Source organism: Triticum urartu, chromosome 1, assembly GCF_003073215.2.
Source record: "Triticum urartu cultivar G1812 chromosome 1, Tu2.1, whole genome shotgun sequence".
Lineage (NCBI taxonomy): Eukaryota > Viridiplantae > Streptophyta > Magnoliopsida > Poales > Poaceae > Triticum > Triticum urartu.
In genome coordinates, this window is record NC_053022.1 from 481,897,676 (window position 1) to 481,969,764 (window position 72,089).

Consider the following 72,089-nt stretch of genomic DNA (forward strand, 5'->3'; position numbering starts at 1 on the left):
TCTTAAGGGAATATTCGGTCGGTGAACTAAAGATGATTTTTTCACTTATTTATTTATGCGCCCCCAGATGTTTTTCCTGCGTCTCTTTTCGCAGTCCGGACATGCACTTTAGGGCATGCCTCCCAGGCAAAGGAACCCCTAACGGAACTATTCTCCCTGGAAGATGTTTCTTACTAACCATGTAATATAACATAACTAGTTGGGCACTTGTCTGTTCAAGCAATAAATGACCCCTACGCCTGGTCTCCATGCATGCCCCGGTTCTTACATAACCGAAAGGGTATTCGGACACACTCCGGACCGTCGGGTCCCGAGGTTGAAGCGAAAAGGTCTGCCATGACAAACGATCTACAATCCGGCTAGAAGGCATTATACATGTAATTTAAAAGTTACATAGTCAATTTGACTGATTGTATTCCTCTTCAATACCATCTAATAGGCTATCTAGTTTACAGTCCTGTTGGGAGTACTTTGCGGCCAATTCTACCTGGCCGTACACTAAGCTCACAGGGATTTCATTCCCATCGGGCCCCACAGGTCCGACCTCGGCCATGTGGTTTGGGTCAGCCTTCGTGTACCGCGTCTTCACCATGGCCCAGGCCTCCCTGGCGCCTTGACGGCAGGCCGATATCTTCCATAAGCGGAAGCGCCGCCGCGCTCCCTTCAGCTTCTCTGCAAGCTCTCCAAGGCCTTCGGGCATGGAGACGGATGGCCACAAGGCCTAGGCGACGCCTTGCATCACCTGCCGAACTCGTTCGTGCAGTTGTGAGAGCTCGGGAAGAAGGTCACCCGTAGAACCAGCATTTCTTCTACAGGCCGACCTGTTAGCAGACCTACAGACATAATTCTGTCAATCGACTTCCTCGCCGAACTCTTTTTCGAAGTTCGTTCAAGCACTTACTAAAAATGCCGTGTCGAAGCCGCCGATTCTCCTTCACGGAGTCCGACAGCTGGGCACGGACATCCTTTAGTTCCTCGCCCAGCTGGGTGTTGGCATCTTGGAGATTATTCTTCTCCTGCCTCACCTTCGTCAGCACGCTCTCGCCGGCCTTTAACCGGCGTAAGAGTTGTTGCTTATCCGGATCTACTCCGGCGCCATCTGCAATGTTATTGTCAGATTTGCACACATGCCGCACTTCACAAAATACTTATCTTTTGAAGCGTATATTACCATAAGGGGTCTCCTTGGGCTCCCCTGCCGCGGCTAGTGCGGCCTCAAGTTGGGCTTTGCACTCTTCTAGCTCCTGGGACAATTGGGTATTCTTTTCTGTAAGAACCTGCATTATAAATGACCTTAAATCAGTTATTCTAACTGTTTCAAGTCTCGGGGGCTACTGACATATATAACCATCAAATTTTCTCACCCGTATGTCTTTTACATATTGCTCTGTGGCTCTGGCTAGACCATTTTGAGCGGCAAGGAGGTACGCATCTCCCGAATTGAAGGCATCCAATGCCTCTTGGGAGAAACAAGCGTCGCGAAGAACTGTCCGGCGACGCCTGTGGTTCATAGCACTCTCCACCTCGGAAATGGTGGCAGATAGTCTGTCTGCATCCTCTGTCGGAGGACCGTCCGGTGCACGCCTCGTGTTCGCCTCCGCTTCTGGACCCGGCCTTGGAGCCTGGCTGGTGGAGGCGCGATTGGCAACCTCTCCGGATATAGTCCGGTGAGCGCTCTTTTTCCTGAAGAGAGCACGAGCGTTAGCATGTCTTGAAGGAATAACACCTGGGAATAAGACGGCGCGCCCTACCTTTGCGCCGGCGTCTCAATCCGGACCGCACTTCTTTTCAGCCCGCGGGGCCTTGCAGCCCCTCGTTGGCTAGTCGCCATAGGCTCGGCCTCCCGCCTCAAGGACCTCCCCTGCAAAACGCGGTTGTTATTCGGTAATCGGAAACACGCGAGGACGAATTCCTTTTCAAAGTGCTGGGACTTCGGTCTCAGTTACCTGTGAGGTCGGGAGTAGCCCTGGGTAATCGGCCGTAATGGCCACCAAGGCGTTGTCCTTGCTCAATTGATGAAACACCCCATCAATCAGCTCCACAGATAAGTCCGGATCCTCTTGGGAGGCCGGCTCGAGGGACCGTCCCGGATCCTCGGGTTGTGGAGGATGGCTGTTTATCTCCTTTACAGCCTGGCGTAGCTCCTGCGTTGAAATCGCTAGGCTGAATACTCAACTATGGGAATATGAAATGAATGGGTAAGAAGGAATGTCCGCTTACCCAGCTTGGAGGATTATACATAGAAAATCCACCCCGTGGATTGACGCAGAGAAATTCCTCCTCTTCTCCCTTGTACAAAGCGGACAAGATCTTTATTAGAGCGGCAACCAATTCCGGCCCCTTGCGGCCGTGGTGGGTGGCGTCGTCCTCCCCGTTGAAATCCCACATGGGGTGGCCCCTATACTGAAGCGGCTGCACCCCCCACATAATGCATGCGGCCATGACCCCGATCATGGTCAGTCCGGAATGAGCTAACAACCTTATCCGGCCCATCAGGTAAAGAACGTCCTTGTTACTTTCCTTTTGAGGGCTCCGTGGACGCCAGCTTAGGCGCTTCTTCAGGGGAGCACTGTCGAACTCAGGAAGGCCGATCCGGACAGGATCCGACAGCGGGACGTCCTCTATATAAAACCATTCCGAAGGCCAGTCCTCGGATGCCTTCTTTGGGGTTCCGGATATATATCCGGTCCCGGTGATGCGCCACACTTCGGCTCCGCCCACTTGATATATTGACCCCTTCCGAGAACGGGGCACAAGGCAGAACAGCTTCTTCCACAGCGCGAAATGAGCCTCACAGCCCAAAAACAGCTCACAAAGGGCTACGAAGCCCGCTATATGCAATATGGAGGCAGGCGTGAGGTTGTGCAACTGGAGGCCGTAGAACTCCAGGAGCCCCGGAGAAACGGATGAATTGGAAATTCGAGCCCTCTTATTAAATAAGGGACAAGGCATACCCGCTCTCCTTTGGAGGGATTGGGGACGCTCTCCGCTTGCTCTCCGCCATTATAGGTGGCAAGCCCGGCTCGAACCGGAACCATGTAGGCCGGGGGGAGAAATCCCTTGGTCTGGAGCATCACTAGCTCGCTGTGCGGGATGGAGCATCTCTCCCAATCTCCAGGCTGAGGGCTGGAAGGGCGAGAGGAGGAGCCACGACGGCCGGCCATGATGGAATGGACCTCTGTCGGATACGCTCTGATGAATGCTCGCGGTGGGGGGGGAGATGGTGTGATTTGGATCCAAATCCTCGTCCCTTTAAATAGGTGGCTCATTTACGTGGCTAGGGGGGTAAATGTAAAAACACCTTGGCTTTTCGTATTCGTTTGCCACATGGAAGACGGCCATTATTGGGCGTAGAAGCCAAGGAGCGCAACATTCATAAGAAACCGGACACTATTCAACAGGTACACGGAATTTGGAGGAGAACCCGCCTTGCAATGCCGAATACAATCTGCGCGCCGGACTCATCGTCATTGAAGCCTGGTTCGGGGGCTACTGAGGGAGTCCTGGATTAGGGGGTGTCCGGATAGCCAGACTATACCTTTGGTCGGACTCTTGGACTATGAAGATACAAGATTGAAGACTTCGTCCCGTGTTCGGATGGGACTTTCCTTGGCGTGGAAGGCAAGCTTGGCAATACGGATATGAAGATCTCCTACCATTGTAATCGACTCTGTGAAACCCTAGCCCTCTCCGGTGTCTATATAAACCGGAGGTTTTAGTCCGTAGGACGAACAACAATCATACCATAGGCTAGCTTCTAGGGTTTAGCCTCCTTGATCTCGTGGTAGATCTACTCTTGTACTACCCATATCATCAATATTAATCAAGCAGGAGTAGGGTTTTACCTCCATCGAGAGGGCCCGAACCTGGGTAAAAACATCGTGTCCCTTGTCTCCTGTTACCATCCGCCTAGACGCACAGTTCGGGACCCCCTACCCGAGATCCGCCGGTTTTGACACTGATAAAGGGTCTCGCCGTAGCATGCTGTCGTCCCCGGCAAGGATCTTGCTAGGGGTCTGGTGGCCTTCCTCAGCAAGGATCTTGCCGAGAATCGTCGTCTTCTAATCCTCATCTGATCTTGAATATGTCTTCACAAAGATCTTCATGCCACCACAGAGGTGCCTTCCCGAGCCCTGGCCCCACGCTGATGATGGTGCTGGGGGTCGTGGGCTCAAGGGTAGCTCGCTCTGTTGGTGCCGGGCGAGCTGTCCCGGCAAGGGTCTTGTCAGGGCCGCTGAGGCCGCCCGGCAAGGGTCTTGACGGGGGAACCTGCTTCGTCCCTCTGCTCTTTGTGGTCTTGGCCTTGGCGTTGCTTTGATTGTCTTGGGCTTCGGTCTTACCTTGGCTCACCTTCCTCGTTCTGCTTGGTGTGGCCGTGGGCGCGGCTCTGACTGCCCGTGCACAGGTAAAGGGGTACAAAAATGCGCCCCTATTTTTGTACATCGACACACGAGGTAGGGTGGCGCGCCCACCCCCAGGGCACGCCCTCCACCCTCATGGGTCCCCTGTTGCTCCACCGACGTACTCCTTCCTCCTATATATACCTACGTACCCCCAAACGATCATATGCGGAGCCAAAAACCTAATTCCACCGCCGCAACCTTTTGTACCCACGAGATCCCATCTTGGGGCCTGTTCTGGAGCTCCGCCGGAGGGGGCATCCATCACGGAGGGCTTCTACATCAACACCATAGCCTCTCCGATGAAGTGTGAGTAGTTTACCTCAGACCTTCGGGTCCATAGTTAGTAGCTAGATGGCTTCTTCTCTCTTTTTGGATCTCAATACAATGTTCTCCCGCTCTCTTGTGGAGATCTATTCGATGTAATCTTCTTTTTGCGGTGTGTTTGTTGAGACCGATGAATTGTGGGTTTATGACCAAGATTATCTATGAACAATATTTGAATCTTCTCTGAATTCTTTTATGTATGATTGGTTATCTTTGCAAGTCTCTTCGAATTATCAGTTTGGTTTGGCCTACTAGATTGATCTTTCTTGCAATGGGAGAAGTGCTTAGCTTTGGGTTCAATCTTGCGGTGTCCTTTCCCAGTGACAGTAGGGGCAGCAAGGCACGTATTGTATTGTTGCCATCGAGGATAAAAAGATGGGGTTTATATCATATTGCTTGAATTTATCCCTCTACATCATGTCATCTTGCTTAAGGCGTTACTCTGTTTTCATGAACTTAATACTCTAGATGCATGCTGGATAGCGGTCGATGAGTGGAGTAATAGTAGTAGATGCAGGCAGGAGTCGGTCTACTTGTCTCGGACATGATGCCTATATACATGATCATACCTAGATATTCTCATAACTATGCTCAATTCTGTCAATTGCTCAACAGTAATTCGTTCACCCACCGTAAAATACTTATGCTCTTGAGAGAAGCCACTAGTGAAACCTATGGCCCCCGGGTCTATCTCATCATATTAATCTTCCAACACTTTATTATTGCCTTTGCTTTTTTACTTTGCTTTTATTTTACTTTGCATCTTCATTATAAAAATACCAAAAATATTATCTATCATCTTTATTATATCTCACTCCCGTAAGTGACCATGAAGGGATTGACAACCCCTTATCGCGTTGGTTGCGAGGATTTATTTGTATTGTGCAGGTGCGAGGGACTTGCGCGTAGCCTCCTACTGGATTGATACCTTGGTTCTCAAAAACTAAGGGAAATACTTACGCTACTTTGCTGCATCACCCTTTCCTCTTCAAGGGAAAACCAACGAGTGCTCAAGAGGTAGCAGGTGGTGGTTTTATTTTATAGAAATTATTGATCTCTCATGCTTCACTTATATTATTTTGAGAGTCTTTAAAACAGCATGGTAATTTGCTTTGGCTATAAAATTAGTCCTAATATGATGAACATCCAAGATGGGTATAATAAAAACTATCATATAAAGTGCATAGAATACTATGAGAAGTTTGATACTTGATAATTGTTTTGAGATATGAAGATGGTGATATTAGAGTCATGCTAGCTGAGTAGTTGTGAATTTGAGAAATACTTGTTCTAAAGTTTGTGATTCCCGTAGCATGCACGTATGGTGAACCGTTATGTGATGAAGTCGGAGCATGATTTATTTATTGATTGTCTTCCTTATGAGTGGTGGTCAGGGACGAGCGATGGTATTTTCCTACCAATCTATCCCCCTAGGAGCATGCGCGTAGTACTTTGTTTTGATAACTAATAGATTTTTGCAATAGTATGTGAGTTCTTTATGACTAATGTTGAGTCCATGGATTATACGCACTCTCACCCTTCCACTATTGCTAGCCTCTCTAATACCATGCATCCAGCTCGCTTGCTCATGAAGACCTAGGGCATTTTGAGGAAGCCCATCATTGGAATATACGCCTAGTTGATGTGAGACTATCTTCTTATTTTTTGTCTTCTCCACAACCACCATTCTATTCCACATATAGTGTTATGTCCATGGCTCACGCTCATGTATTGCGTGAAGATTGAAAAAGTTTGAGAACACAAAAGTATGAAACAATTGATTGGCTTGTCATCAGGGTTGTGCATGATTTAAATATTTTGTGTGATGAAGATAGAGCATAGCCAGACTATATGATTTTGTAGGGATAACTTTCTTTGGCCATGTTATTTTGAGAAGACATGATTGCTTTGTTAGTATGCTTGAAGTATTATTATTTTTATGTCAATATTAAACTTTTATCTTGAATCTTTCGGATCTGAACATTCATGCCACAATAAAGAAAATTACATTGAAAATTATGCTAGGTAGCATTCCACATCAAAAATTCTGTTTTTATCATTTACCTACTCAAGGACGAGCAGGAATTAAGCTTGGGGATGCTTGATACGTCTCCAACGTATCTATAATTTTTTATTGTTCCATGCTATTATATTATCTGTTTAGGATGTTTAATGAGCTTTATTATGCACTTTTATATTATTTTTGGGACTAACCTACTAACCAAAGGCCCGGTGCAAATTGATGTTTTTTTGCCTATTTCAGTGTTTCGCAGAAAAGGAATATCAAACGGAATCCAAACGGAATGAAACCTTCAGGAGAGTTATTTTTGGAACAAACGCAATCTAGGAGACTTGGAGTGGACATCAAGGAAGCAACGAGGCGGCCACGAGGCAGGGAGGCGCGCCCCCACCCTCATGGGCCCCTCGTGGCTCCACCGACCTACTTTCTTCACCTATATATACTCATATACCCCGAAAACATCCGAGAGCACCACGAAACCCTATTTCCACCGCTGCAACCTTCTGTACCCGTGAGATCCCATCTTGGGGCCTTTTCTGGCGCTCCGTCGGAGGGGGAATCAATCACGGAGGGCTTCTACATCAACACCATAGCCTCTCCGATGATGTGTGAGTAGTTTACCACAGACCTTCGGGTCCATAATTATTAGCTAGATGGCTTCTTGTCTCTCTTTGGATCTCAATACAAAGTTCTCCTCGATTCTCTTGGAGATCTATTCGATGTAATTCTTTTTGCGGTGTGTTTGTCGAGATCCGATGAATTGTGGGTTTATGATCAAGATTATCTATGAACAATATTTGGTTCTTCTCTGAATTCTTATATGTATGATTTGATATCTTTGCAAGTCTCTTCGAATTATCAGTTTGGTTTGGCCTACTAGATTGATCTTTCTTGCAATGGGAGAAGTGCTTAGCTTTGGATTCAATCTTGCGGTGTCCTTTCCCAGTGAAAGCAGGGGCAGCAAGGCACGTATAGTATTGTTGCCATCAAGGATAAAAAGATGGGATTTATATCATATTGCTTGAGTTTATCCCTCTACCTCACGTCATCTTTCCTAATGCGTTACTCTGTTCTTATGAACTTAATACTCTAGATGCATGCTGGATAGCAGTCGATGTGTGGAGTAATAGTAGTAGATGCAGAATCGTTTCGGTCTACTTGTCGCGGACGTGATGCCTATATACATGATCATGCCTAGATATTCTCATAACTATGCACTTTTCTATCAATTGCTCGACAGTAATTTGTTCACCCACCGTAGAATTTGATATCTTGAGAGAGGCCACTAGTGAAACCTATGGCCCCCGGGTCTATTTTCCCTCATATAAGTTTCTGATCTATTTTATTTTGCAATCTTTACTTTCCAATCTATATCATAAAAATACCAAAAATATTTATCTTATTATCTCTATCAGATCTCACTTTTGCAAGTGGCCGTGAAGGGATTGACAACCCCTTTATCGCGTTGGTTGCAAGGTTCTTATTTGTTTGTGCAGGTACAAGGCGACTTGCGTGTAACCTCCTACTGGATTGATACCTTGGTTCTCAAAAACTGAGGGAAATACTTACACTACTTTGCTGCATCACCCTTTCCTCTTCAAGGGAAAACCAACGCATACTCAAGAGGTAGCAGTCCTCGGGGATCTCCTAGCGGCGGCGCATGATCTCATTATCTCGCTTGTGCCCGTCCTTGGGGACAAGCGACAGCGGAATCAACTCGGGATTGAGGTGCCAATCCTCGATGAGGTAGTGGCCAGGGCACTAGGCACTTCCAATGATTCAGGCACAGCCGTCGGCGGACACGTCGGTCCTCCTCCTCCTCATGGTCCTGGGCCAGCGGCGCAAGTTGGAAGGCCCTTATCACGGCTTTGGCCATGGGTGGTGTAGGGGATGGAGGTGGCTGTGTGCGGCGGCTTGAGGACCCCGCCTCGTGGTCGTTCTTACTTTTGCGGAACCAACACGACATCACGGCGGTGGTGGGCTAGGGTTCGCCGGCGAGGGAGTGGAGTGGGTGCGGGTGGGGCGAGTGGGGAGATGAAGCGGGGACGTGGGACGCGTGGCTTTTAAATAAGACTGAGAGGGAGACGAGAGGGCGGTTGTGTCACTGACGGATGGGCCACCGCTGTTTACCACGCGGACACGGCGTGGTCCGTCTCCTATCAGCGGCTACTCAAATCTAGCCGAGATTTGGGCTAGAAATGAGCACACATGGACAGAAATGAGACAACGACCCAAAAGTAGGCAGCCTCGTAGGGTCCTGGTTTTCGGCCTGACTGCTCAAAACGGACCTGTGCGGGGCAAATAAGCAGCCATGTATGAGATGTTCTAATAGAAAGATAGAGGTAGGATGAGGTGCAGCCTTGTAGGGCAGGCTAAAAGAAATGGATATAAATTAAATAAATATGAAAAGCAAACACGAAAAGACAACAATTGCCCAACTTATTAGTAAACCCCTCCTGCCCCCACGTGCGCCGCCACCAAAACCTGAGCGACCAGCCACCCAATTGGTAGGGTTTTTGCTCTTCCCTTCGCCCGCGGACGGCGCCGCTAATCGCAGGAAGGGAGGAAGGGGAAGGCCTGACGTAAGCAGCATGCAAGAAGAAATGGCGCAGTCACTGGAGCTTCTGCTAATCCAGTTCCTGATGCCGGACAACGACGCATGGCGCCAGGCGGAGGAGCAGATCCGGCAGCTGGCCACCGTACTCCTCCGAAAGAAGATCACCTCCCATTGGACCAAGCTTCCATTGCACGCCAAGGCTTCCCTAAAGCAAGCACTCATTGACTCCATCACCCTCGACAACAGGTGCTTACTGCCCTAACTTTCCCCATGCTTCCCGTATCCTTTACAATTCGTCCACTGTTAGGTTGAGCTAGGATAGCCCAAGTTTTGTTAACTGCTTAACATTTCGTGCATGTGAGTAACGATTCGCTGAACTGTTTGGCCTAATGAGAACTGGAACCCTGTTGGGAGGACTTTTATGCTCTACAAAGTACAATTTTACTGTGATTGTAGTAAGTTGCAATACACCAAATCTGCTTGCAACTGATGGTTGCTCAACTACCGTTCCTCCTCGTAATAATATTGTATTCATATGCTGGAATTCTGAATGAAAATGTTTTTTTGGGAAATGGACATACTTTTGTGTGACTACATTTGGAAAAATTGAATCACTCGAAAGACACAGCCGATTCTGTATGTCTTTGAAAGGAAAACAGTAGGAAACTATACTTAGACAGGAGAAAGTTGCATGTTCCTTGTTGTACCCGTGGTTGAATCGCACCACGTAGGCCCAGCGTGGGGGGTCCTTCGGGCATCCCCACGTCAATGCCAATACATTATGTTCCAAATTCTAGAATAAATGTGTTCTGAAATTTCTACGTCTGGTGGAAAAATTACCATAGGTGAGGGCTAAGAGCATCTCCAGCCGCGCCCCCATTGCCCCCCAAAGCCCTTTGGGGCGCGCCTGACGAAAAATGTCGCCCAGTCGCACACCCCATTGAGCCTTCTCGTCCAGCACACACAGCCCAACCGCGTCGCGTGGGGGACGCATCGGGGCCTCCGAACGACTCGCGCGGCGCGTGAGGCTGCCTTTTCATAGACACAGAAAAACCCTCATATCCCAGCCCTTGTCCCCTCTCCCATGCGCCACCCTTTCTCCTTTTCCCGCCACTCCCTTTCCCGCTCCTTCCATCTCCCCATCGCTGCCATGCCGCTGAAGGCAGTGAAGGCGAAGGCGACCAGCACCCTCGGCGCCAAGTGCCGCATGATGACCCACAAGTGTAGGGGATCTATCGTAGCTTTTTCAATAAGTAAGAGTGTCGAACCCGACGAGGAGCAGAAGGTGTTGATAAATAGATTTGAATAAGGTTTCACTGTAAACACTAGAAAGTAAATGTTTAGGGATTTTTGTATTAAGGAGTAAAGCAATAACAAGTAAATAACAATGAAAGTAAAAAGTTGCTGCAAGTGGTTGATACGTTGCGAATGTATCTATAATTTTTGATGCTCCATGCTTGTTTTCTACATGTTTCTCCCTATGTTTTCATAAGTTTTCTATCTTTTATTGGACTAACCTATTAACAAGATGCCCAGTGCCAGTTCCTGTTTATTTGTTGGTGCATTCCAGAAATAGGTCCAAAATCAAAGTTCTCAGAAAATCTGAAAAAATTCCAGTAGGCCTAACTCCCCGAAAAACTCCAGGAGCCAGAAGGGCAGCCTAAAGTGGGGCCCAGGGCCCCCAGGGGTCAACAGGCGCCCCCCTTGGCTGCGCCTGATGGTCACTTGGAGGCCCCGGGCACCCCCTCGCGCCGCCTCTTCACCTATAAGTTCACTCTTGACCTAAAAATGGAGGAACCCCGACGATTTTTCCAGAAACGAGTCTGAGCTCCGACGCCATCGAAAACCCTAATTTGGGGGATAGAAGTCTCTGTTCTGGCACCCTGCTGGGACGGGGAAGTGCCCCCGGAACCATCTCCATCGACTGTTCTGCCTCCGTGATACTCCGTGAGTAGTTCCCCATGGACTATGGGTTCATAGCAGTAGCTAGGCGGTACTCTCTCCTCTATGTTGATCAATACAATGTTCTCATGAGCTGTAATGACCTGTAGTTCTGAGAATAGAAAGGGGTTAAGTATAATATGTGCATTTGCATTTCATGCATCTGAAAATGCGGGTAAATTTCGCGTGCTAATTTAAGCAATGCAAAGTGATCGAGGTTTCTCTTTGATTGATGAGTTAGAGCTAGGTCATCAATGAGAGTGTGTCAAACTCCGATATGATCTTTATAGCAATAGCTAGTAAAGTTGAATCGTCTGTGGAGTCATTTGAAAATTTGACAATGACTTATCTTAATTCTCTACACTTGAGCACAATTCAACCACAGGACAATATATTGTTCTGATAGATTCTAAACCAGCCACATATATTTTGATCATACATAAGATCCTATTTCCACAATCTAAACCTTACATCTTATTAGAACATTTCAAGTGGAACCCAATACATGGTCCAATTTCCATTTGATACATCTTTCAAACAAAACAAAAATGGATTAGGACATAAGTCTGAACTCACAAGATGGTATTGGTCAAACAAATCAACTTATAATCTTTTATGAAATATGTACATATCTCAAAACAATAAAGAGAAGAATATAAAGTAACAACACAAAACTCTGAGAAAACAATCTAACACTATGACTTAAAACATCAAATCCCAATAACATTTATATGCTCATTGTCTCATTCAACATACACAAATGAGCATATGATATCTCAATACAATAGGAACCAATTGATCAACTTATTATCTTAAGTCATCATTCCATAAGCATTACACATTTCCATCCAAATTCAATCTTCAACAACTAAAGTATCTTTGGATACAACTAATGGAATAATAACAGGTTATAATCTTTATAAGGGGAGTTGAATTGAAAGTGAGGTAAAATCAATCATTTGTGAAATAAGTAGATATCTTATGGGAAAGAAAATAATAAGTGCATGGAAAAAGAATAAAAGCTTAACTAAATCTTAATCAAGATTCTTTTACTTTGTCTAGACCATCTTATCTTCTTATCTCTCAATATTATTGAAGTCATCCTACAAGAGAAGGAACCTACATGAAAGGTGGAACTACAACAAGAAGATGGGCAGAAGGATTCTTTAGGTTGATCTACAAGTACTATTCCAATCCATCATAGAGTATTTGGAAACTCTTATATCAAAATCTATTCTTCTTAAACCATTAGAAATAGTGTGATATCTCAATGTTAGTGCTATATAGTTGGTAACAAGTCTTGCAACCTTGTTAACAAATCACCTTTGTATGCTCTAACAATTGAATGTCATACACAAATAAACACAAGGTTAGATAACCTAGTACATCTCATCCATTTGTATATGAAAAGTAATTTGGAGACAAGTCTTGCAAACTTGTTAACAAATTCTTCTATATTCATAGGGCAAATTGATGTCATAAAATACACCCACATTCTTTTATAATCATCTAGGAGAAATCTTTGTTTGAGTAATGGGTTGTCTTCACCACAAGGGTGATGCAATTGAGGTTGGAATCAAAGAAAGGACATCAAGAAGTTATCTCAGGTCCAGGGATTTGCTAGAGAGATCAATACGAAAGTAAAAGGCCACAATGGACTATGGATCATTTTGATTCAAATAGGAAACTATGATAAGATACAACCATGATCCATATAAGGGAAAGAATAACAATGAGGACATAGCAAATCATAATATAACTTAGGAAACATATTCAAGTTTCTAAATAAGAAAGTTATATGGATAATTATGGTATTACTCCAAGGATATGAATTCCAATGAGTAAGTAAAGCCAAATCATAAAGCCACATAATTACCAACCATAACTTGAATGGCATAATATAACCCTCACATTTTGTGAGTGGTCAAGTCTCATAAGAGAGCACTTCACAAGTTCATCTTGTGACAAAGGTCATTTGGCTTGCTCCTGAGTTCTTTCTCAAGAAAAGATAAATTTGGACATGTGGATAATGGAATCACATGGGCTGCTTAGTCACCAGTTGTTCTAACAATTTGCTTCCACACACTCAAGTAACAAGTTCCTATCAAAGAGGAGTGCATCAACTTGTTCAACATTAGGATGAGTTATGGAATTAAGAGATATTCTATTCTCATCATTTTACTCATCCATTTTGCCATAACACCTGATCACAGGCAGGACAAATTGTAAATTATGCATCCACTGACATCTGATCATGTTTTCACATGATTTAGTTGTCAAGTACCACAAACCAAAGCCACTGTGATAATATATCATGTTGGCGAGTAATTGAATGAAAACAGTGGGAAGACTTTTGTGGTCATCATAGGGAGCAAATTAAGTAAATATTGTTGGACAACAATTTAGTGTTGCCCAGGAGTTAATAAAGCACTCAATCTGTAGCATTCCAAAAACTACAAGTAGTCACAAATAAATAATTATAGCAATATGTTTTCATGTTGCTAATCATATATAACAAAAAGTGATTAAGGTTACACCTTTCAAGATGAGAGACAAATCCATAACACTAGTTGAAACCTTTATATAAATTGATGTCCACAAGTGGTGGCAAATCCATTTATTTCCCAAAGTCATTTAGATTCCAAGTATAGAACTCATTAGTGGTTAACCATGATTTCAATGCATAAAACTTTACTAAGAAGTTTTACAAATTATTTCCTAAATCCATTGTAGTTAAAATGTCCAATTAAAAATGTTCAACATACAATTTTGGCAATAACATGTTTGTTGTGTTATGCTAGTATCATAGCATGTAAGAAAGAGTTGTGCAATTCATTTGAAATCTAAATTTAGAGAAAATAACAATTTGTCACAAATAAATAAAAGGGCAATGTAATTTCATGTTTCTAAAATCATTGAGCAACAAAAATAGAGGTGTTAAGTCTCACATTTCCAAATGTGAAATAAACCCAATAGGCCAAAATTCAATTTAAATGGTGAAGAAATTTAAATATAGAGAAAATAACAAAAAAATCACTTAATTGAGCATCCTAAGTTCAAAATTCAAAACTTGCTAAAAATTGAAAAACCAAAACATGGTGAGCTTGGAAATTTGATAAGGAATTCAAATCTTATTTTTAATAATTTTTATTATTGCAAATAGGCCCTGAAAACATCTGTTTTCTATTCTGTTTTAATGGCAGAAGGGCTTGTTTGTAATTTTCCGGAAGCTTGAGGGGGGTTCTATGAAAATTCATTTTTTCCCCGTCGATGGAAGCAGCTGCGTGGCCGCGCCGAGATCACTGTCGTTCCACGTCCTGCTTGCCGCCCTCGCCAGGAGAAGTACACCACGACGTCATTTCTTCTCTCTTTTTCCCTTTCTCTATTTCTTTCTACTGGGCGGAAACTCATTTCTCTTCCCTGCGGCCCATTTTTTTCTTCCTCTCCTTTTTCTTTCCCCGTCCGGCCCACTTGGCCTTTCTCTCCCGCGCGACCCACCGCACCCTCGCCTCCATCGAACCGAACCCGGCCGTGCTGTACGAGTCCGCCTCGGCGTGAGCGCCCCGGAGACCCTAGGGCTCTACGCCTATAAAAGTTGGGCCCCGTGCTCCCGTATCTCCCGCATCTGCCGCAACCGATTCCTCGCGCCGCATCCGATCCCGCCGCCCCGCGCCGAAACCCTAGCCGCCGCCGCCCTCCATTGACGCGCCAAGTCGAGCTCGAAGCCTCGCCTCCCAGAGCCGCCTTGTCCGTCGCCAAGCAGCCCAGAAGCAATCCCGGAGCCGCCGCATCCCGTTTGGGCCGAAACCGACGCGTCCCCGGCTCCGGAACCAACTCCTCGCTCTACTCCGACGACCTCCATCCCTCTCCTCCGACGAACGGCATCTCCCGGACCTCCCCGACGTGTTTACGTCCCAGGGTAATGATCTCCTCGAGCTCCTCTTCGATTTGTTCCAACGCCGGCAAGGATCCGAGCACTGCAGCGTTAGCGCCCCTCTACTCAGTATTTCCAATAAGAGGATCTCTTTGGCACTCGAAAACAGCCCGACCCCGCGTCACCACCACAGGCGACACGGGGGAAACCCTACCCACGCCGCCGCCGGGAACCTCCCCCGCCCCTCCTCGCTTTGCCGCCGTCGGAGGGATTGCCGGCGAAGCTGTGCCGAGCTCCGGGATGGTGGCGGCGGGGCAGATCCATTCCTCCCGCTGCGCCCCTCCACCTCCACCCCGAGGTCCACTCTGGTGCGGCTCGGGATGATCCTCTCCGACGGCTGCTTCCCGTCCCGCTATTCCGGTCGTTCGTCGGCGCTGGCATAGCCCCCTGCTCCAGCCACTTCCCTCTGCCATCCTCTGGTCGTCCAGTTCCCCTCCAACTCCGGGTCACCGTCCCTCAGGTCCATCTTCCCCCGCCAGATCCATCTCCTCTGCGGAGCTGCCGGATTCAGCCCTGTTCGGCGCTGCTGCGGCCCCCCGTCCAAACCCATCCCGCCCGGCTGCACCTTCTCCAGCCACCAGCGTCGCCTTTCCTGGTGGCTCGCTGATTTGTAGCTTGGCGCGCGTCTGCGGTGGAGTTCCAGCTTCGTCCTCCGGCTGCCTGCTTCCCCTGCCAGCCACCAGCCTCTGGTGTGTGCTGCGGCCGGGCCTTGGCCTGGTTCCGGCGTCTTTCCCGGCGGCACGGCCCATCCTCCTCTTCGGGATGGCCATTTTGTGCTGGTGGCGGCAAGTCTGGGTCTTCTGCCCAGATCAGCGAGGGGGGTGCCGAGTGGTGGTGGGTCTTGTGGGCGCGTCTCGCCTTCCTGTGGTGGCTGCTCCAGCCAGCATGTTGTCATGTCCGCGTCTCCGACTCCGACGACTTCTTTGGAAAAGCTCTGCTCAGCTTGCCCATGCTGATAGTGGCGACACCCGAGGGTGCCGTCCCTTTCTTGAAGGCGCTACCATGGCCTCTCTACCGTGCCCCTTGAGCGCCAGGGGAAACCCTTGGTCCGATTCACCGGATCGGACAGCGACGGCGTTATGATGTCACATCCTTCGTGAAGGCGTTGTCATGCAGCATTGGATTGTGATGTTGGACACCGTGCTTGGTCTGGCTGCTTCCCAGAGCGTGGGCTATCATGGCGCAATGTACGAAATCACTGGCACTTCCTTGAGCGCTTCCTCCTCCGGCATGGCTGAGTCCTGCATCCTACTTGCCAACTCCTCTAGGCGTATAAGGTGGGAGTATGTTGATTTGGTCTGTGTTGGGGTGGTGGCCGCGCGATGGAGGTGTCATGTGTTGGTCGTGACGCGGTTTGTGTGCCTGTGTGCTTCTCTTTGCCGTCCGTGGCTAGTGTTTCGGTTGGATGTGTAGCTTGTTAGTGCTCTGCTGTAACTGTTCTCCTTTACCTATCAATGAAATGATACACAATTCTTTACGTATTCGCGAAAAGAAGTATTTCCAATAAGAAAACTAATTCCAGAAAATAAATATAAATCCTGAACTTTGCAGAATAGCCCCTGGGTATTATTTTAAATAATACTACTTTAGCCCTCTGTTTAACATTTTAGACCTTTAACTTAACATTTTAGCACAGGCCGTTACCAATCTTCCACTTCTCCCGCTTGCCCGCAGCCATGGCGAGCAGCTTCGCGCTGCTGCTGCTCCTCCTGGCGGCGGTCGCGTCCACGATCGCCGAGCTGGACGAGAGGGAGCCGCACATCGATCCAGCGTCCACCATCGCCGAGCTGTTAAATGCGGCGGTCACGTCCACCACCGCCGAGCTCGATGATGTCGACCCAGCCGACTGCGACGGCTACAGGACTTACATCGTCATGCTCGAGCCACTAGAAGGAGGCCAAGATGCTGATGTTGATGCTGCCAGAGCGTGGCACCGCTCCTTCCTGCCATCGTCGACGACGGCACAAGGCAAGCCGAGGCTGCTCTATTCCTACCGGACCGTCTTCACCGGCTTCGCCGCGTGGCTGACGGATGAGGAGCTCAAGGAGGTCTCTGCCAAGCCAGGCTTCGTCCGCTCCTTCGACAACAACATCTACCGCGGGCAGATGACACCGACGCCGACGCCGACGTCGGTGTCGTTCGTGGACCTGTCGAACCATATTGGGGAGTCCCCCGATAACTGACCTGGTGTCGGCGGATACTTGCCTTTGGACATGGACAACAGGCACGTCTGTTAACGTATATACTAGTAGAAGGAAATGACCGCGCGTTGCCGCGTCCGGTCTAATACAATCGATGATAAATAAATAATGTTTTTTAGTGAAAATGTATAAATATAGTACAAATAATGAAAACAGTAGTACCACTATCTCACTCTCTTGCAAAACGATCACTAGACATACTCACATAAATATAGAGAAGTAAAGAAAGAAACATGATTATGTGAGTTGTAGCAAGAATATGACTACACCACTCAAGGGATAGAACACAGGACCCCGTAAAAAAAGTTTAAGCTCTTAGATACTTAGACAATTAAAATACAACCAGAATTATGAAATGTCATGAAAGGTAAATTGTGTACATGGTTCTATGAAAATTCCAACAAAAGAATTGAACAAATTTCCGACAATATGTAGACAATGTACGACATATATGATGAGCATTGCAAACTCAAGAAATGATTATTCATGACTTGATTAGCCATCGAGACAAGGTCACATATTTATTGTAATGAAATCAAATAGACTTTTCTGCATTAGTTATTCCACAGTCAGTAATAGTTGGTATAATTATGTCCTGAGAAATTCAATCAATTCGATCGAGTACAAATACTATGTAAATGTAAGAATATTCTGCCAATAAATACTAAACAATGCACACACAAAATAGAGCAAGGTGAGATCTTAAATGGTTTATATGCCATTTTTAATCTGAGAATCAGATCCATATTACATAAAATAAAATGTAAACAAAAATAAATGGCATGAATACCACCAATAATTTTGAGTATATATCTAATTGCAGAAATGGCCATCTCTAAACATATAGTTTTTCATCTTCACTGTACTTCACATGCTATTTTATCATTGTACAATCATGACTTTTCTGCACTCTAACGACTTCAGATGAGGCTAGACACACATAGCTCCTTTTCAGTTGATGCATCCAACCATCTACCAAATAAACACACACACTTGCTTACATAATACATTCTCTTAGTATTAATGACATGTAAGCAAACAAAGTGTAGAGAAAAGGTTCACAAATAAATACACACATGATCTTTTATCAGTTTATAAAGTGTAGAGAAAAGGTTCACAAATAAATACTCACATGATCTTTTTATCAGTAATTAGGTGGCATCCGACAAAATGCGTCTAACTCATCATACCACCCTCGTTCACCATCGAATTGTTCCTCACGGTATCAATCGCAGCTGCCACCATCACCGAGTCGAGCAACACTAACAGCAACAGCGGCATCGGCGACTGATGCGAGAGTTGACATGGGTATCACGTGCAATTACTGTGTGAGATGTAGGTAGTAAACCTCACGGGCCAGCATTGGGTGGCCACAAAAATATGCATCGACGGGGAGCTTACGTGGCTTGCAAGTTAACAATGGACTTGAGAGGCGACATTGGAAATGGAGGGGCTCCGTATTCCAAGGGGCTTAATGGAGCCATATGAGTGTGCGAAGAGGTGGGTAAAATTTCAGTGAAACGAATGTTTTTGATAGAATACAGATCGAGGGAAGCGGAGGGAGAGAAATGATGTTGTGTGGTTTAGCCCGCGTGATGCTATGGTGGGCGTTGGCGGCAGAGAAAGGATAAGTGAGAGAGTTGTCAGAAATTACCTGTAGCTTTGAGCTCACCACATTTTCTTTTTCTAGAAAAAATGAAACGACATGTCTAAGTTTCATTATTTGGCCAATAAAGCATACAACTATATATATATATATATATATATATATATATATATATATATATATATATATATATATATGTATGTATGTATTCAACTTATTTTTTTGTAGTTGTGAACTATAGATGGGGTCCATGATCCACCATGGTGTAGTATAAAGATTAGTATTTAACTAAATGATATCAAAGTGGGGTCCATTTTGATGTGGACATGTGAAGTAAGGAGAAGGCAAGAATTATAGGGAGCTTAGTATTTGTAGAGATTTATAAACAGAAACAGCAGCACGGCATATGTTTTATTCTATCAGCTTCCACATCTGAAAGCTGCACATTTTCAAACACATACTTATCCTCTCCAATTTCAGTTTAATTTCAAAGCAACTTTGGGTTTAGATTACAAGACATCAAGAGGATCTTTGTAAGAGCAGGAACACCCATCTTCATCTTCTTTTTCTTTCTTTTTTCGTTATGTGTGTCCATCAAATGGATGGGTAATGCATCATCAAAGTTCTCCAATGGGGAGCGTTGCATCTTGATTTGGTTGAGCTGCGACTTTTGCTGCTGTCTGTCCAATATAGATGTAGGGATTGGGAGTGAAAAAAAGGAGATGTCTTCACCTAGAGTTCTGTCAGCTGAGCACTGATCCTTTCGGTGGTAATTCCTTTTGGTGGTAATTCTAATTCGCAGTTGGATGCCCCCGGAGGATGGCTCTCCCTTCTCCCTCCTCTCCCTCTCTCCCTAGGCGCTCTCCATCCACCCCCGCCTCTCCATCCCCCTCCCCGTCGCCGGTGGCGCGGCCCGAGCGTCTTCCCCTCCCCTCGCTGATGCGACCCTCCCCCTCCCCCCCTGCATGCGTGCCGGTGTTGTCTTCTCCTCCTCCTTCTCCTCTACCCGTGTTGGGATCTCGCTTTTGGGCTCTCGCCTCCGATGAGGACGAGCCGTGGTCTGCTCCTTCCTCCCCCTGCTGCTCGCCGGCGGGTCCGGGGCGGTCGGCGGCCCTCCCTCCTGCGCCCCGCCCCCGCAAGTTTGCTCCTGGTGGGATGGGTCGGCCTTGGGCTGCTGCGGTGCCCGATGATGGCTGGATCCTGGCTTTTCGCAGTCGGTGCAAGTTTGGTAAGAGTTCGGCTGTTCTTCCTGGTTTGGGGATTCTGGGAGCCGCCCCTGATGGGGAGCTTGGTGGCTCTCCCCATCATCCTCTTCCTCCTGTGGTGATTCCCCGTCTGCCGCGCCGCCGGCAGCGGTGCTCCCGGGGCGGTTGGTGCCGCCGGTGTCGCTTGACCTAGATCTGGTGGTCACTTCGTTGGGTAATGGGCCGCTAGCTGGGCCCTCTGGTGGGCTTGTTGGGCCGCTCGCTGCTGCCCCACCAGGTGGGACCTCTTTTCCCCCGCTTTCGTCTGTCGTCGATTTTCCCCCTCTAGCATCTACTGGCCCAGTTAGGGTCCCCGCTGTGTTGCCTGCTCCTTCCGCTTCGGTGGCCCATTCAGCCCGTCGGGCCCAGGTGGGCACGGCGTCGACCGGCCACTTATGGATTCCCCGTGGTTCCTCCCCCCCTTTGCTAGGTTTTCCGGCTTCCGCTGCAGATTTGCGCCGCCACCGCTTTCCCATCCGCCGTCTCGTCAGATCTAGCCCTCCTCCTCCCCTTCTCCTCTCCTTTGCTGCGGTGCTCACCATGGACAAGTCTCGGGACTCGTCGTGCGAGGCTGTGTCGGGCAGTAAGCGGCCGCGCGAGGAGTCACCTGCGTCTGTGGTGGATCTGGAGCTCGAGGCCGAGCTCCGCTCTAAGCTGGAGGCGGAGCAAGCGGCCCGCGAGCAGGTGGCTCGGGACCGTGCGGCCTGGGCTGCGGATCCGGATTGGTCACAGTGCTCGAAGCGGGGGCGCGCCCCTGGCTCTGGCCCTTCGCGTCCTACTTCTGGTCCCTCTCCTCCTCCTGTGGTGGATCCATGGGAGGCGGCGGCGGCCTCCGGTGGTGGGGGTTCTTCCTCCTCGGGCTCCTTGCCTGTGCTTGGCGCGGGGCGCGGCGCACCTGCCCCGGTGCGTTTCCCCCCCCCCTCCTCGTCCGGCTGGTGCCGGTGTGGGGTCCCGCCCGCCGCCTCGGTCCTTCGTGGGGGCGGCGCGGCGCCCCTCCGGTCCTCTCCCTGGATCTTCCTCCTCGCCGGTGGTGGGGGACGGGATCTTGCCTCCTCCTCCTTCGCTCCCGCATCCCCGCCCCTCCTCTGCCTCCCACAGCAATCCTTCTGCGCTCACCTGCTTCGCCTGCCACAAGCCCAATCACTTCCAATCTCGATGTACCAACCCTCCGTTCTGCCTGATTTTCCGCTCTGATGGGCACCTCACGGTCAATTGCTCTAATAGACTGAAACCTCCCTCGCTCCTCCAGTTTGGTACTGGCCTCCCTGGCTGTGCCTTCTTTGCTTTTGATAGTGATCTGCCTACTCTGGAGGTGGCCCCCTCGCTTTTGAATGCGGCTATTATTTCTGTGAAGGACCAGAAGATCTCTTCCCAGACTTTACTCGATGGGCTCCGGATCTCGGACGAGGCTGGATGGGATTGGCAAGTGGCCCAGATTTCTGATCACGAGTTTTCAGTTGTGTTCCCTTCCAAGGAGTGCCTGTGGATGATCGCTTCTTGTACTAGCTTCACCCTTCCCCTCAACCAACTGGTCGTCTCAGTCAAGCCGGCAACTTGCAATGGTACGGCGGTTGGCCCTCTTTCTCAGGTCTGGGTTTTGATTGATGATTTACCAGCTGGGCTCCGCTCGTCTGCCTTTCTCATGGCGGTGGGGGTTCTAATTGGGAAGCCCGTGGAGGTGGATTTGGAATCTCTGAATAAGGTTGGCCCCGCTAGGATGAAGATTTGGTGTCTGGATCCGGGTCGTGTTCATGGATCGGTCGATGTTTTTCCCTCCCCCGGCGGTATCAGGCTCAGGGTGCGGGTGGAGGGGGCGGCTGCCTATCAACCCCCTCCTCCCCCTTCTCCTCCTTCTAATCCCACGGATAAACACGATAAGGACGGGGATGGATCGATGGGTGGTAATAACCAGAGTGATGGCTCCAATCTTCGCTTCACCCAATCTGAATGGGATGGCTTGGCTGAGTCTGAAAGGGAGCTGTTCCAGTCTCAAGCTCCTTCTAGTGCTGCCCCTCGGCAGTCTTTGGCGATTCCTCCTACTGATTCCATGGCTGCTGCTCCTGATGTTGCTTCTCTGAAGATCCCGCCTGTGTCGGCTACCCCCAAGTCTGGTGCTTGCTCCAACCTCCCGGCTCGCCCGATCTCCCCCACCCGCTCCGGGATTGAGGATATGCCTGCCTCCCCTGAGCGTGATGTGGTGGGTGCCCAGTCTCAGAGGAAGAAAAAGTCTTCGGTGCGCAAATTCTCAGCTAAGAGCAGGAATTCTCTAGGCTCAAAACAATCCATTACCGGTGTCTGCCGTCATCTCGACAAGGATCCCGGGTCCATGTCTCGCTCTGGTCCATCTCCGGCTTCCCCCGTTCCTCGGGCGCAGGCGATTCGGTCGCCGGCGTCTACGGCCCGCAAAGGTCGGCGGGTGGCCAACTCGGGAGGCTCTGTTCTGGAGCGGGCGAAAAAGCGGGCTGCGGCGAAGGATCTTCCTACCCCAGGTATTCATCCCACTCATTCTGTTTGTTCTTCTCCGGTTCGGTTGGTTTTACCCTCTCTTTCGGACAATCATCTTTTAAAAATCATGTCGGATGTGGGTGTGGTGGTAGATTCTAATGTTGGTTCTCCTAGCTCTCTTCTTTCAATTATTCGGGCTAACGAGGCTGCTCAGGCGGCCATTGCTAAAGCTAAAGAGGCCGTTGCCTCCGACGCTAATGTCTCTACTAATCCTTTGTCTCCGGAGGCGGGTGTGGGAGCTGGTAGTGGCCAGCCCCAGCCCTGTTCCTCCAGGAGGGGCACTTCTAAAAGAGTTAAAACCTACGCGGCCCCTAGCGGGTCTAGTCTCCGCATTAAGAATCTGTCATATAAATGAAAGCCTTATTTTGGAATATTAGAGGGTTCGGCGCTAGGGGGCGTCGTGACCAAATAAAAGATATGATCTGCTCGAACTATATTGACTTTGTGGGGTTGGTTGAAACTTTTAAGGAATCCTTCTCCCCTAATGAACTTTCTGCCATCGTGGGTATGGACAGATTTGATTGGCATGTGTTACCTTCCTCGGGCCACTCGGGTGGGATCTTGATAGGCTCTAATAAAGACATTTTTTATGTTGTTGCTTATGACCATGGGATCTTTTGGGTTAGTGCTGTACTATGTCTTAAAGCGCCGAATACTCTAATGGAGGTTATCGTGGTATATGGGCCTGCTGATCACTCTATGTCTTCTCTGTTTCTTAACGAACTTTCTGTGAAGATCGAATCCTGTAACCTCCCGATGGTTATCGGGGGTGATTTTAATCTCCTTTGCTACCCTTCTGATAAAAACAATGATATCTTCTCTTGGCCTTTGGTGAATGCTTTTAACGAGTTTATTAGCTCCAATGCTATTCGTGAACTTCCTCGGGTTTGAGCCCGCTTTACTTGGTCCAATCACCAGGTTAATCCTGTTAGATCTGTTCTTGATAGAGTGTTCATTTGTCCTAGGTGGGACTCCCTCTTTCCTAGGGCTTCCCTTGGTGCCAAATGCATTGTTGGGTCTGACCATACCCCTCTAATTGTTGACGACGGCTCTGTTAACCTTAGACCCCCGGCTAGATTTCAATTTGATGCCTCTTGGCTGCTCGTTGATGGTTTTGTTGATATGTTAGCCGAGAAGATATCCCACCTGCTCTCCTCTAATACGCGCTCTTTCGGTCCTCTGGATGATTGGCACTATTGCTCCTACAATCTGCGTAAATTTCTTAGAGGCTGGTCTCGCAACCGTGCGGCAGAGGAGCGCCGCTCCAAGGATTTCCTCGAGACCCAAATCTTGGCCTTAGACTTTACTGCCGATTCTGCTGGGCTCTCCGAGGATGGGTGCTCTGTGAGGTATAACCTCGAGGCTGCCTTAATGCAGTTGCACCATCAGGCCGAGGTGTATTGGCGCCAGCGGGGCACGCTCAATTGGACGCTAAAAGGCGATTCCCCCACTGCCTATTTCTTTGCCATTGCGAACGGTCGGAGGAGGCGTTGTGGCATCAACAATCTGATCATCAATGGTGTGCGGTCTTCGGACCAATCTGTTATTATGAATCACGTGCGGGACTTCTTCTCTACTTTGCTTGGGGCTAAACCTCCTTCGGGCCTCTCGATCTCCCCTTCTCTCTGGAACACGGGTTTAAAAGTATCGGCCGAGGACAATGCCTCGTTGATGATTCCCCTATCTGATCAGGAAATCTGGGATATAGTTAACTCTGCTAACCCGAATGCGGCCTCCGGGCCTGACGGCTTTTCTATCCCTTTCTTCCGAAAATTCTGGCCTCAGCTAAGGCAGCTGGTTTGCAGTGTCATACAGGGCTTTTGCCTTGGTACTATCGATATTTCCCGCTTGAACTACGCCGTCATTACTCTGATCCCCAAGGTCAAGGGGGCTGAATTAATCTCTCAATTTCGTCCTATTGCTCTGATTAATAATTTTGCCAAATTCCCGGCTAAGGGCTTTGCTAACCGCCTTTCTCCTGTTGCTCATAGAGTTATTAGCCCCTTCCAATCTGCTTTCATTAAGGGTCGTTTTATTTTAGATGGTATTCTTTCCTTGCACGAAATTGTGCATGACCTGCACTCTCGGAGCTCTAAAGCGATTATTCTTAAGTTAGATTTTGAGAAAGCCTACGACTCGGTCGGTTGGTCTTTTCTTAAGCAGGTCCTGCTCGCGAAAGGTTTTGATGGCGCTTATGTGCATCGTATCATGCAGTTGGTTACTGGGGGCCACATTGCTGTTTCGGTGAATGGGAATATTAGTAATTTTTTTGCCAATGGCAGGGGTCTCCGTCAAGGGGATCCTGCTTCCCCTGTTCTTTTTAACTTTGTGGCTGATGCCTTTTCTTGTATCCTCGCGAGGGCGACTCAATGCGGTCACATTAGTCCGGTGGTCTCTCATTTACTTCTCGAAGGGGTTTCTCACTTGCAGTATGCCGACGATACGATCATTATGGTTGAGCTGGATGATGCTTGTATTGCCAATTTGAAATTCATCCTTCTTTGCTTTGAAGCGGTCTTTGGCCTGAAGATTAACTTCTCCAAAAGCGAGGTCCTAGTTACTGGTGTTGATGATGCGGAAGCCTTGCGTGTGGCCAGGCTTCTTAACTGCTCTTTAGGTTCCTTTCCCTTCAAGTATTTGGGCCTCCCAATTTCCCCTCTTAAACTTCTTGCTAAGGACTTTGCTCCGGTTGTCGCTAAAGTGGGAAACAGGGTCCTTCCATGGCGCGGTAGATACAATACTAACGCTGGCAAGGTGGCTTTAATCAACTCCTGTCTTTCGTCCCTTCCTATGTTCCTTATGGGTTTTTATCTCCTTTCGGCTGGCATTCATGCTGGCTTTGACAAACACAGGGGTGCCTTTTATTGGAATGCGGCGGATAATAAACGAAAATATAGATTAGTCAAGTGGCAGCTTATGTGTTGGCCTAAGAACCTTGGGGGGTTAGGCATTATTAATACGATGGTGATGAACAAATGCTTATTAATTAAATGGTGGTGGAAAATTATGACTACTGGGGCTGATTCTCTTTGGTATTCTATCCTCAAGGCCAAGTATTTCCCTCAATCTAGCCCCTTGTTTGCGTCTGCTAGACGAGGGTCTCAATTCTGGAAGAACCTTGTCAAAGTCAGGCCTATTTTTTTGGAGCATGTTAAATTTATCGTGGGCAATGGTACGTCGGTTCGTTTTTGGCGGGATTGGTGGTGCGGAGATGCTCCTCTGGCTGCTAAGTTCCTGGTTTTGTTTTCTTACTGTCCTAAGCCGGACATCTCCATCGCGGAGGTGGCGGATAATAATTGGGACCTGGCTTTTCGCCGCTCCCTGTCTCCTGAAGAGTTGGAGGATTGGCAAAATCTTTCTGCCCTCTTCCCTGTGCTCTCGGAGGCGCCGGATTCTGTTGTTTGGCCTCATTCGTCTTCTGGCAGGTTTTCGGTCAAGTCGCTCTACTCTAGGCTTATCGGAGGTGCCCCCTCGAATAGATTCTCTAACATCTAGAAGTCCAAAGTGCCTCCTAAGATTAAGATATTTCTTTGGCAAGCTTTCAGAGGCCGCCTTCCTACGGCTGACCAGATTCGCAAGCGCAATGGTCCGGGATCGGAATTTTGTCACCTTTGTGGTGCTCTGGAAAACACGGAACACATCTTTTTCCATTGTGTCTTGGCTAAGTTCGTTTGGAGCTGTGTCAGATCCTAGCTTCAGGTCTCTTGGAATCCCTCGTCCTTCTCTGAGCTTAGAACCCTAGCCAAGGTTCTGGTTGGGGTCACCAAGAGGGTGTTCTGGGTTGGCTTGGGTGCCTTATGTTGGGCTCTTTGGACTATTAGGAACAAGTTTACTATTGAGCATATCTTTCCATCTAAACCTGCTGACGTTCTTTTCAAATCTTGTATCATATTGCAGCAGTGGAGATTATTGACTAAAGACGACGATCGGGATGCCCTGGACGTGCTCATCGCCAAAATTCGGGCTTCGGCATCCCTCTTCTCAGGGCTGGGCCCAAACGTCTGATCAATGTCGCGGTGGTTATATCCGTTTGGTGGTAGTCTTCTCTTTCCCTCCGGCCTGCGCGCCGTGTATGGCAGGGTGCCATGTATCGCTCTGAAACTTCTTTCGCTTGCTACAGGCTCTATGTTCGTTGGATTTGCGGTGTTTCGCTAACTGTTCGGGTTGTTCGGGTCTGTGACGCTGCCGTGTGGCTTTATTTATAAAGTCGGGCCAAGGCCTTTTTTCTAAAAAAGTTGGATCCCCCCCCCCCCCCCCCCCCCCCCCCCCGCCACGCTTCTCTCTCATTTTTATTAGATGTAACACTCTTGCATCAGGGATGGCAACTCGTAGTGAAGCCACGAAGGCAGCTGAGGCTGTGCTTCAGTGGCATGAGCTTGAGTGGCATAAACAGGACAACAAGAGGATGCTCCATGCGGTTTACCGTGTCGGCGATCTGGACCGCATAATCAAGGATGTTACTATATTGTAAGTGACATTTGCAACATCTGCAAGTAATATCATGGCTTTGATGTGATCTTTGTCATTGTGGGAGGTAATACACAGAATGCTTTGGGATGAAACTGCTGAGGAAAAGAGATGTTCCTGATGAGAAGTACACCAACGCCTTCCTTGGCTTTGGACCAGAGGACACCAACTTCGCACTTGAATTGACATATAGTATGTTCACTGAGCTGCCAAAAGTTTTGTGGCACAGTTTCTCCAATATGCCACTTATGTTTGCAGTTGTACAATATGTATCAAACCAATAAGGAAAATACATTTATCTCTTCATATGAACTGACCAACTCTTTTCCTGGTAAAGCATTTCAATTTTCGGTAACTTGTACTGTGCTAAAAATTTAACCTTGCTCAACAGACTATGGTGTTGACAAGTATGACATTGGAGAGCGCTTTGGGCATTTCGGAATCGCTAACGAGGATGCAGTATTATCAATTTGCAATAGCCTATGTCGATGCTGTGAAATTATTATATTCATATGATATGATGGATGCAAATTTTTATTATTTAGATCATGGATGCAAATGCAGGTGTACAAGTTGGCTGAGCATGTTAAATCCAAGGGTGGCAATATCACTCGTGAACCTGGTCCTGTCAAGGGAGGATCCACTATTATTGCCTTTGCACAGGACCTGATGGCTACAGGTTTGCCCTTATCCAGAGGGCTGAGATAGAGATACATGAACTTCTTTGTCAAGTCATGCTTCGTGTTGGTGATCTTGAGCGTTCTATCAAGTTGTATGAGAAATTATTTTTTGCTTTTCTAAGGCTGGGCTATTCCAAAAGTTGGAGATGCTAAATATTTTTTTGTATCTCTAGGGGAGCAGTCTCATTCTCATACATGATGATGTATTGTTTGTTTCCATGCAGGCCCTTGGGATGAAGCTACTAACGAAGGACGTACCTGATTATAAGGTACCTTCTGTTCTAAGAATTTTTTTAGATGTAGTGTTCTTTCATCTTAGTAGACTGATTATTTAGGAGGACTTGAGCAGCGTGGCTTGCGCGGCGGCGGAGAGGAAGGGGTGGGAGGAGAGGAGGCGGAGCAGGGTGGGCACCGCCAGAGACACCCGCAGAGCACGCGCCATCTCGTCGAGCGAAGTGGACGAGTTGTGCTGTTCGTTTACTTCCTGATGATCACGCTGGGCGCAGCCAAGGGGACTGCAATCGACCTGGCCAAGTTCGTCGACAAGGTTGATTTATTTCACATCCCATCCCCTCCTGCTCCGTCTCTAATTTTTTTGTCAGCATAACAATCCGGTGCTCCAAATTTACACATGATAAGGATTTAGCTATTGAACACAATTAAGTGGCTTCCTATGAATAGTTGCAATGCAGATTGCCTTGTGATATGAATGAAGGGGAAATATATCTTTTTGCACTCTGTGTTTGTGTTAACTTGAGCTGGCTGGTGCTATGTACGGTAGTCGTTTTAAGTCGTCGGGTGAAGTTGACGAAACCTGCCACATACTCCCTACTTTTTGTTTATTTAAATCGGGTCCTATCATAAGTAAAGTATTTTTGTTGGACGTTGCACGAACCACAAATCCTGGGATTAATTGTGCATTCCAAAACCTAGTCTTTTGTGACACGTGAGCTGTAAAACCTAGGTTTTGTGAAATTCACTCACATAATTTGTGCTTCCTATAAGACTGGGTATAAGAACACAAAAAGGATGTATAAGCTGAAGAATGTATACATATTACAGTCTCTTGTGCTAGTAGCTGAAGAATGTATAACCTCCTTTATTCGTTTCAATGCGTGGACCCTTTTGTAGCTTTCAGGTTTGTTCTATATGCTGACCTGCTGCCATATTCATATGTCCAGTGACAGGAACTTTAAAGGCATAATATGACCAGCACTCAACTTAGTGCTAGATGAAGCGGTTGAGTCTGAAAGAGGTACTTTCTGATTCCTTTGGTTCTTTTGTATAACGCTTGGTATTGCTTATTGAAATTGGCAAGAGCTAGGGACTTAGGACACACATTTTATATCTCAATTATTTGGGCAGTTAGTATTTTTTTGCTAGCTAATTGGTTAACTAAAATTCGGCTAAGGGATAAGATAACTGCTTATTAGAACTCTGAGTGAGCTAAGTGTAGACGGGGCATGGGATTCTTTGTTCTGCAAAGAACTAGATCATCCATCAACCATACTAGTGCTACATTTCTCAGTAAGTATATGCCTGGCTGCGTATCCGGATGGAATATTGTTAAGTTAGTTTTTACCGCGCTGAACAGAATGAAGTTACCAGGGAAAGGGAAAACCAGACAACTTGGCCTCATTGTAAGTATTTGTTTTCTGACAGTTTTGATTTTATACTTAGTCATTCCTCTATTATTTGAGTGATGCGATAGATTAGGGGAGCTGTCAGGTTGTTAGCAACAAATGAATTCAGAAAAGGTAGGCTCAGCCTATCAGGCGCTAGTGTTTCTACTCCCTCTGTTCATTTTTTTAAGGCGTTTTAGACATTTTAGACAGCGTGTAAAACAGCTTAATTTCAGTTGTCTGAAACAACTTACAAAAGTGAACGGAGGGAGTAGTAGATTATCCTTTAGGACGAGTAGTCAGTCCTCCTGTAGTTACCTGAAGAAACGTAAGAAACTACTCTCTCCGTCCGAAAATGCTTGTCATCGAAATGGACAAAAAGGGATGTATCTAAAACTAAAATACATCTAGATACATCCCCTTTTATTCATTTTGATGACAAGTATTTCCGGACGGAGGGATTACCTACATAATTTTGAGGTCTATGCTAAATAATTCACTTTTGGTATATGTGCCGTTGCTGCGCCCTGTTTACAACTACAGGTCTGAACTTGATGTGTCCTGTTGTGTTTTTTTGCAGGCGTGCAGGAGCACGGCGGTCATGCTGGTCTCACCATGAGATGGCGAACCCTTTCCTCGCCGATGGGGCATAAGCTTGCATTGGTTGGTTATATACTCCTATTTAGAACCCGAACGTTTTAATTTTCACTGCACAACTTCAAATATTGACCCTTGGTTGCTAAAGTGCTGCTGCTGCTAAGTAACTCTGTGTTTTTTCTGTTAAGAATTAATTAACTTATGTTAATTAGGGATAATCCCTGCCTCTCCCCTAACCACCGTCGCTTGCTAGGCAGCGGACGCGACTATTGGCTCGTGTCTTTCTTCTAAAAGACACCTCTTGTAACACACCCTTTGGGAGGGTATAAATACCCACATCAGTGAATAAGAAAGTGCTGTTCGTTTGCTTTATCTCTTAACACGTTATCGGCACTTTTCTCTGCCGAGAGCAATTAGGCCACAGAACGAGAAACAGACAGGCCGTCCCAAGAACGACGGCTGCATGCACGGCGTCGCCGACATGGAAGACGGCGGCCTTAACAAAGAATGGTGCAACCATGCATCAACGATTTGGCATCGCGACGCACCAAGACGGCTTCGGTTGCCGCGGCGCGAGGCGTCAGCAACGGCACGCGACGGCACGGCCGGCTACGCAGCGGCATGTAGTGCCACGGCGACTGTATGCGACTGCGGGTTGCATCTGACGCGGCGTCAACAACGCGGGCTGCAGCGGCAGTGCGACGGCGGCACGGCCACGCGAGAAGAGTTGCCTCGCCATCGGCGCTGAGCACGGCCATGCACAGGCCATCCACGAAAAAGACGACTGCATGCATTCATTCGTACAGGAAGTTGATCAGTAGAATGCTAATTTAGTTGTCGTATTTTGATTAAGAACAATCAGCCGATGATTGATTATGCTTTCATGTACTTCCTGCGAGAATCACTTCACCGAATCTGGCACAAGATGAGGATGGATCGACCGTCTACTACAAAAAGCAGGACCATTAAACTCGGTAGATCATGGTTCTCCATCATACAAACAAAGCGGGTCACGCCGGCGGCATCGCCAGCATCTCAGGATTGTCAACATCCCAAAACGCCAAAACGCAGTGTGCATGGCGTCGGCGGCGCGACGGCTTGGCAGCGACTGTCGGCTGCGAGGTGACGTATGCGACGCGGCCTCGGGGATGGGTGCCCTCCGCAGCAACTCGGCTCTGGCCGAAGTCGTGGCACCGACGTACTCCGATGCGGAGACAACCGGCGTGCACGGAACCACTGCCGGCGGTGGTGGTTATGGGAATTTTTCCGATTGGAAACTGCTCCCCTGCCGCTCAGGTATGGCCACGAAAGGCCAGGGAGGTCCACAACGGTCCTAATGGGCTAGGCCCATGCTCGGGAACTTCCCGTAATAAATAACCTGAAAAAAAAAGGAGAAAACGGGACAAGGAAAGAAATGAAGTGGCATGTGTGTGTGCCATGGGTTTGGGCAATGCTATATAGCTTCGACCCAGGCCAAAATTTTCTTTCTTTTCTGTTTTTTCTTCTTCTGTTTGAGCATTTAGCTCTACAGTTTTTGTTCAGAATGTGTTTTCACGGTAATTGCTTGTATATTACCGTATTGTGAAGCACATTAGTACATCAACATACCTGATTACGCAATTTGATGATTGCCATATGTTGACGATGTTTGTAACTTAATTTACTAGAGAGTAAATTAATTGTGTATGATGGTTTCATGCAGGATATGTTGGACATATCCAAGAGAGTGTTTTCCTGTGTTTGCTATTGATGGCATCAATAATCAAACCTAGGCCATGAATGTCAAAATTAACTTGGCAGCCCGGGATCTTAGTTCCCACATAACCACACCCGCTCAGGGGCTCCGGCTATAGTCACTATAGCAAAGTATGTTACATTGCACTTCACTACACCATGATCTATAAAGGTATCTGATACTCTAGAGCTCTTTTGAGGAGCAATGTGATCAATATATGGTGATGATGATGCTTGAAGTGCATAGGAAATGGATGCTCGTCCGATTCCATGAATTTGAGTCAGTGACAACATACAACTCTAATGAGCATCAAATCAACCGAGGGTTGAGATTCTGCGATAGTGCGGTTTCAGATTCCAATCTCATCGATGAAATGTGTTCCACTTTTAATCCTTTTATGAGGATTTTGACTGAATTGTTTTGTCAATGGTGAAGAAAAGTGGAGACATGATGAGAAACAGAATATGAATGGAGCACAAAAGGGCAAAAGTCATTTCTTGGAGAATGACAAGGTCAGTAGCCTCGGTTGCTACACATGTGGTTATACGACTCACAATGTAAGGAAATGTGATACTTCCATGCATTTGGTGGATTTGTACATTCATCAATTGGCTAAGGGCAAGAGGCCCATGGGAACAAGTGTGAATCTTACTTCACTTGCAATAACAATGATTTCCCAATGGTTGAAAGTTCCCAGATGTTCCTCGGAACACGGGCAACTAGGATCATGCTCAGCAAAAGGAAGGTCCACTATTGAGTATCGATGACATGTTAGTGGACTTCAATTTTATTGACATATATGGAGACCGGATTCAGTCTCTTTTGTCATGCATTGTAATGATGTCTATAGACATATTACATGCTGTAAAATGAATTATGTCCATCAACATAATATGATAGCTATGTCATCAGACATGATGCTTGTGGTATATCCTCTGACATATATAGCTTATGATGTATGTATTATTTCCATATGAGTTCAATCATATGTTGAAATTGGTTTCTTTCTCTTTAGAAACTTAACGAAATAATCCAATTGAGAAGGAAATGTGTTAAGTGGAAACTGGGTCTACTAACACGATATTTTGGGAGATTAAGTGTTTCCATTGCAAGCTCTTGATAAGAGTAACGGAAGTGTCATGACAATTGTGGTCGTGATACGGTAATTGTTGGTTCTGGTCAAGCCACAATTACACTCCCTATGGGTACTACATGGTAATCATGGGTGCATTGATGTATCTAGATTCTACTCGTACCTTGCTGAGTTTTAAGGATATCCGCAATGGTTTCTATGTTGAAACCCATAAAGCGAGTGAGGTTGGAAGCCTACTCATGACTCAGCAAAAGGGATTTGAATGAAATCCTAGACAAAATGTCTTCTCTATCTTTCGGATTGTACTATATATACATACATTGCCTGGGTCTAAATCCTAGACTAAATCCTAGACTAAATTAGATGCGCATTTGGCGTATAAGATAATTTTCTAGAGTCTTGATAAGTTCAAGATATGGCAACATTGCCTGGGTCTCCCTAGTATTGGGATGATGAGAAAATTATTGATGGTCCGATTGGACACAAATCTAACGGTGTGAATTTTCTAAATTCATTGAATTGTGTATGCACGATGTGTGCAGACCGGGAAACTGATCACAAGGCCATCTTATCTCATGAAAGAGGATGGGCCACTAGATTTCCTTGGATAGGAGATATATATATATATATATGTGTGTGTGTGTGTGTGTGTGTGTGTGTGTGTGTGTGTGTGTGTGTGTGATCCAGTTCAACCGTCATATGGGATATTCACATATTTTATAGTGCTTTTGGATGCATCAGTGAGATGGTCCAATGTGTGTCTTATTATAAGGGACCATGCGTTTACATAGTTGATTGCTCGGATCATTAATTTGAGAGCAAATCAATCCTAGCACGGGATAAAATCCATCAGAATGGATAATGCTGCGAAATTTAGTTTGTGAGCATTTGATGATTACTGCCTAGATTGAGGCATAACTGTGGAGCATATTAGTACTTTGTGTACATACCCACATTAGTCTTGCGGAATCACTTGTCAAGAGGATAAGTTGATAGCAAGATTGCTCCTATAGAATTGTAATCTCCCAACATCTAGTTGGGGACATTGCAGTTTTACGTACTGCATATACAAATTCGACGAACTGCATATTATATGGTCTCTCTGTTGCAGTTAGTACGTGGAAACGAGTAAGTATTTCCCATCTGCGATAATTCAGTTGTGTTGGATACATACATATTTCACCACCGCAACGTACATATATGGGCCCTCATAGAAATTGGGGATCTATGTGAGGTATAATTCTCCGTCAATCATAAAGTACCTGTAGTCCTAAGAAGGGGACTTGTTTATGGCCGGGTATGCTGATTGTATTTTGATCAGGACATTTTCCGGCATTAGGGGGAGATATGGACCACATTGAATGCCAGAAAATAGATTGAGATGTGAATAGACATCTAGTCCTGAGGTCCACGTACGAATGAATCTGAACTGGAGGTTCAGAATATTATCAATTTGCAAAGTATCGCAAATAATCTGCCGGTTGCATTTACTAAGTATATAGGTGTCACAAAGTAAAATGTTCCCATAGTGATTGTGTCAGAAAGAGTGGATGTGACCCATAGGTCCACTCGGCCATCGAAGAGGGGGAGGAATCTGGACACAAGAGGAAAAGGCTTCATGGAAGCGTCCAAGGGGAATGAGGAATCCTCAAACAGTAAATGTAGGTCAACTTCATGTTGATATTCAACCAAGGGTTGAAAGACACCTGAAGGATGTTGGACACATCTAGGACCCAGCACGAGTGTGCACACAAATATTTGTGCTGGGACATCGGAAGACCTTGACTCAACTGTTGTGGGAAATCACAAAGAGTCAAAAGGTAATGATGAAATCTCCACTCTGGATATGGATTCGGGAGAATCATACAATAAAGACTACATTATGTCGACATTTATTTATCCTCATGAATTGCGAAAGACCTTGGATTGGATCTAGAACCAAATTCCATGCATGGCTGAGTGTCTAAAATGCTCTAGTTGATCCAAAGGAAGGCAACAATTGAGGATGCACTCGCTCTCAAGAAGAGGGGGCATTGACTTGATCAGTAATACCCACTCCTATGAATTTGTTCCCCGGGGGAGCAAATGGGTTTTTTTGTTCATGAGAAATGAAAACCAAGAGGTGGTGAGACATGAAGCGAGGCTTGTAGCACATGTGTTCACGTAGAGACCCTTCATCGTTTAAGATGAAACATGTTCTTCTGTTGTGAGTGGAATAACGTTCCGATATTTAATATCACTGGCAGTGAATAATGAATTTGTTTATCAAACTGATGGATGTTGTGACTGCATAGTTGTATGAGTCACTTGATTCAGATATCTCTATGATAATTCCTGATGGAATTAAGATTCTGAATTTATTCGCAACATGTATTGTGGAAGCTTCAAAGGTCATTTTATGACTTGAAGTCGGCAAGGATGTGGTATAACTGACTGAGTGAGTTCCTTTGTTAGAAGGATTACTCAAACAATGATAGTTGCTCATGTATACTCATCAAGAAATCCAAAGAAGGATTTGTACAATTTATGTGTATGTTGATGATCTGAATATCATTGGAACTACACAAGAAATACATGACACAAGCAAATCATCTTATGACGGAGTTTAAGATGTAAGATTTGGTTGAGACCAAACTTTGTTTGAGTTTGGAACTTGAGCGTATTCCTTCATGAATACTTATTCATCAGTCTACATGTATCCAAAAGATTGTTGAAAGTTCAACATGGATAAGTCATATCCATTAAGGAACTATGGTTTTGAGATCTCTGGATTACTAGAGATAAGGACCCATTAAGGCCTAATGGCAGTGATGAAGAGATATTTGTGTTGGAAATATGCCCTAGAGGCAATAATAAAAGCATTATTATTATATTTCCTTATTCATGATAATTGTCTTTATTCATGCTATAATTGTGTTATCCGGAAATCGTAATACATGTGTGAATAACAGACACCAACATGTCCCTAGTAAGCCTCTAGTTGACTAGCTCGTTGATCAACAGATAGTCATGGTTTCCTGACTATGGACATTGGATGTCATTGATAACGAGATCACATCATTAGGAGAATGATGTGATGGACAAGACCCAATCCTAAACATAGCACAAGATCGTATAGTTCGTTTGCTAGAGTTTTCCAATGTCAAGTATCTTTTCCTTAGACCATGAGATCGTGTAACTCCCGGATACCGTAGGAGTGCTTTGGGTATGCCAAACGTCACAACGTAACTGGGTGACTATAAAGGTAGACTACGGGTATCTCCGAAAGTGTCTGTTGGGTGACATGGATCAAGACTGGGATTTGTCACTCCGTATGACGGAGAGGTATCACTGGGCCCACTCGGTAATGCATCATCATAATGAGCTCAAAGTGACCAAGTGTCTGGTCACGGGATCATGCATTACGGTACGAGTAAAGTGACTTGCCGGTAACGAGATTGAACGAGGTATTGGGATACCGACGATCGAATCTCGGGCAAGTAACATATCGATTGACAAAGGGAATTGCATACGGGGTTTGATTAAATCCTCGACATCGTGGTTCATCCGATGAGATCGTCGTGGAGCATGTGGGAGCCAACATGGGTATCCAGATCCCGCTGTTGGTTATTGACCAGAGAGTCGTCTCGGTCATGTCTGCTTGTCTCCCGAACCCGTAGGGTCTACACACTTAAGGTTCGGTGACGCTAGGGTTGTGAAGATATGTATATGCAGTAACCCGAATATTGTTCGGGGTCCCGGATGAGATCCCGGACGTCACGAGGAGTTCCGGAATGGTCCGGAGGTAAAGAATTATATATAGGAAGTGCTGTTTCGGCCATCGGGACAAGTTTCGGGGTTATCGGTATTGTACCGGGACCACCGGAGGGGTCCCGGGGGCCCACCGGGTGGGGCCACCTGTCCCGGGGGGGCACATGGGCTGTAGGGGGGTGCGCCTTGGCCTAGATGGGCCAAGGGCACCAGCCCTACTAGGCCCATGCGCCTAGGGTTTCCATGGGGGAGGAGTCCACCTAGTGGAAGGCACCCCGAGGTGCCTTGGGGGGGAGGGAAACCTCCCCCTGGCCGCCGCACCTAGGAGATTGGATCTCCTAGGCTGCGCACCACCCCCCCTTGGCCCTTCTATATATAGTGGGGGAGAGGAGGGACTTGACACACCAGCCCCTGGCGCCTCCCTCTCTCCCCGTTACGTCTCTATCTCGTAGTATAGGCGAAGCCCTGCTACTGTGACGCCCTGCATCCACCACCACGCCGTCGTGCTGCTGGATCTTCATCAACCTCTCCTTCCTCCTTGCTGGATCAAGAAGGAGGAGATGTCTCCCGTCCCGTACGTGTGTTGAACGCGGAGGTGCCGTCCGTTCGGCGCTTGGTCATCGGTGATTTGGATCACGTCGTGTACGACTACCTCATCCCCGTTCTTTTGAACACTTCCGTGCGCGATCTACAAAGGTATGTAGATGCATCCGATAGCTCGTTGCTAGTTGAACTCCTAGATGATCTTGGTGAAACGAGTAGGAAAATTTTTGTTTTCTGCAACGTTCCCCAACAGTGGCATCATGAGCTAGGTCTATGCGTAGTTCTTCTTGCGCGAGTAGAACACAATTTGTTGTGGGCGTAGATTTGTCAACTTTCTTGCCGCTACTAGTCTTTTCTTGCTTCAGCGGCATTGTGGGATGAAGCGGCCCGGACCAACCTTACACGTACGCTTACGTGAGACCGGTTCCACCGACTAACATGCACTAGTTGCATAAGGTGGCTGGCGGGTGTCTGTCTCTCCCACTTTAGTTGGAGCGGATTCGATGAACAGGGTCCTTATGAAGGGTAAATAGAAGTTGACAAATCACGTTGTGGCTTTAACGTAGGTAAGAAGACGTTCTTGCTAGAACCCTAATTCAGCCACGTAAAACTTGCAACAACAATTAGAGGACGTCTAACTTGTTTTTGCAGCAAGTGGTTTGTGATATGATATGGCCAAAGTTGTGATGAATGATGAATGATCTATATGTGATGTATGAGATGTTCATGCTATTGTAATAGGAATCACGACTTGCATGTCGATGAGCATGACAACCGGCAGGAGCCATAGGAGTTGTCTTTATTCTTTTATATGACCTGCGTGTCATTAAGAAACGCCATGTAAATTACTTTACTTTATTGCTAAACGCGTTAGCCATAGTAGTAGAAGTAATAGTTGGCGAGCAACTTCATGGAGACACGATGATGGAGATCATGATGATGGAGATCATGGTGTCAAACCGGTGACAAGATGATCATGGAGCCCCAAGATGGAGATCAAAGGAGCTATGTGATATTGGCCATATCATGTCACGTTTATTATTTGATTGCATATGATGTTTATCATGTTTTTGCATCTTGTTTACTTAGAACGACGGTAGTAAATAAGATGATCCCTCATAACAATTTCAAGAAGTGTTCTCCCCTAACTGTGCACCGTTGCTAAAGTTCGTCGTTTCTAAGCACGCCGTGATGATCGGGTGTGATGGATCCTTACGTTCACATACAACGGGTGTTGACGAGCCTAGCATGTACAGACATGGCCTCGGAACACATGCAAAACACTTAGGGTTAACTTGACGAGCCTAGCATGTACAGACATGGCCTCGGAACACAGAAGACCGAAAGGTCGAGCATGAGTCGTATAGAAGATACGATCAACATGAAGATGTTCACCGACGTTGACTAGTCCGTCTCATGTGATGATCGGACACGGTCTAGTTAACTCGGATCATGTAATACTTAGATGACTAGAGGGATGTCTAATCTAAGTGGGAGTTCATTAATATTTTGATTAGATGAACTTAATTATCATGAACTTAGTCTAAAACTTTACAATATGTCTTGTAGATCAAATGGCCAACGTAGTCCTCAACTTCAACGTGTTCCTAGAGAAAACCAAGCTGAAAGACGATGGCAGCAACTATGCGGACTGGGTCCGGAATCTGAGGATCATCCTCATAGCTGCCAAGAAAGATTATGTCCTACAAGCACCGCTGGGTGACGCACCTGTTCTCCCTGCAGAACAAGACGTTATGAACGCTTGGCAGGCTCGTACCGATGACTACTCCCTCGTTCAGTGCGGCATGCTTTACAGTTTAGAACCGGGGCTCCAAAAGCGTTTTGAGAGACACGGAGCATATGAGATGTTCGAAGAGCTGAAAATGGTTTTCCAAGCTCATGCCCGGATCGAGAGATATGAAGTCTCCGATAAGTTCTTCATCTGTAAGATGGAGGAAAATAGTTCTGTCAGTGAGCACATACTCACTATGTCTGGGTTGCATAACCGCTTGTCTCAGCTGGGAGTTAATCTCCCGGATGATGCGGTCATTGACAGAATCTTCCAGTCGCTTCCACCAAGCTACAAGAGCTTTGTGATGAACTTCAATATGCAGGGGATGGAGAAGACCATTCCTGAAGTATTTGCTATGCTGAAATCAGCAGAGGTAGAAGTCAAGAAGGAACATCAAGTGTTGATGGTCAATAAAACCACTAAGTTCAAGAAAGGCAAGGGTAAAAAGAACTTCAAGAAGGACGGCAAGGGAGTTGCCGCGCCCGGCAAGCAAGCTGCCGGGAAGAAGCCAAAGAATGGACCCAAGCCCGAGACTGAGTGCTTTTATTGCAAGGGAAGCGGTCACTGGAAGCGGAACTGCCCTAAATACTTAGCAGACAAGAAGGCTGGCAAAACAAAAGGTATATGTGATATACATGTGATTGATGTGTACCTTACCAGTACTCGTAGTAACTCCTGGGTATTTGATACCGGTGCCGTTGCTCATATTTGTAACTCACAGCAGGAGCTACGGAATAAGCGGAGGCTGGCGAAGGACGAGGTGACGATGCGCGTCGGGAATGGTTCCAAGGTCTATGTGATCGCCGTCGGCACGCTACCTCTGCATTTACCTACGGGATTAGTTATAAACCTCAATAATTGTTATTTAGTGCCAAGTTTGAGCATGAACATTGTATCAGGATCTCGTTTAATTCGAGATGGCTACTCATTTAAATCCGAGAATAATGGTTGTTCTATTTATATGAGAGATATGTTTTATGGTCATGCTCCGATGGTGAATGGTTTATTCTTTATGAATCTCGAGCGTAATGCTACACATGTTCATAATGTGAGTACCAAAAGATGTAAAGTTGGTAATGATAGTACCACATACTTGTGGCACTGCCGCCTTGGTCACACTGGTGTCAAACGCATGAAGAAGGTCCATACAGATGGACTTTTAGAGTCTCTTGATTATGAATCATTTGACACGTGCGAACCATGCCTCATGGGTAAAATGACCAAGACTCCGTTCTTAGGAACAATGGAGCGAGCAACCAACTTGTTGGAAATCATACATACTGATGTATGCGGTCCAATGAGTGTTGAGGCTCGCGGTGGCTATCGTTATGTTCTCACCCTCACTGATGACTTATGTCTACTTAATGAAACACAAGTCTGAAACCTTTGAAAAGTTCAAGGAATTTCAGAGTGAGGTTGAGAATCAACGTGACAGGAAAATCAAGTTTCTACGATCAGATCGTGGAGGAGAATACTTGAGTCACGAATTTGGCACACACTTAAGAAAATGTGGAATAGTTTCACAACTCACGCCGCCTGGAACACCTCAGCGTAACTGTGTGTCCGAACGTCGTAATCGCACTCTATTAGATATGGTGCGGTCTATGATGTCTCTTACTGATTTACCGCTATCTTTTTGGGGCTATGCTTTAGAGACTGCCGCATTCACTTTAAATAGGGCTCCGTCGAAATCCGTTGAGACGACACCGTATGAATTATGGTTTGGGAAGAAGCCTAAGCTGTCGTTTCTAAAAGTTTGGGGATGCGATGCTTATGTCAAGAAACTTCAACCTGAAAAGCTCGAACCCAAGTCGGAAAAATGCGTCTTCATAGGATACCCAAAAGAAACTATTGGGTACACCTTCTACCTCAGATCCGAAGGCAAGATCTTTGTTTCCAAGAATGGGTCCTTTCTAGAGAAAGAGTTTCTCTCGAAAGAAGTAAGTGGGAGGAAAGTAGAGCTTGATGAAGTATTACCTCTTGAACCGGAAAATGGCGCAACTCAAGAAAATGTTCCTGAGGTGCCAGCACCGACTAGAGAGGAAGTTGATGATAATGATCAAGATACTTCTGATCAAGCTCCTACTGAAATTCGAAGGTCCACAAGGACACGTTCCGCACCAGAGTGGTACGGCAACCCTGTCTTGGAAATCATGTTGTTAGACAACGGTGAATCTTCGAACTATGAAGAAGCGATGGCGGGCCCGGATTCCGAAAAATGGCTATAAGCCATGAAATCCGAGATAGGATCCATGTATGAAAACGAAGTATGGACTTTGACTGACTTTCCCGTTGAACGGCGAGCCATAGAGAATAAATGGATCTTTAAGAAGAAGACAGACGCGGATGGTAATGTGACCATCTATAAAGCTCGACTTGTCGCTAAGGGTTATCGACAAGTTCAAGGGGTTGACTACGATGAGACTTTCTCACCGGTAGCGAAGCTGAAGTCCGTCCGAATCATGTTAGCGATTGCCGCATTCTATGATTATGAAATATGGCAAATGGACGTCAAAATGGCATTCCTTAATGGTTTCCTTAAGGAAGAATTGTATATGATGCAGCCGGAAGGTTTTGTCGATCCTAAGAATGCTGACAAGGTGTGCAAGCTCCAACGCTCGATTTATGGGCTGGTGTAAGCATCTCGGAGTTGGAACATTCGCTTTGATGAGATGATCAAAGCGTTTGGGTTTACGCAGACTTATGGAGAAGCCTGCGTTTACAAGAAAGTGAGTGGGAGCTCTGTAGCATTTCTCATATTATATGTGGATGACATACTTTTGATGGGAAATGATATAGAACTCTTGGACAGCATTAAGGCCTACTTGAATAAAAGTTTTTCAATGAAGGACCTTGGAGAAGCTGCTTATATATTAGGCATCAAAATCTATAGAGATAGATCGAGACGCCTCATAGGTCTTTCACAAAGCACATACCTTGATAAGATATTGAAGAAGTTCAATATGGATCAATCTAAGAAGGGGTTCTTGCCTGTGTTACAAGGTATGAAATTGAGCTCAGCTCAATGTCCGACCACGGCAGAAGATATAGAAGAGATGAGCGTCATCCCCTATGCCTCAGCCATAGGTTCTATTATGTATGCCATGCTGTGTACCAGACCTGATGTAAACCTTGCCGTAAGTTTGGTAGGAAGGTACCAAAGTAATCCCGGCAAGGAACACTGGACAGCGGTCAAGAATATCCTGAAGTACCTGAAAAGGACTAAGGAAATGTTTCTCGTTTATGGAGGTGACGAAGAGCTCGTCGTAAAGGGTTACGTCGACGCTAGCTTCGACACAGATCTGGATGACTCTAAGTCACAGACCGGATACGTGTATATTTTGAATGGTGGGGCAGTAAGCTGGTGCAGTTGCAAGCAAAGCGTCGTGGCGGGATCTACATGTGAAGCGGAGTACATGGCAGCCTCGGAGGCAGCACATGAAGCAATATGGGTGAAGGAGTTCATCACCGACCTAGGAGTCATACCCAATGCGTCGGGGCCGGTCAAGCTCTTCTGTGACAACACTGGAGCCATTGCTCTTGCCAAGGAGCCCAGGTTTCACAAGAAGACAAGGCACATCAAACGACGCTTCAACTCCATTCGTGAAAATGTTCAAGATGGAGACATAGAGATTTGTAAAGTACACACGGACCTAAATATAGCGGATCCGTTGACTAAACCTCTCCCTAGAGCAAAACATGATCAACACCAGAATTCCATGGGTGTTCGATTCATCACAATGTAACTAGATTATTGACTCTAGTGCAAGTGGGAGACTGTTGGAAATATGCCCTAGAGGCAATAATAAAAGCATTATTATTATATTTCCTTATTCATGATAATTGTCTTTATTCATGCTATAATTGTGTTATCCGGAAATCGTAATACATGTGTGAATAACAGACACCAACATGTCCCTAGTAAGCCTCTAGTTGACTAGCTCGTTGATCAACAGATAGTTATGGTTTCCTGACTATGGACATTGGATGTCATTGATAACGAGATCACATCATTAGGAGAATGATGTGATGGACAAGACCCAATCCTAAACATAGCACAAGATCGTATAGTTCGTTTGCTAGAGTTTTCCAATGTCAAGTATCTTTTCCTTAGACCATGAGATCGTGTAACTCCCGGATACCGTAGGAGTGCTTTGGGTATACCAAACGTCACAACGTAACTGGGTGACTATAAAGGTAGACTACGGGTATCTCCGAAAGTGTCTGTTGGGTGACATGGATCAAGACTGGGATTTGTCACTCCGTATGACGGAGAGGTATCACTGGGCCCACTCGGTAATGCATCATCATAATGAGCTCAAAGTGACCAAGTGTCTGGTCACGGGATCATGCATTACGGTACGAGTAAAGTGACTTGCCGGTAACGAGATTGAACGAGGTATTGGGATACCGACGATCGAATCTCGGGCAAGTAACATATCGATTGACAAAGGGAATTGCATACGGGGTTTGATTAAATCCTCGACATCGTGGTTCATCCGATGAGATCATCGTGGAGCATGTGGGAGCCAACATGGGTATCCAGATCCCGCTGTTGGCTATTGACCGGAGAGTCATCTCGGTCATGTCTTCTTGTCTCCCGAACCCGTAGGGTCTACACACTTAAGGTTCGGTGACGCTAGGGTTGTGAAGATATGTATATGCAGTAACCCGAATATTGTTCGGGGTCCCGGATGAGATCCCGGATGTCACGAGGAGTTCCGGAATGGTCCGGAGGTAAAGAATTATATATAGAAAGTGCTGTTTCGGCCATCGGGACAAGTTTCGGGGTTATCGGTACTGTACCGGGACCACCGGAGGGGTCCCGGGGGCCCACCGGGTGGGGCCACCTGTCCCGGGGGGCCACATGGGCTGTAGGGGGGTGCGCCTTGGCCTAGATGGGCCAAGGGCACCAGCCCTACTAGGCCCATGCGCCTAGGGTTTCCATGGGGGAGGAGTCCACCTAGTGGAAGGCACCCCGAGGTGCCTTGGGGGGGAGGGAAACCTCCCCCTGGCCGCCGCACCTAGGAGATTGGATCTCCTAGGCTGCGCACCACCCCCCCTTGTCCCTCCTATATATAGTGGGGGAGAGGAGGGACTTGACACACCAGCCCCTGGCGCCTCCCTCTCTCCCCGTTACGTCTCTATCTCGTAGTATAGGCGAAGCCCTGCTACTGTGACGCCCTGCATCCACCACCACGCCATCGTGCTGCTGGATCTTCATCAACCTCTCCTTCCTCCTTGCTGGATCAAGAAGGAGGAGACGTCTCCCGTCCCGTACGTGTGTTGAACGCGGAGGTGCCGTCCATTCGGCGCTTGGTCATCGGTGATTTGGATCACGTCGTGTACGACTACCTCATCCCCGTTCTTTTGAACGCTTCCGTGCGCGATCTACAAAGGTATGTAGATGCATCCGATAGCTCGTTGCTAGTTGAACTCCTAGATGATCTTGGTGAAACGAGTAGGAAAATTTTTGTTTTCTGCAACGTTCCCCAACAATTTGGACTTGAGTTTCCATATCACGGTGCAATGAGAGCACACGTGTATCTAGCAAACTGTACCAGACCTGGTATTTCATTAGCAGTAAATTTATTAGCTAGATACAATGCATCACTGATTAAAAGGCGTTGGGTTGGTGTGAAGAATATTTTCAGATATCTTCTGGACACCATAGATCTTGGATTGTTCTATGAGAAAACAAATCAAGATATGACCATGGTTGGATATTGTGATGCTGTGTATATATTAAATCCCCATAATCCTAGATCACAGACTAGTTTTTGTCTCCTCGAATGAAGGTGTGACCTTTGACCTTCTCTGGGAAGTCGAGAAGACATATTTAGTGGCTGCATCCACTAGTCATTCTAAAATCGTTGATTCGTATGAAGCATCACATGAATGTATGTGACTTCACGGAATGATGAACTTTCTTGAAAGTTCAAGTGGGATTGGTTGGTAGGAACCACCCACCATTATCTCTGAAGATAATGTTTTGTTTGTATTATGCAGATGCAGACAGGTTATAAAGAACAACACTAGAATGTGTATGGCTCTAAAAGTATTTTATTCCCCATGAGTTGAAGAAAGAAAGGTGGAAGATAAATGTCTTGCAAATGAAGTCATGTGATAATTTTGGTGATTTATTCACAAAGTCTTTACCAAGTTCTTCATTCCAGAAATAAGTTAATGGAATTGGTATGAGGTGACTTTATTATTTGCAAGGTTCAGGGGGAGTGCACTCATGAATGATAACCTGTTCGAGATCTTCGGATCTTTTGTATTGCACTATTTTCCTTTATGAGTTTTTCCTGAATGGTTTCTCATGAAAGGTTTTTAATGAGGTAATAGTAATACAAATATGATAATATGTCATTTTCTCTTTATTTTCCCACTGGGTTTTTGGAAGGAGTTTTTCATGGGCATATAGCATATATATCCTCCTTTTTTTTCCACAGGGTTTTTGGAGGAAAATTTAAGGAAGATTGTGTATGATTACAAGGAGAAGCGGTGATTAGAGGGAGTGTTAAGAATTAATTAACTTATGTTAATTAGGGATAATCCCTGCCTCTCCCCTAACCACCGTCGCTTGCTAGGCAGCGGACGCGACTATTGGCTCGTGTCTTTCTTCTAAAAGACACCTCTTGTAACACACCCTTTGGAAGGGTATAAATACCCACATCAGTGAATAAGAAAGTGATGTTCGTTTGCTTTATCTCTTAACATTTTTCTCTTCTTCTCCGATACCACTATTAAGTTAGAGAAAAATTCACTATAGGTCACAAAACTTGAGCCGGATGACACTTTGGTACCGCTACTTCAAAATACCCGAACTATAGTCCATGTACTTGCGCACAGGGTTCACTTTGGTCTGTATGTACGATTTTGTCTACGTATTCGCTGACTTGGCCGAGTCAGCGGCCGCCAGTTAGGCTTTGACCGCCACATAGTCGATCCTAGGGTGAATACTACTCGATCCGGGGTTATTTTTGCAAAAACGCCATTTCGCCCAGGGACCTGGTGGAGACGGTCTGGGGAATCGCCGGCAGCGGCGTGCCGTTCCTCTGGGTGGTCCGGTCGGGCCTGGTCACCGCGGACGGGCTGACATGGCTGCCGGATGGGTTCGAGGAGGCGACACGCGGGCGCGGGATGGTGGTGGAGTGGGCGCCGCAGGAGGAGGTGCTCTGGCACGCGGCCATGGCCGGGTTCTGGACGCACGGGGGCTGGAACTCGACGACGGAGAGCGTTTGTGAGGGGATGCCGAAGCTGTGTCGCCCGCACTTCGGCGACCAGATGGGGAACGCCAGGTACGTGGAGCACGTGTGGAGGGTGGGCTTCGAGGTCGCCGGCGCGCTCGAGAGGGGCGGCATGGAGGCCGCCATCCGGCGGCTCGTCACAAGGAGCGAGGGAGCGGAGATGCGGGCCAGGGCCAGGGACCTGGTGGAGACGGCCTGGGGCATCGGAGAATACACGTGAGCTTCGGCAGCCTGGCATGCATGTCGAGTCATTAGGGTGGTTTTGCAAAAACGCCATGACCACCCTTCTCTTTCTCTTCTTTGAGCGCGAGGAATCGGTTTGAGCTGCTGAGCGCCCTGCTTGCTGTTGGTTCTTTGATCGTCTGGAGTTTTGAGCTGATTTGGAGGAGGCGGGGGTGAACCGGTGGAGGGATGTCGCGGCGGCTGTCGTTGCCGGCGGGCGAGCCGGTGACGGTGACCGTGTCGCCGACGAGAGGGAAGGGTGCTGGAGGCGGGAGCCCCGGGGATGGGGTCGTGAGGAGGGGGTCCGGGCTCACCAGCCCCGTGCCTAGGCACTCCATCGGCTCCTCCACCGCGACGCTGCAGGTCTCGCCGGTGCGCCTGAGCGGGGGGAGCCGGTACGCGTCGAGGGACGGTGCCGACGCGAGCGCCGAGTTCGTGCACTACACCGTGCACATCCCGCCCACGCCGGACAGGACCACGGCGTCCGCATCCACGAACGCGCCCGCGGCTAAGGAGGAGGGGGAGGTGCTTTCGGAGAGGAGCTACGTCTCCGGCACCATCTTCACCGGCAGCCTCAACTGCGCGATGCGCGCCCACGTGCTCAGCAACTCTGCCGACGGCGCTCGGCCGGCCGCCTCCGTCAACATGTCCTGCAAGATGCGCGGCTCCGACATGCCGGCGTTGGCGGCCACCCGCCTTGTGACTGCAGCTTCATGATCTGCGAGGAGTGCTACATGGACTGCGTCGCCGCCTCCGGCAACTACCCAGGCTACAAGGAGGCCTACTCCGCCGGCAGCGACACCGACGACTCTGTCGACAAGGACGACTACGACGCCATCTCCTCGTCGGAGGAGAGGGACCAGATGCCCATGACATCCATGTCCATGCGCTTCTCCATGGTGCACTCCATCAAAATGCCCATGCCCAGCAACAACGGCAAGCCGGCCGACTTCGACCACGCCCGGTGGCTCTTCGAGACCAAGGGCACCTACAGCTACGGCAACGCTCTATGGCCCGAGAACGAGCACGGCGGCGGCGGCAACAGCGCTGGGGCCACCTCCGGATTCGTCGGCATTGTCAGGACCCCGATCCTAAGTCACACCGATCTAGCATGTAACACATCATATCACTTTGCGGCCTCACGCACGGTATTCCCACGGGTGCCACCTTACCTGGCCCGGGACCGTTTGCGCCTTTTGGCTCACGTATATGATAGTGTCGCTAGCATCCATATGACAAAGAACCCGGGCCGACATGGCTAGTCGTGAACCCAAAGCGGCACTAACCCATGGGGACAGGCATACATGAATCAACCTCGAGCATGTCGGTCAACAGCGTGTGAATCCGGGCTGTAGCACTGGGCTAACAGGACTCCGGTAACCCGGGCTGTAGCAGGCTAAGCAGGACTCCGGATGTCACCGCGTGACATTTTCCCAAAGGGACAGACACAGGAACGAAGTGAAACACATGCCGGCCAGTCAAGTGTCCTGAGCAGTAGTGCTGGGCTAGCAGGACTCCGGTGAACCGGGCTGTAGCGGACTACTATGGCTCAAGGAAGCACTAGACTACATTTCCCCATAAGAGAGGCTGCCAAGGATAAACAACTAGATTGTCGGATCCCACACATACCAAGCATTTCAATCATACACACAATATGCTCGATATGTGTAAATACAACATGGCATCACAACAAGACTCTACGACTCAAGTATTTATTCATTAGGCTCCGAGGAGCGAGATATTACAAACATGGGTCTCATGACCCAACATTCAGAGCATACAAGTCAAAGCACATGCGGAAGCTTAACATGTCTGAGTACAGACATCTACAAATGAAAAAGGCTGAGAAGCCTGACTATCTACCAGATCCTGCCGAGGGCACAAGATCGTAGCTGAGGTATCAAGCTAAACGTCGAAGTCCACACGGAACTACTAGCGAGACTGACGTCTCTCTGCAAAACATAAAATAGGCAAACGTGAGTACAAATGTACGCGGCAAGACTTACATCAGAACTAGCTACATATGCATTAGTATCAACAAAGGGGGCGGTGGAGTTTGACTGCAGAAAGCCAGCTTTGACTCGGTGGCTATCCTGAACTACGACCGCAAGTAACTCTTTTGAGGTGGCGCACACGAGTCCACATATTCACCATATCAATACACCACTATGGATCCGCTCCCGTCTTCCTACGAGAATGCCATCCATAGCACTCACGCTTATCTTGCGCATTTTAGAGTATCCACTTTCACTTGTCTATGAACTGATATAGGCAACCCAGAAGTCCTTTACCGCGGACACGGCTATTCGAATAGATGATATTAACCCTGCAGGGGTGTACTTCTTCACACACGCTCTCGCCACTTACCACCATGTACACGTCGTGTATCTCGGCAACCTTCAAGCAGAAGCCTGGCGAGGGAGTCGGCCACGACCTGACTAACCACACAAGTCTCTAGTCCAGGTTTATCGCCTATTCGGGTTCCATCCGCAAGGAGATCCGGCCGGGGTGTCGCTCACGGCCCCAAACGATGTGTACAGGGTTCCAAGCCCACCAAACGGGCGACGCTTGGCATACACGGCCATGGTGCCTAGTCTGTCCCAAGCCCACCTGTACCGGGTGCCACTTGGTAGACTACTGACACTACCTACAAACACCAGAAACTAGTTGCAACTCCTGGACAGAGATCAGGTTGGTTAATAAGTCGAGAGGGGCACTTAAGCATTCCAATGCGTGGTAGTAACTGTTCATGGATCACAAACACAGAACTCAGTTCCTGAGGACGGCTGCAATGAGACAACCCACCATGTACTCCTACATGGCCTCTCACCGCTACCTTTACCAAATCGTGTTCACACACTTAGCTCTCAACAGTAGGACATGTTCACCACATTCCAATTCATCCCCGATGAATCAGACCTGACTCAACTCTAAGCAGTAGCAGGCATGACAAACAAGCATGAATGAGTAGGCACATCAGGGCTCAAACAACTCCTACTCATGCTAGTGGGTTTCATCTATTTACTGTGGCAATGACAGGTCATGCAGAGGAAAGGGGTTCAGCTACCGCAGCATGTAACAGTTGAAACGTTGTTGTCCTAATGCAGTAAAAGAGAGCAGGAGCGAGAGAGTGGGATTGTATCGGAATGAACAAGGGGGTTTTGCTTGCCTGGCACTTCTGAAGATATTATAGTTCTTCATCGGTGTCATCGATCACATCGTCGGAAACACGTCTATCGAGAGGGGACAAACACCGGCAACTGAGAAAGAACACAATCAATGCGATGCCACAATATGATGCATGATCATGACATGGCAACATGCTGTGATTTGAGCTAATGCATCTAGCTATGATTTAAATGAAGTTGGTTTGAATACATGATTCAAATTCCAACTCCATATATGATTATTTAAATGCCCTTTATTTGTTTTGTCCAAAACAGAGGACAAACATTGTTCAAACATGCATGAAAATGGTACAGATGGATTCCTTGAATTTTTCTGATAATGTTTCATATATAAAACTTTTCATTTGGAGTTACGTTTGAATTACTATGAATTTTTGAAGTTTAAATCATTTTCTGGATTTTCCTGGATTATTTAGAATTAACAAAATCTAGTAAATGATTTACTGCATCAGCATGACATCATGCTGACGTCAACGGTCAACGGTCAATGGAGAGGCCCAGGTCAAACTGACCAGTGGGTCCCGCGTGTCAATTACTAACTAAACTATCCTGGTTTAATTAGCGCTAATCCTAGATTAATTAGTAGGGTCGGGCCCGCGTGTCAGTGACTCGGAGGGGAGTCAAACCCAGCCAACCGGGGTCAAACTCGCCGGAGTTTACCCGCGGCTCGTCGCCGGCGAGGCCAGAGACGGCGGAGGCATTGGGGTTTCGTCCCACGGCGACCAAATCGAAGGCCGAGGCCATCTACGGAACGAGGAGACTTCTCCGCGTCGAATGGTGCGAGCGGGAGGAGCTAGGGTGGAGCGAGCTCGCCGGAGTCGAGCTCGTGGCGGCGGCCGGCGTTCGGCGTTAGCGGGTTAGGCACTACGGCGCATCTCGGGTGAGCTGGTGAGGTCCACGGCTTCCTGGGAGTGCCCTGCGTGCGGTGACGCGCTCGGTTTAGATGGAGACAAGCCAAAACGGCGACGATGACAAATCCGGCGCCGGCGAAGTCTCGGCCTCGACGGGAACGAGGACTACGCTGCGGTATTGAGCATGGGGGCAGGGGGGTTCGGTAGAGGAGCTCACGGCGAGTCGGACGAGGGTCTCAGAGAGCTCGGGGAAGGTCTGGAGTCGTCGGGCCGGCGGACGCGATCTCCGGCGTCCGAGCTTGAAGGCGATGATGGTGAGGACGTTGCGGCGCGTCTGGCAGCGTGCGGCTCGTCGAGGAGGTCGAGGGAGTCGAGGCGGAGCTCGTGGGCAGGTCGGAGAGGCGAGGGGAGCACGGTGGCTGCGGGTTTCACGGCGGCGAGCGCTTGACAGTTGCGGCCATGGCAAGGAGAGGGCGAGAGAGAGGGCAGACGGGGAGAGTGAAACGTCCAGGGGTTCGGGGCGGCGCCGAAGAGAAGGCCCGAGGCATCGCGGTGGCCTCGATAACGCAGGCGAGCAGGAAGGTGCGTGGCGCCGCGGGCGCGCGTGTGCTGTCTCCCTCCTCTGCCTACTGGCAGAGGTAGGTGATGACTGGCACGGGCCAGGTGGGTTGGGCAGCACAGCTGGGCCGCTGGGCTGTAGGTAAGCGCCAGGTAATTCCTTTCTCTCTCCTTTCAGTATTTTGTTTCTGTTTTCTATTTCTGACATTTGTTTTAATTTGGTTTTTGAACCAAACTAACTTTGTTGCTTCTGATATATTTTGCAGGGACTAAAAGGATTATTCCAAAGCTCCTCAACAAAAATCAGAATTATTGAAGAAATAAAGTATTTATAGTATTTATTTGCTCCAATTCAAAATACAATATGTGTTAATTCAACAATCTAAAATGTCATGCAAAAATGTGCATCACCTCTGGTTGCTGTTTCCAGCATTTCCCAAAAATGATGAACATTTTTTAAGGCCATTTGGGTTCACTGAGAATTATTTTAGTTGAACCTGGTGGATTCCTTTTTATGCTAGGGTTTGAACATCCCCCATTTCAAGTTCATTTAAAAATTTAAACATGATGCACACATGAAAGATGAAGGGCTAGCCTAGTGCATACCGGGACTAGGGATGTGACAGGCATCGAGGAGCCGCCCAACTTCGGTGCCCGCTGCTGCCGGCCCCTGACGAGGAAGACCAGCGTCTCTCAGGCCATCCTCAGCCCATACAGGTACCAATTCCTCGTGTAAAAACAAGCGACATGGATGTCTGACGGCTCCCAGTGGGCCGGCACTTGGCTCGCCGGGGCGACGGATCACGCGCACGGCAACTACGCTGGCATCATTCAGGTGATTGATCGAATCCATAGATGTTGTTGCAGCTGACATACTAATTCCTTTCGAAATGCTTGTTCAATCGATTCGAAATGCTCATGTATCTTCTCCAAATGATTGATGAACGCGCAGGCAATGCATGCGCAACCGACGTCGGAGCCAGTGCTTGGCGGTGAGCCGGCGGAGTCCGGCACGCTGATCGACACGACGGGCGTGGACATCCGGCTGCTGATGCTGGTGTACGTTTCGCGCGAGAAGAGGCCCGGGTACGACCACAACAAGAAGGTCGGCGCCATGAACACGCTGGTCAGGACGAGTGCCATCATGTCGAACGGGCCCTTCATCCTCAACCTGGACTGCGACCACTACGTGCACAACTCGGCGGCGCTCCGCGAAGGGATGTGCTACATGCTCGATCGCCGCGGCGACCGCGTATTCTACGTGCAGTTCCCGCAGCGGTTCGAGGGCATCGACCCCAACGACCGGTACGCCAACACAACCTCGTCTTCTTCGATGTCGCCATGCGCGCCATGGACGGGCTGCAGGGCCCCATGTACGTCGGCACAGGCTGCATCTTCCGCCGCACCGCTCTGTATGGGTTCAGCCCGCCGCGCGCCACCAAGCACCACAGCTGGCTCGGCAGGAAGAAGATCAAGCTGTTCCTGAGGAAGCCCACCGTGGGGAAGAAGACGGACAGGGAGCTGGTCATGGCGTTTTTGCAAAAATAATCCCGGATCGAGTAGTATTCACCCTAGGATCGACTACGTGGCGGTCAAAGCTTAGCTGGCGGCCGCTGACTCGGCCAAGTCAGCGAATACGTAGACGAAATCATACATACGGACCAAAGTGAACCCTGTGCGCAAATATATGCCCCTTAGTTCGGGTATTTTGAAGTAGTGGTACCAAAGTGTCATCCGGCTCAAGTTTTATGACCTACAGTGAATTTTTCTCATTGAGTTATTACGGCGTGCCTCTGTTGTGTGCATGTTTAGACTAGGGCCCTGTTTGGATACTCTAACTCAGTTAGAGGTTAGAGTTAGATTCTAACCCTGAACTAACCCTAAACTAACTCTAACCAAAGAGATGTTTGGACGGCAGGGTTAGATGGAGCGCGGATACGGCGATGCGTCTTCACGGGCGGTGCGAGAGGGAGGGAGGGAGAGGACGAGAAGCTTCGAGGAAGTGCGGAGGGATCTGCTGCGGGAAGAGCGAGAGAAAATGATGTTTTTTAGTGGTGCCAAGAAGAACTAACCCAAATAAGCACATCATGGGTGGGTTAGTTTTTTAGGATGGGTTAGATGCATCTAACCCAATCTAACCCAAACTAACCCTCCTGTTTGGATTTTTTGGGTTAGTTAAGTCCAAACTAATCCAAACTAACTCTAACCCATGAATCCAAACAGGACCTAGAAGGAGGCACCGTGAACACACACAGTCCCTGTCCCTGAGGCTTGAAGGAAAAGTTTGAAACTTGGTAACGATGAAACAAAATAGAAAGTTGTGATGAAATTGAATGAAATAAAAACCAGAATTGATGCGCCCACTATTGTTGAAACGGTTGGGCTAAAAATCAATCGACTGATTTTTAATGAAGTCTCAGTCGATGTATTTGACCTTCCATCGTGATATGTTTAAGATTCAGGGTCGCCGTTTGCTTGTGCTGAATCGGCCTGTTAGTTGTGCCCCCGGCCCATTACCTTGTTTCTTTTTTCTTTTCTTGCCTTCTCTTTTATTTTTTCTGTTGGACTGCCCCATGGGCTGGCCGTGAGGAGGGGTGGTGTGGTTTTTCCTTTATCTGTTTTTTGGGCTTTCTTCTAGGCTGAACTTTTTTTAGTGCTCGTGTTATCTAGGGACAGGAGCGATTAATAGGGCTGTTCATTTTGGTTTTGTTCCCATTTTATTTTTGTTATTAATTTATTTTTATTTTCAAATGCTATTATTATTATTATTAAATATTGTACATTGAATCACATGCCATGTTTTATTTGTCAGTGTCCGTATGCAACATTTTTTTTCTTTCCAAAAATATTATCGTTGACACACCCGTCGAGCACACATAGTTTCATGCACATCGGCCACACACAATTGTATGTATGTCGTTGGCATGTAACTTATCTTTTTTCCTTTCCAAAAATATTTTTCACCGGCCAACTAGACTTTGTTTCTGTTTTTTTAACTTTGTTTGTGGCATGTTCGACACTAGGAATGCAATTGCAAGTGTCGCCCCCGACCGCAACTCCATGTATTCTAGCTCGACCGCAATTGAAAGTTTTTGTTCAGTCAGAGGGGGCGGGCCAGTTGCAAGCCCGACAACATCCCTGCAATTGCAACTGGACTTTTTTGTTTTGTTCGAGGGGGCGGGCCAGTTGCATGTCTGACATTGGGAATGCAACTGCAAATGTCGCACCCGATCGCAACTACATGTCTTGTAACCCGACCGCAACTGGACTTGTTTGTTCTGTCGGCGGGGGCATGCCAGTTGCAAGCCCGAGAACAGCCAAGCAAATGCTAGTGTTGCACCCGACCGCAACTGCATGTCTTTGTAACCCGACCGCAACTAGAGTTTTTTGTTCTGTCGGAGGGGGTGGGCCAGCTGCAAGCCCGACAACATCCCTGCAACTGCAAGCGCCACACCTAGACGCAATTGCATGTCCCCAACATGGTTGTAATTGGACCTTTGTTTTGTCGGAGGGGGCGGGCCAATTGCATGTCCGACACTAGGAGTGCAACTGGAAGTGTCGCACTCACCCGCAACTACATGTCTTGTAACCCGACTGCAACTAGACTTTTTTGTTCCGTTAAAGGGGGCGGGCCAGTTGCAAGCCCGACAAAAGCCCCGCAACTGCAAGCGCCGCACCCGACCGCAACTGCATGTCCCCCAACATGGTTGCAACTGGACCTTTATTTTGTCGAAAGGGGCGGCGAGAGAGGGGGTGGGCCAGTTGCATGTCCGACACTAGGCATGCAACTGTAAGTGTCACACCCATCCGCAAGTGCATGTCTTCTAGCCTGACCGCAACTGAAGTTTTTTGTTTTGTCAGAGGGGGCGCCGGTAGAAGGGGCGGGCCAGTTGCAAGCTCGACAACATCCCCGCAACTGCAAGCATCGCACCCGACCACAACTGCATGTCCAACTATAGTCATGCAAGTGCATGTCTTTCTAAGTTGGTTGCAACCAAGCTTTTGTTTGTCGGAGGGATCTCGAGGAGAAGGGGTCAGTTGCATCTCCCACAATAGTCATGCAACTACAAGTGTCGTCCCCCAACTACAATTGCATGTCTTCCAACAGGGTTGCAACTAGGGATTTGTTTTGTCGGAGGCGACAACGACGGGGTAGGAGTGGCGTAGGGCATGCCCGATAGTAGCCATGAAACTGCAAGCGTTACTCCCCACCCCCAACTACAAGTGTCTCCCTATGCATGCAACTGTAAGTGTCACTCTCGACAGTAATTGCATGTCTTCAACGCGACAACAATTCAATGGTCTTTTGTTTGGCAAGAGGGCAATTGCATGTGTACCATGATTTTTTATGTGTTTTTTAATCTTTCCTATACAGGTGTTTGTTTTCCAAATGGGTCACCTACTTGCATGTAACTACATATGTTGTAGCCCACATGCAACCGCAAGCCACACTAGACGGGGGTAACTAGGATGCTAGGGGGGATAAGAAACTTGGGCGGCTTGGTATGTGGGTTTATTATTGACCTTTTCTTTTTTTCCATTTTTTCATTTTATGCTTTTCTTCTAAATTTTTTATGTTTTGATTTTTTTTCTAAATAGTGATGTTTTGATTTTTAATTTTTAAAATAACATCACCTGATTTTACACACGTGCGGCCACATGCAATTGCATGTCCTCCAGGCCATGCGGAAATGCACTACCACAATCTTTGTGTAACTTAACATTTTTTCTTTAAAAAAATAGTGCCATTATTTATACACACGACAGTCGCATGCAGTTGCATGTCCGTCGATCACACGTAATTGTATGCTTGCTATTTGTGTGCAATTTAATTTCTTTTCTTAAAATATTGCCATATGCTTGCATAAATGTTTGATTGCATGTAGTTCCGTGTCCGTCGATCATGCGCAATTACATGTGTGTTATCCGTGTGTAACTTATTTTTTATTTAAAAATATGTTTTAATTTTCCCTACAGTTTTACCTATAACTAGTGATGTGTACTAAGAAAGAAGTAGATGGTCAAATAACTAGTTATATGCAATTTAACTCTTGTTTCATAAAATATATTTTTTGCTGATCAAAGGGTGAGCTTTAATTTTCTACTGCCCGTTCCCCTTTTGTTTACATTTTTTACCACATGCACCAGGAAGCTCATTCAATTCAACCAGTGTTCTCTTTTTATTTCTTTTTTTTAAATATTATATGCTCAAAGTAATACAATATATTACATTTTTTTTGTTATGTGTTATGTTTCAAGAGACACATTCTAGTGCACATCGGTGTTTTTTTTGCCGAGGAAAAGAGCACATCGTGTGTTGACACGAACACTGACAGTCCCGACTACAAGCAATAAAAAAAGGAACCAATGGACAACAGAAAATAAAAAAGACTGCACACATACGTACAAGCAAAAACAAAACAGCCCATCACGGACAAGAGCAAGAGACGAGGCAAAAAAATCTAAGTAGGACGAAGCCCAGCTCAAAAGACAGTAAGAAACAGAAACTTGGATGAACGTGGCCTATGCTATGCATGGCTGACACATACTGACGTCAGCGACTGAGACTTCTCTCAGTCGACTGATTCCTAGACAAACCCTTGTTGAAAATGAAATCCTAAGATGGGATTACTGAACTTGCGGCATTGGTTGCTGATCCCGTGAAGGGCCTGAAGCATATACGAATACGAATGCAATGGAAAGTTTAGCCTGTACACAAGCCAATTTCTTCCTTCCTTGAGGTATGGCGATGCAACTACTACTACAGGATACAGGTACGAGTGAGTAATAAGACAAAAACGTTTCACAAGTACTCCCTCCGTTCCTAAATACTTGTCTTTCTAGGCATTTCAACAAGTGACTACATACGGAGCAAAATGAGTGAATCTACACTCTAAAATATGTCTACATACATCCGTATGTAGTAGTCATTTGAAATGTCTAGAAAGACAAGTATTTAGAAATGGAGGGAGTAGTAGTTGAAGATAAAACGACGTTTCACAAGTAGAGCTAGGTTTGTATCAAGAATTGAAGGCGGGATAGAATAGAATTCAGAGGAGCAGCCATTTGATTTCTCATTAGCTAAATAAAACGATCGAGGATGATAGAGTCCACAAGCGCTCGATCAGAAGAGGGGAACTGTTGGAGTTAGCACTAGGCAACTCTTGGCCACACCGCCAGCATAGCAATGCCTGCTGGTCGGCGCCCTGACTAAGCTAGCTAGCAGAGCAACGTTAACGAAGAAGAAAATAGAAACGAACATGCATGCATGCTGCAGCAGGATGGGGCCGGGCCTTATTTTGTTCCAATTAAATCATGCCACGTATGCGGGAGCACGGATGGGAGCACGCTGGGGGAGCAGGCAAGTCTCGTCCCTGCAGCAGACAGATCAACAGGAAACAAACGCACGACTGCCCCTTCCCTTGCTTCACTTCAGTCGTCTTCCCCAGCTTACAGGTCGACGACGGCGACCATCGGGCTTCGGACGACGTGGCCGCTTGACGACCAAGTGATTGAGCCCTCGAAGACGGCTCCCTTGACGAACGTGACCTTGGGCATCGGGGCGACTCGGATGGAGTAGGACTGCTTGTGTCCTTGCGCCGTGAAAATCAGCTGGGCGGGTTCCACGTCGACCAACACCAAACTGGGCATGGCCACCGCCACCTTGTACACCTCCGGCAGGCCTTCGGCTTGCAGGTTGGTCAGTGTCCTGACCACGGGCTGCTGCAGCTGGAACAAGGTCACGACGATGCTTGGATAGTTGAGTTGTTCTTGGGGCACACCTTCATGATCGGAGCACAAGCCGGAGCTGTTGCGGGTAACGGCCCGCATCGCCATCTCGCCGAAGTTGGAGCACAAGTAGCCTATGTATTGTGCTTTGTCGATGTCGTATCCCAGGCCAGGGTCCATGGCCCTGGCCAAGTCGACGTGGCCAGCGCCTGTCGCGTAGAGGGCAGCAGGATCCGGGCCCCGCTGCTCGTCCAGGATGCGCCCCCCGCTGTTGTCTCGGGTGGAGGCTGTTGTCATCAGCGCTGACCTGCAAATCGATCCAAAAAGCAGCAGCATGATCGAATACTGTATTAGATACTACTACTGTAACAAGTACTCGTACTAGCTAGCAGCTCGGGAACCAAGGGGGTCTCGTTATATGATTGCTTGCATAACGCTGTGTGTGGAAACGCAAAAAAAAAATGATTGCTTGCATTGGCCGGCGGAATTACGTACCTCATGATGGCCGGACTCCACGTAGGATGCACCCTCTTCAGAAGTGCCACGAGCCCGCTCACATGGGGCGTGGCCATCGAGGTGCCCGACTTGAAAGCGAACGCCTCTGGTCTCGCGGGCACGCCGGCGAGGATGTTGAGCCCCGGAGCCAGCAGATCCGGCTTGAGGACGCCGGGGCTCCACTTGCTCAAGCCACGCCCCGAGAAGTCAACCACCGTAGGTTGCCGGCGACGAATCCTGCGTGCCGACATCCCAGTTGACGAGGGCATAGCGTACCGGCCCGCCTGACGCGAACTTCTTCAGGATCTCCCCCTGCTTGTGGGTCACTTGAATGACCTGACTCAATGGGCCGAAGTCGTGCAAATCAATGGTATATCCAACCTTTTCTGGTTCGACGAAGACAACGGCCGAAGCGTGCAATCTCAGAAGTGTACGGGCTAACTTGATCGTGAGATCACGATCAATGCTGTCGGCGATGTCGCAGATGACGACATGACCAGAAACCAAGGTAATCAACTCGTAAGGATACGCGCAGTACCCGCGATGGTCCTCGGTACGGTACAGCAGAGGGTGGAATGTCGGCGACGGCAGCATCAGGAGCTTCATCCTATCGGCAAGACTCTCACCCACGGCGAAAGCGTGAGTGTCATCTGCTGGGCCTTCGAGGTACACGGTGGCCGGGAAGTACCGGTCCACCGTGCCGGCGCCCACCGTGAGCAACCATGGCTCGGCGTTGCGGACGGAGGATGCAGCCGGGCCGTAGTTGCCGGCGCAGACGACGACGTGGACGCCTTGCTGCATGGCGTTGAAGCCGCCGATGCCGATGGAGCTGTGGTCGTACGTCGGAATGTTCCTCGCGGCGAGGGACAGCGATATCACGTGCACGCCGTCCGCCACCGCCTCGTCCAAGGCCCTCAGCACGGCTGCCTCGGGGCAACCTCCGGATTCTGTGCACACCTTGTAGATTGCCAAGTGGGCGTAAGGAGCCACGCCGGAGGCGGTGCCGCTGGCAAGCCCGTTGACGGAGACGTTGGCCACGAAGTTGCCGGCAGCTGTGGTGGCAACATGCGTGCCGTGCCCGTCCTCCGTGTCACGGGCCAGGGTGATGAAATCATCGTCGGGGACGTACATGTTCTTGACGCCTATCAACTTCTTGTTGCACTTCATGTACGGATGGCACGACCCCCTCCATAACGGCGACGGCATCTCCATGAACCCAGCGTCCTCCAGCGACGGGTGGGTGTCATCGATGCCGTGATCGATCACACCGATGATCACGCCCTGGCCGCCGTTGCCGGGCCATTTGTCCGGCGACGCGGCTAGCTGCGTGGGTTGGACTTGGACGCGGCACACACGGCCGGGCCGGTACACGGGCACAATATAATGTCCATGGATCATCCCCAGCGACGCACCGTCGGTATACATACGGATGATCGTGGCGGATCGGATGACCACGCGCGTGCCTTCTTCTTTGGTTGAGCTGCTGCGCTGCTTTGGTTGGGCACGTACGGGAAGACCGTGAACGAGAGCGCACCAGGCAGGATCATGCATGCTAGCCTTTTGCTAGCGACTTTAATTGGCTTCTGTTGCAGTGCGATGATGATCGAATCCTTCTATATATATAAGGGGATACTGGACCACCCAACTAGCTAGCTAGCTATCTATCTCCATGCATGCCAACGACTATGCTCGGTTTTTGTGGCAACTAGCTAGTAGGAGTACACACGATGAAACGTGGACGATGCACAGACGATGGATTAAATCTGGCCGGACAAACGTTGATTAACAAGGGCGTCGGCCGCTGGATTTACGTGTCGTGCATTGATCGGCCACTTGTGTCGTGCACGGAGCAATTTCGTTACATTACTAGCACATTTGCGAGATGCATGCATGGTCCATGGAGCGGATGCGATGCATGCTCCCTGCGTACGTCCATCGGGTCGGGCTCCTGCGTAGCGTAACGAACATCAACGACGCACGGTCATCCTCTCTCCCTGCGCGCCGCCCGTATCCCGTATCGTATTGAATTCACCGTTCCGTCCCGGCCGGGATACTCTGGCGCCCATCCCAAATGCTGTTTTAGTAGCTCTCCCTGGCCGGCCGGGTAGGTGATCATTCCGTATGGCTGAAACGCCTAATGTGATAGGAATTCCAAGTTACGTGCTTCTTTGTCCACTTACTCTTCTTATTAAGAAGAAGAAGAAGATTCTGGTCGATCGTTCGTCGTGTCAAAAAAAAAAAAGAAGAAAGAAAGAAAGCCTCGATCTCGTCGTCATAGCTACTAGGTACTACCTCCACCAGCCAAAGATACCTGTGCAGAAGTAGATATGATCTGCTGCTGCAGCCAACCAGGAACATCAGGAAGCCAGGTCGACGATCTTTTCAGGCAGGCACGCTAGGGACTTGTGGCAGCAGTGTCACATGCATACTACTCCCTTCGTTCCTAAATATTTGTCTTTCGAGACATTTTAAATGACTACTACATACGGATGTATGTAGACATATTTTAGAGTGTAGATTCACTTATTTTGCTCCGTATATAGTCACTTGTTAAAATGCCTAAAAAGACAAGTATTTAGGAACGGAGGGAGTAGTAGCTAGAACCTCAGCTAGAATAATGCCGATACGAGGGCGATGAGATGCATCAGATATATATGAGGCAGGGGGATAGGAGGAGGACCACTCATCAGCTAGCTAAAATTGTTTGTTGATTCCTTTGCAGCCAACGTACAAATCCGCAACGGCACGCCACACACAAGTCCGCAAGTCCGCAACGGCACGCCACACACACAAACCATAGGGCAACGCAGGCTAGCTCGTCCTTCTTTTTAGCCCATCTATCTTTTGGGAGCTCATACGAAGAAGCAAAGGAATTCTACAACACTTTCATGGAAAATTAGTTTCGGGATCACAGAATAATTAAAGGTCTAAGGGGGTGTTTGGTTTAGAAGTCCTAGGACTTTTTCTAGTCCCAGGGACTAATCAAAAAAGACTTTCTAGTAGAGTCTTTTTCTAGTCCCTGTAGAAAAAGTCCCCCCGTTTGGTTCCTAGGGACTTTTTAGGGATTTTTTTTAGTTTCTGGGACTAAAAAGTTCCTAAACCAAACACCAAACAACGACTACACCACAAGGAAGGATATTGTCTGGTCATGTGAGGTAAATTAGAAACATGTAAATAGCAGGATACAGTGAGACGGTTAATTGATTTAAACAATGCATAACTGGAATTTAAATTAACAGAAGAGACATTGGATGCAGGGTTTCTGCAGGAACCCAGCTGGTTGCAGAGCAATGATCTGGCTGCATCGAACTGACAACCATTCATGGATAGTAAGTAGAGTTATCTCTGATCACAATCATGCACTTTCTGTTCGTTGTGGAGAAAAGAAACAATGAGGTTCACACAGTTACATAGACCCAATGACCAAAGAATTCATAACAAGATTGAGAAGCGACAATGTACCACTGGGTCGTGTACGTAGGGGTGTTATCGCTAGAATAAGATGTACCGATCAAAAAACAAGCAGTGGAGAATATGTGTGCCCGGTTAGCCTAAGAGGATATACAGGATGATATGAAGAAGACTATGGAGGGTCAAGCATAAGGCTGGACGAAAAACTCGAAGCTCTGTTAGCTCGCTCGGCTCGTCGTTGGCTCCACTCGGCTCATTATCGTAACATATTGAATCTCTTTGGTATAACAAGATTTAGCTCGTTAGCTATAACAAGCTAACTCGAGCCAGCTCGCAAGCCAAATGAGCCATATTTCTAGAAAAAAGCAGCAGAACTTATATTAATTTTTTATTACTTCAAGTATTTTACTTATAATTAGTTGATGGCCCGTGGGCAAGGTCGGGTCAGGCCGGGTCGGGCTTTTTCGGGCCGGGCCGTACGGGTCGGGCTGCCCATGGCCAGGACTAGCCGCGGGTCCTGGTGTTATCTTGTGGAGAAAAACCTCTTTTTTTTTCTCACGTAAAAGATCCTGATGCGGGTCAAAATGTATAATAGTTTGCCGTATGGGTCCCACATGTCAGCAACTCACAGACAAAGAAAATAGTGCTTCAGTTTTTCTTTACGAGGAACAAAAGTGCTTCAGCTGGACTCGAACTCAAGATCTGAGCCAACCTAATGAGCGCGGCTTTTTCTAAATGTATAATAGTTTGCCGTATGGGCCCCACATGTCAGCGACTCACAAATAAAGAAAAATAGTGCTTCCGTCTTTTTTTATGAGGAACAATAATGCTTCAGCTGGACTCGAACTCAACAAGATCTGAGCCACCCTAATGAGCGCGGCTAACCAACTAAACCAGACAGGTTACAATGTCCATAGAGTATTAACGGGGCAGCAGTCCATGTGGCCCATTTTGTACTTTTATTTCTTATATGTAAATATAATCATGTGTTATAAATATTATACATATAAATAAAATAAATTACAATATACAGAATGAACGCGGCTAAGTGGATATAGACATTATATATCATTTGATTTTTAACTGGGCTGCAGTCTGTAGAGCCGAATTTGCACTGTTTTTGTAAAAAATGTAGAATATATGTAAATCATAGTTATGTGTTATAAATAATCCAAATATAAATAAAAAATTTCAATTATAAAAATAATCACGCAATTTAAAATTTATCCATATGATTAAATTATAGATTACAAAAATATTCATGTAATAATTTGCATACTGAATACAAACATATCAAGGTAATTTTATAATTTTGTGCATATTTATGAATGCTTCTATAAGTATTAAAATGTTCACAATTTATAAACAACATTTTTTTGCTTTAAAAAGTATTCACATGTTTTCATAAAATTTGTATGTTTTCTTAAATGGGCTGCAGTCCATGTGGTCCATTTCGCACTGTTATTTTTACAAATTTATAAATATATGTAAATTTTAATTCAATGTTATTAATAATATATATAATAAAAATATATATTATATATGTACGTATTTAATTAAATTTCTATATATAATAAAAATATGTATTATATATGCACGTATTTAATTACATTTCTACATATAATAAAAATATATATTATATATGCAGGTATTTAATTACTTTTCTAATGCTCATATAAATAATATTCGTGTATCATAGTAACTTCAGATTTTAGAAGTTTCTTATATAAATAGTATTCACGTAGTAAATTAAAAAATGCTCATATAAATAATAATCCCTCCGTCCGAGAATACTTGTCCTAGAAATGAATGTATCTAGACTTATTTTAGTTATAGATACATCCATTTTATCCATTTCTAGGACAAGTATTTCCGGACGAAGGGGGTATTCACTTATTATAGCTATTTTATATTTATTTATATATTTGCGACCCATGGTTATAATTTATATATTTTTTATAAAATAAATAAGAAATAACAGTATAAAATAGCCTGTGGACTGCGGTCCGGTTAAGACGCATAGAATATATAGGGTAAGTATCCATAGTGGACATGAAACTTGGCTGGGTGAGGTGGTTAGTCGACTGAGACTTAACCACTATCGTATTGAAAACACCATATATATTTTTTGAACACCCCTTCGTTGTTAGCCGAAGATGCTCCAGATTTATATATTTGGGCCCTTCCAACATTTTACCTCTTATATTGGCCCCTCTCTACCAAGATTCCTGGTTCGTCCGTAGTGGTGCTCACCGAGTGATTGCTTGAGCTCGTCTTCACTGGTTGCGCTTGCATTGTTGGCATCCACATATTTGTTTCCTTTGTCAAAATTCAGAAGCCGCACAAAATTGCTTACAGAATACACCTGAGGCGACGATGCCATGCCAATTTGAAACTCGATGCGCACCTCTCAAAACGTATGTAGTCTCGACAACGCAGCGCGCGGCGCATCGTGTTGCAGATCAGGCGATCAGAACAATCGTCAATCAGGCTGCACGTCGGCCGTGAAAAGGCAGAGCATGAAGAGAAACATACATACACTGATACAAAGGCTGGTACTGTACGTACTTTGTTAGGGCATGTACAATGGAAGCACTACCTACCTAATGCCTCACCATTGCCACGTAGAAAATTAGCAGGGAAACCACCGTCCAAAAATCCACTGCCCAACGCAGCACTAGCCTCAGCAGGCCAACTTTTTTACTATTCATATTTCTCTCTCCTGCTTTACCAGATCTCAGCCCCACGCTTCCTTCAGCTTCCTCTCTTCTTTTTTTGCCTCGCTCCACTTTTGGCAGGAAGGAGACGGCCTCCTCTGCAGATCCCCCTTTAGCCTGCAAGCAGCACGAACAGCAATCGAGGACCACCCGAGCCGACGTGGAGAGCTGAGGCATCCCTCCAGCCTGTTGCGTTGGGCATGCCCTTAGGAACACGGTGACACATTTGATAATCAAATTCTCGTAACTGAAGCTAGATCTTTCACTTCTCGTAGAATAAAACAAGCCCGACAAAGTAGCGCAAGTTAAAACTAGAATAGTAGACGAACTGGCAGCTCTGCTTATTACTGCAACCAACCTCAATGCGATCAACTCGCACACGTAGTTTTTTTCGTTTGGAGGAGCAAGGTCAATGCAGATTTGGCATCGACCAGGAAGGGCGCTGCCTACCGTGCAGGCATTTCAAGAGGTTGCCGTGGGAGAGATTCTGGGACGTGGTGAGGCCGTCGAGGTCGAGCATGGAGACGGTATACCTCCCCCAGTCGCCCCACCCGGAGTTGGCGTTGGCCTCCTCGTGCGCGCTGGCCACGTACACGCAGTTCCTCCGCACCCCGTTCACCCCGTTCGCCTCCACGCAGAAGCCGCGGACGTGGTCCACGAACACGGCGCGGTCGCCGAGCCCGCCGCCGCCGACCTCCGACCACCCGGCCGCCAGGCTCCCGCGGTCCGCGCGAAAGGCCTTGAAGAGGCCCTTCGAGCGGTGGCATCCTCCGTGCACGACGAGGAGGAGCTCGGAAGCGGACGACACGACGAGCGTGGACTCGCGCACCCACGAGCGGTCGGGCATCACCAGATCTGGCGGCTCGATCGCGGCGACCACGGCGAAGGTCGCGCCGTCCACGGCCGTTACCTTGTTGGCGCGCTTGTCGAGGAGGTAGAACGCGCCGTCGCAGTAGGTGATGCTGCCGACGCGAGCTGGCGGCGAGAGGTCGGCGGGGGTCCACGACCTGCCGTCGCCCTGCAGCCGGCAGAAGAACGCGCCCTTACCCTGCGAGACCATGACGGCGTCAGGCGACCGGTCCCAGACCATGTCACGGAGGATCATCTGATACCCGTCGTGGAAGGATGGCGGCAACGCGGGCAGGCTCTCCGACGCGCCCGTGAAGGGGTGCAGCAGCGTGGCCGAGAAGTCGTCGGCCACGGCGAGCGTCCAGCCGCGCGGCGAGGCGAAGAGGAAGGAGCGGCCGCACGCTGCGGGCATGGGGATCTCCGTGATGCTGTCGTCGGCGAGGGACCAGAGACGGCGGTTGACGCGGGAGTTCTGCTGGGAGGGCAGGAGGAGCAGGGGCACGCGGCGGCGGGCGGCGTGCTCCGCCGAGGCCGAGCGCCAAGAAGGGCACACCGAGCGGAAGCGCGCGAGGTCCGCATGCTCGGTGATCCTGTCGGCGATCCCGGCTACGAGCTCGGCTGGCAGGTCGGACCAGCTCATGGTGTTCGCGTCTGCGTGTTCTTGGATTGATGGAGGGATGGAAGAGGAATGCGATGGAAACGGAGCTATGAGCTTTGGTTGACTTTTGCTCGTGTGGAGTAGACTGAGTAGTGTGGAGTGCGGAGTAATTCTAGATCGAGGTTGTGAGGAAGATTGCTCCCTGATCCTCTTTCTCTTTGGTTTGATTATTCTTAAGCTAAACCACGAGGCCCACGAGCTTTACTATATTGAGCGCTAATACAAATATCTACCGTGCATAGATCCACCTCTTTGGTTTGGTCTAGCTCCGCCACTATGTAAGTTGCCTGAAAATTGAATTCAGATTTTTCAGCCTGTTGATTGCTGCTCCAAGATTCATGTTTTTTTTTCCTGAGCTGAAAATTTGTCACTAACACAGAGATTGTTGCTCCAAGATTCATGTTTTTTCCTGATGTGTAGTGACTTAATTTGTCACTAACGTCTGTGTTGGGTGACTCAGTATTTCAATGAGCTGAGGCCCGTTCACCGGACGACCAAGTTAGCTCTCTCTAGCCCATCTGACAACCCAGCCCTCCTCCCTCCCTATGCCTTTTCTGTTTTTCTATTCTTATGCGTTTTGCTTCTTTTTTTGTAATCCATCATCTTTTTCCTATGGGACCCAGCCTGCTTCCTCTAGGCCGACAGGTGCATGCACCCATCTATCTGTTGAATAGGTATTTGAAAAATGTTGAAGAAGTATTTGAAAAAATGTTGATCGTGCATATAAAAATATTAATCAAGCATTTAAAAAAATGTTGCACAAGTATTTGAAAATGTTGAACAAATATTTGAAAACTGTTGAATAGGTATTTGAATAATGTTGAAGAAGTATTTAAAAAATGTTGATCATGTATATATAAAAATGTTAATCAAGCATTTGCGACAAATGTTGAAGAAGTATTTAAAAAAATGTTGAACAAGTATTTGAAAAAAAAATTGAACAAGTATTTTAAAAAATATTGATCATGTAAATAAAAATGTTGAACAATTATTTGTAAAAATGTTGATCATGTATATAAAAATGTTGAACAAGTATTTGAAAAAATTTGAACAAGTATTTGAAAAAATAATATAGAAAGAAAAAAGAATGAAATAATGGAGAAGACCGGCTCAGTCATCTCTAGTTGGTCGCGATCCCTTTTCTAACGAGCAATTGAAAACTAATGGGGTGGTTAGCTGCTTTGGTGATTGCCATGGAGACCAGGCATCGATCACCAATGCAGCTAATAACTACCCCACCAGCTTCCAGATGTTAAACTTTTTTTCAAATACTTGTTCAATTTTAAAAAAAAATACTTGTTTAACATTTTTTAAATACTTGTTCAACATTTTTATATACATGATCAACATTTTTACAATTACTTGTTCAACATTTTTATATACATGATTAATATTTTTTCAAATACGTGTTCAACATTTTTACAAATACTTGTTCAACATTTTTATATACATGATTAATATTTTTCAAATACTTTTTCAACATTTTTGAAATACTTGTTCAACATTTTTTGCAAATGCTTGGTTAACATTTTTATATACATGATCAACATTTTTTAAAATGCTTCTTTAATATTTTTCAAATACCTATTCAACATTTTTCAAATATTTGTTCAACATCTTTAAAATACTTGTTCAATATTTTTTTAAATGCTTGATTAACATTTTTATATGCATGATCAACATTTTTTTCAAATACTTCTTCAACATTTTTCAAATACTTATTTAACAGATAAATAGGTGCATGCACCTGTCGGCCTAGAGGAAGCAGACTGAGTGTCAATCGGCGAGCAGTGGGCTGACTGAGGCCAATCGGCCAGCAGTGGGCCGACTGGATCCAATCAGCCGGCAGTGGGCCGACTGGGGGCCAATCGGCCAGCAGCAGGCCGACTGGATCCAATCGGTCAGCAGTAGGCCGATTGGGTAATATTTTTAAAAAATATAATTATGGCGTGATATTTTTGAAATTTAATATAAAAAATGTATTATTTAAAAAAATAGCTATTTTTGGGATGTTTCATGAGTGCAACTGTATTCACGCAAGTGCTATACAATAAGCATATAACTACATAAGAGTGTGAAAGTTGTACTATTATATGTGTATTACTTGTATCAAGAAGTGCAATTTCAGTACAAAGTTGTGCAACTTTTTTATTTTTATTTTTATTCTTCTTAAAGGCTAATACCACCATTACTATTTCATTCTTACTTAGAAAACATCATTATTTTGATTTTGGTATAGTTTTTATTTCTTTTTCTTTGTTCTTTAAGGATAATACCAATTCCACCAATTCATTTTTTGTAGAAAAGTTCCTTTTCGCAAAAGATCCATTATTATATGCTTACAATTGTATATTATATAAAAATAGTAAATTGTGTGCAAAAAATGTCACTAATTTATTCTTTCTTAGAAAGCTTCATTATTTTGATTTTTAAGTTTTATTTTATTACTTCTTAAAAGGTAATACCATTGCCACTAATTCATTCTTACGTAGATAATTTATTGTTTTAATTTAGTTTTAATTTTTATTCCATTTTATTCCTTCAAAAGGGTAATACCAATGCCATTACCCATTCATTCTTTGGGTACTTTTTTGTGAAAAAATCACTATTATATGCTTATTCTTGCATATTAGAAAATGAACACAATTTCTGTGTAAATTCTGTGCGAATTTTGTCATTACGTTTTTCTCTTAAAGGGTGATAACAATACCACTAATTCATTATTGCTTATACAACTTCATTATTTTTATTTTATTTAGTTTTAGTTTTTATTTTATTTTCTTTCTTCTTAAAGGATAATAACAGTGCCATTAATTTTTTCCTCCCTAGAACACTTCATTGTTTTGATTTGGTTTTAGATTTTATTTCATTTTCTTTCTTCTTAAAGGATGATACAATTGCCACTAATTCATTCATCCCTAGAAAACTTTACTATTTTGATTTGTTTTGTCTTTCTTATTTATGGGTAACACCAATGCCATTTATTCATTCCTTCTTAGGGATCTTTTTTTGTGAAAAATACACTATTATATGCTTATTCTTGCATATATTATAAAAAGCGCAGTTTTTGTGTAAAATGTGTGGTGATTTTGTCATTATTTGTTTATTTTTATTTATTATTATTATTATTGTTATTATTATTATTATTAAAGGCTAATGTCAATGTCACTAAGTGTGTTTTACTCATGGAAAAGAGTTTAGTCACTTGTCAAATTTGAGGGGGGCTGGTAAAAGGGATGCCCAGTCCTGCTTAACTTAATATAAAAAAATCTCCCTGGAAAGTTGATTGATTGGAGGGCACGTGTGGCTTCAGCTAACCATGACTTGTGTTTGTAAGGTTGTGGGGGATCAAAACCTTTTTCATTATGGCAACTTCTATTAATGTGTTTAGCATGGAAGATATTTAAAACTTTGTCATTAAACCGTTGACAAGAAAAGTACAGCTCTCAAATAAAATTATCTCTGTTTTAAGCAATGAGCTCTCGCACATCAGCAAATCCCTGCTCACCTCTGTGAATGGCCTATCTATTTACTTTTCATGTTGAGTCAACTTCTTATTACAACCTCATTAATTCTCTACTTGGCAAGCCTCATGTGGTGGGGAAAGAACCAGGCACACATATCCATTCAAATATATTCGATCATGAGTTACTATTGTTGACAATTATCTCTATGATAAGTAAGTTGGGAGGCAAAGCATTAAGCCCCTATCTTTTTCTGTGTTCAATGGATGCTATTTGTTCTATAAATATGCTTTGAGTACTAGCAATCATACAAGATTATATGATAATTGAGTATGTGAAGCTCTTACTTAGACTTTTCTGGAAATAAATTGAATTGTAATTGTTTGGTGACTAAGAACATAGGTTGTTAAGTTTCAAGAAATTCATTGTTTGAACCATAACATGTGAATTGATTGCTACTTTATCATGATGAGTTTTGTGAGAAAGAGTTGTTCTTTATGATATATAATTATGCTAGAAAAAGTGATTGGAATTATCATTGATCAAACTTATGCACTATGCTAGCATTCACACTTCATAGATTTTTTTAATCATTAACCTACTTGAGGACGAGTAGGAATTAAGCTTAGGAATGCTGATACGTCTCCGACATATCTATAATTCATGAAGTATTCATGCCATGTTTACAATAATTTTATATGGTTTTGGTGCACTTTTGTATGATTTTTGGGAACTAACCTATTAACTTAGTGCAAGTGCCAATTCCTGTTTTTTTGGCTATTTCTTGTTTCGCAGAAAAACCTTAGAAAATGAAGTCCAAATGCCACAAAAATTTATGGTGATTTTTTACGGACAAGAAGTGACCCACAAAGCTTCGGGGATGGACCAGAAGGTGTCTAGGGGACACAAGCCCACTTGGCATCCCCCTAGGGCGTGCCACCCGAGCTTGTGGGACCCTTGGGACTCCCCCTAGCGTGAATCCATTGCTGAAAATTCTTGTAAATTGGGTAAACCCCAAAAGTGAACCTAGATGAGTTTCTTTCGGAGTCGTTTGCCTCTGTCCTGAAGCAATCTCATCCGGGGCTCCGTTCCGGCACCCTACCGGAGGGGGGAAGTCATCACAGGCCATATTCATAATCCCCGCTGCTTCCATGATGAGGTGGGAGTAGTTCACCCTCGAGGCTGAGGGTATGTACCAGTAGCTAGCTATGTGTTTGATCTCTCTTGTGATCTTGATTTGGCACGATTTTAATGTACCATGGGCTTTGTTAATATAGTCGGATCATATGGTGTTCTTCCCTCTCTATCTTGTTGTGATGAATTGAGTCTTCCCCTGTGAAGTTTCGTATGTTGGATTAAATATTTGGATTTGAGATCACTTGATGTATGTCTTGCCTATGGATACTCGTGGTGACACTGGGGTATTCTAGTGTGTCACTTGATATATGTTTTGGTGATCAACTTTCGGATTCCCGTGTTGACATTGCGGTAATCTAGGAACATAGGTTGATACACGTTTTTGTCCTACTTTCTACGATAAGAACTTTGGAGCGATTATTTGTTTCATGTTGAAGGATTGTTATATGATTCAATTATGCTAGCACTATTGAGAGATTGCACTAGTGGAAGTATGAACCCTAAGCCTTGTTTCTAAGCATTGATATACCATTTTGCTCGATGTTTACTACTCCCTTCGTCCCATAATGCAAGATGTTTTTTGACACTAGTGTAGTGTAAAAAACGTCTTACATTATGGGATGGAGGGAGTACTTGCTACCTTGCTGTTTTTAATTGTTCAGATTATACAAATCTATTTCTACCATCCATATTACACTTGTATCACTATCACTTCGTCAAACTAGTGCACCTATACAATTGACAACTGTATTGGGTGGGTTGGGGACACAAGAGACTCTTTGTATTGTGATCACATGGTTGTTTGAGAGAGACCATCTTCATCCTACACCTTCCACTGATTGATAAGCCTTAGGTCATCTACTTGAGGGAAAATTCTTGCTGTCCTGTAGAACTCTGCGCTTGGAGGCCCAATAGAGTCTACAAGAATAAAGTTGCATAGTAGGCATCACGGGATCACAAGCTTAAGGTAATCACGATCTTTTGAGTGTTAGTAGGATGAGAGTATCAAGGATTTATTTGTGGAATTGTTTCATTAATATCCAGAATAGTTTCGAGAGGAACCAGAAGCGTTTCGGGGTCACCGGAAGGGTTTTTAGAGTTTATCGGGCAATACCAGGTATTACCAATAAACAATATATAGGTGGAAAATGTTTCCGGAGATGTTAAATTAATAATAAAAGACTCTAGTAATTGCTAGAAGGCTTTTATATTTAATTTAGTATCAGCAGGCCTTAAAAGGCTAAGTAGTGGAGGGAGAATTAGGCCACCAAGGCCCATGTAGGGGAGGCTCCTAGGGCCGACGCAAGGAGGGAGGATTCCTCCCCCTTGTGTGGCGCCTCCTCCTCCCCTCCCAACCTATATATACTAGAGATTTTGGTAGTATTTGGACACACAACTTTTGGAGCCCCCTCTAGTCTTCTAGTTCTAGTGGATTCAAGTTGATCGATTAGAGCTTGACCTAGATCCTCTAATCCTCATAATTAAAAGCCCTATACAGTTCTAATCTCCTCCCTCTAATTCTCCGGTGATGATTAGCTCTGGA

The 72,089-nt window shown here is 46.5% G+C and overlaps 2 protein-coding genes and 3 pseudogenes across 2 annotated transcripts; 3 read left to right on the top strand and 2 right to left on the bottom strand.

Moving 5' to 3' along the window:
* Positions 1-27,053: 27,053 nt before the first annotated feature.
* On the top strand, positions 27,054-28,145 carry LOC125535879 (annotated as a pseudogene).
* Positions 28,146-31,177: 3,032 nt separating this feature from the next.
* Positions 31,178-46,487, top strand: LOC125532931 (DIMBOA UDP-glucosyltransferase BX8-like). Its single transcript, XM_048696783.1, has 3 exons — positions 31,178-31,397; positions 45,024-45,033; positions 46,025-46,487. The coding sequence occupies exons 1-3, from the start codon at positions 31,178-31,180 to the stop codon at positions 46,485-46,487; spliced, it is 693 nt and encodes a 230-aa protein (XP_048552740.1).
* Positions 46,488-46,678: 191 nt separating this feature from the next.
* On the top strand, positions 46,679-52,634 carry LOC125532932 (annotated as a pseudogene).
* Positions 52,635-57,380: 4,746 nt separating this feature from the next.
* On the bottom strand, positions 57,381-58,387 carry LOC125532933 (annotated as a pseudogene).
* Positions 58,388-64,243: 5,856 nt separating this feature from the next.
* On the bottom strand, positions 64,244-66,149 carry LOC125535890 (F-box protein At2g17036-like). The gene has a single exon (XM_048698958.1). It carries the CDS (start codon positions 65,925-65,927, stop codon positions 64,848-64,850), a length of 1,080 nt encoding a protein of 359 aa, XP_048554915.1. The 5' UTR covers positions 65,928-66,149; the 3' UTR covers positions 64,244-64,847.
* Between the last annotated feature and the right edge of the window lie 5,940 nt (positions 66,150-72,089).

Excerpts from the sequence above, each read along its gene's own strand:
- LOC125532931 (XM_048696783.1), top strand. The coding sequence starts at position 31,178 with ATGGCGTCGGCGGCGCGACGGCTTGGCAGCGACTGTCGGCTGCGAGGT.
- LOC125535890 (XM_048698958.1), bottom strand. The coding sequence starts at position 65,927 with ATGAGCTGGTCCGACCTGCCAGCCGAGCTCGTAGCCGGGATCGCCGAC.